Source organism: Pipistrellus hanaki (genome assembly GCF_964339955.1).
Source record: "Pipistrellus hanaki genome assembly, chromosome: 1".
Taxonomy (NCBI): Eukaryota; Metazoa; Chordata; class Mammalia; order Chiroptera; family Vespertilionidae; genus Pipistrellus; species Pipistrellus hanaki.
This window is the reverse complement of record NC_140503.1, coordinates 115115848-115187936: the sequence shown is the minus strand read 5'-3', so window position 1 is coordinate 115187936 and position 72089 is coordinate 115115848.

Sequence of the window (72089 nt, the reverse complement as noted above, 5' to 3'; positions counted from 1 at the left end):
ATGGCATTTAGGGACCACCTAGATAATTCCAGACAATAATGCCAGTATCTAGAAGGGTTCAGGAGCCTATAAAAGATGCCATGTATAAATTAATCAAGAGTCCAGAAACGAAGCATTTTTTTAAAAGGCATTATAGAAAGTCAGAGAAGACTTACCTAAAGGAACTAAGCTAAATCCTTCTCTCAGGATCCCTTGCTTTTAACTAACACAATTTGTCCTAAGGTGAGGTAGAGATATACACATCAAAGGATAGGGTTAGGTACAAAATCCATTGTCAGATTCTCAGTTTTAGGAGAAACTTCCTTTGGCTTTTCAGGTGTTTGGCCAACAGGAAGCAATAACATGTAGATTGAGATGTCTTCAGTTGTCTGGCAGCAAGCAATTAATTTATGTATCCTTTTCAAGTTTGGGGAAATGCCTTTCAACCATCCCAGATGATTCAGCTCTGCTGACATGATTGAATTGGCTTCAGGGAAGACAATTTCTTCATTTAAGATTCATAGATTCATCACATCTATTATCAGGTAATATTAACTCCTTTTTCTAAATAATGTACATTATACAGTGAGTGGCCAGATTATTATGATCTCTGAACACATAATAATCTGGACACTCAGTGTATATCCTATATAATAAAAGGCTAATATGCAAATTGTTCCCTCAACCAAGAGTTTGACTAGCAGGCAGGCCAGCCAACCCCCACGTCCCATCCCCTGGATACCACTCATGCACAAATTCATGCACCGGACTTCTAATATATATATATATATATATATATATATATATATATATATATATATATGCCAGATTATTATTTGTTCAGGGATCATAATAATCTGGCCACTCAGTGTAAGTCTCAGTGATTAGAACTTAATGCTTTTGAATGGCTGTTATTACCCAGGTCTAACTCTTACCACGCTCACTCAGGTTGGCTCTTAGAACATGCTTACCAGATCCATTTTTTTTGAGAAAAACTTGCCAGTTTTATTTGGGTCTATTAACAACCATATTCAAGAAAAGAACGAAATCTTGCTAACACATTTCCTATGTTAAAAAAAATAATGCAGACAAGTAAAACTCATGAATTTAAAGAGAATAATCCTTAACAATACATTGGGCAAATAAATTGCAGATATTTTGTTAAAGGTAGTAAATCATTGCTGAGTTTATCACAAGAAGCTGAATTTGTTTTACTATTCTATCATCCATGTAACCCATATAAAAGATAAGATCATATCAATAGATCAAAAGACAGTTTTGAAAAGATTTGGTACCAATCTTTGATTAAAAAATTAGCAAACTAAATAAAGAGCAATAGTCTTCAAGGCTGTATTTTTGCTTTCTTTATTTATTTACAACATTTAAAAATATATTTTTATTGATTTTACAGAGAGAGTAAAGTAGAGAGCTAGAGAGATAAAAACATCCATCCACTGTCTCCTGAACATTCCCATTGGGAATTGAGCTCTCAATCCAGGCATTTGTCCTGAGCAAAAATTAAACCAGTGATTCAAGGTTCATTAAAGTCCTAAAAAGTAAGGTGCAAATATAAAGCCAATATAAGAAATAAGTGAAAGAATAAATATGAGGGAAACATGAGTTCAACAAGATTATCTAAGAAAACAGTAACAATTATTAACAGTAAAATAAAAATAAATGATATATTTGAGTTCAGTAAAATGAAATCATGTTAATAAACTATGTGGGGGAATGGCTTTGCCATGGCACCCTGATGAATTTGCATATATTCATACAAGTCTCCTGGACAAGGTTTAACTACAGCTGACTTAATCTGGTCGGAATGGCCTATTATCCTCTAGAAAACAATGGAAGTCTGGGAGATCTGTGATGAGTTGCTACAAGGCCATTTTTTTATTGCTTCTCAATTTTCCTGCGAGGCTGGAGTCAGTTTCTTCTCATTGCCTCTGGCTCAGATGATAATGTTGCTCTCTGCCTCACCTCCCTTCGGATACACCTGCAGATTATAGAACTGTTTAGCTGTCCACGAAGGCACCTCCTCAGCAACAAGTTGCCCCATCATTCATGTTACAGTCATTCAGACCAGTCTGTTCTAGTGTTGTCTTGTGGGAGAAGGGACCTAGGGAGGAGGCACCTTTGACTTCCTTGATAATGTCTATGTTAGTAATGTATTATCTGAATTTTATAAAAGTGTGTTTCTTTACTGGCTGAACAGGTGAGTCTTGCCTTTGGTTGATAAATGCAAGATAATGAAATGTCAAGTCATAGATTGGGAAAAAATATTTGCAATAAATCTGTTTAAGTGACCATTTCCAGAATAATTTTTAAAGGACAAATATGTATATAGCTAATGGAAATCTAAGAATTATTTAAAAATAATTATTAAATTCTAAATAAATTCTGTCAATGAAGAAGTTCAAAGAATTGATGAATTAGTTACCATCAATTTTACTGCACAATGATTGGGACCTTAGATGCACATGTGAACTTGTAACAGAGTACAATTTCTATATTGATAATTATTTGATATTTTGCCTTTTAAGATAAATCCCTTGTTTTTATCCACACAAAACATTTTAGAAGTTTAATTATACCTTTATTAATAAATAATTAATCATTTTACATCTACATTACCTGAAAGCAATTGTAAATTTCATCTTGCCCATGTTGCTAATTTAATGTCCAGCAAATAGACTCGCTTGTAGAAATTTTATAAACCAACCTTATGATATATTAGCCATAGTTTGCTTGCCTTCCAGTTTCTCTTAGTCGTTGGTAATACAAATCAAGCCGCATGAGTGATAACCTGTCAGAAGACACTGCCTTGGAAAGCCATACTCACATTAATACTAACTGCTCAGAGCTTCTACATGGAACATTTCTCTCTATTATTAAGAAGACAAACATGGCAAAGAATATGCTGCTTCATCAAGTTTTGTGTGTGAATCATTCCCAAAGTGAACTTGTAAATAGAGCTCTATGAATTCTGTCAGAAAGAATAAAACATAAAACAGCATGGCACTTTAACATAGCTGAGTCAGCAAATAAATAACATCTTAAAAATGATCCATTATTGAATTATACATATGGTAAAGTTTATAACCCAAATTCTACTTCTAAGTATAGAAGAGCACATGATTTTATCAAGACAATATGTGAGTCTGTTACATTACTGTAATAAACTAGAGGCCTGATACACGAAATTTGTGCAAGGGTCTCAGCTCTTGCAGCACCAGCTTCGTCCAGAAGGACACCAGGAAGGTTGTTTGGCTGTCCGGTCTAATTAGCAAGTTACGCTTTTATTATTATAGATATTCAATTCTTGACACAGTTTCCTTGAAGGCCAGTTTGTGTGAGATAACCCAGAGGTGATTTCAACTCAGATCCTGGCACATAGGAAACAGTCAGAAAAATTGTATTTAAGTAAAATTGCTATAGGGAAGCAATTAGAAGTGAATTTATTTAAGGTTGTATCATTTATCCTAAGTCAGTCATTTCTGTTCAGAAAACCTAGCTGTGTCCTGGAGAGGTTACGTAAGTAGAGAAGAGGAACATCAAGCCATCTCCAGATAAGCAGGGCTCTGCCTCAGGAAGAAGTAATGGCAGAAAAAAATAAAGACGTAAAGTGCAGGAGCTTAATCTGTGGAAGACTGCTGACTTTAGAATAGATAACACAGAGATGTAACATATGTCATTCTTTAGTTGAAGCCACCTGACTGCTACATCTAACCTGCAGATTCTACTTTGGAGCCTTTTGAATGTAGATAGTGAGTTTCCTTAACCATGCTGTCTCCTACTACTTGATTCCAGAGTATTTTGTATAAGGCAGGCTCTTAATGAAATTTTGTTTCATTTACGTTACAGTTGAAGAATAACGTGAAGTGATTTTAATGTCATGCAAATAAGTGACTATTAAAAAAATGACACGTTTCAGGCAAAGCATTTGAATGTTCAAAAAGTATCTTTATGCAACTGAAAATATTCAACATTCATGAATTCAAAGTATTTGCATTTAACAATAGCTACAAAGTTAAAATGTAGACTCTGGCTATTTAAGAGTGGGAAGAGAAGCCGTATGCTGCAGAGTGCAGATTTCAAAAGACAAAGCTTTATATTTATATTACCAAAACTTCGAATAATTATGTTGTACATAATTATCTGTTTACAAAGTATGGGTATCAGGAAGAAAATGAATGTCCCAGGCAGAAGTAAGTCAAACTCAGAATTATAATGGGAAGTGGCATAATGACGGGCACACAATGCACTTTCTACAGCTGCTCCACTTACAAAATGAAAAGCAGCAGGAGAGGAAGTAAAGACTGACACATACGAGTAGATGGGGTCTGCCACTTCCTTAGAATTTATTATGTGCCATGTCATTTTCTGAGGTTCTTAGATAAGATCTAATTTCCTCTTAGTCCTTTTTAATTACTTTTCAGATTTCCTTTGTTATAGGATTTGTTACCATGAGTCCAAAGAGGCCTTGTGTTGGCCCTTTGACAGAAAGGATTAGACTATTTAACTAGAACTAATGAATATCTTCCATTTTCTTCATGAAAAAAAAAGGTATAATTCTGTTTCCTGAGTTGGGTACATAATTGACAGCAAGAAGCATTATCAGAATAGTAATAATCTCCTTTGTTAACTCCAAAGCATAACAATAGAAATGTGTAGAAATATAATCTAAATTTATTGTATTTCTTCCTTCTCAGCCTAAATATGTTTATAAATGTTGTATTGTTCTAATTTCCTAACAAAATGATTCATTCATTTTCAGTTTAATCACAATTGGGCAAATGATTCAGATTTTACATCAGACAATGGCAGTGATATGGCACAGACATGATGTAAAGAAATTGTCATTCGTTTCTAATAAAGTGATTATTTATATTCTTTTTAAAAATATATATTTGTATTAATTTCAGAGAGGCAGGGAAAGGGAGATAGAAACATCAATGATGAAAGAAGCATTGATCTGCTGCCTCCTGCACACCTCACAGTGGAGATCTAGGCCTCAAACCTGGGCATGTGCCCTGACCGGGAATTGAACCATGGCCTCCTGATTTATAGGTTGCCTGCCTCTCAAACACTGAGTCATGCTAGCCCAGAGATTATTTATATTCTTTAACCACTAATGACACATTTCAAAGTCTGAGGGTGTTAGTGCCTTATTTTCCTTTGTTGTTTTCCCAGTTATATGATTTATTATTGCCATGTTTATGGATCCTTACTGTGCAGAAAATACACTCTAAGCCAGCTCTTGAAAGCATTCTAATAGTAATGCAACCAGCCAGAGTAAATTTCTATCTTTGACCATTAATATGAGATTTGTGTCTAAAATAGACTATTTTAGCCGAAACCGGTTTGGCTCAGTGGTAGAGCGTCGGTCTGCGGACTGAAAGGTCCAAGGTTCGATTCCGGTCAAGGGCATGTACCTTGGTTGCGGGCACATCCCCGGTAGGGGGTGTGCAAGAGGCAACTGGTCAATGTTTCTCTCTCATTGACGTTTCTAGCTCTCTATCTCTCTCCCTTTCTCTCTGTAAAAAAATCAATAAAATATATTAGAAAAAATAAAAAAATAAAATAGACTATTTTAGGTATTAATATATGTTAAAATCAATATTATCTATGTTTTTCTTGCTCAAATTTTTAACATATTGAGACAGAGATCCATTATATTTAAATAACTGTTCTTGAAAATTTCAGGAATATTTTCTTTGCTGTGAAAATGTATCTCTTTATTTGAATATAATTCTCTATCAAATTTTAAAATTAATATAATTTTATAACATTTTTATTGAAAGGCAAGAATTTAGCCCACTTATTAAATGCAAAATTGTACTTTCCACATTCTCTAATTTGTTTTAAGATAAGTTGGGATTTTAAATATAGAATATTATTATTCAATACATATTTTATATAATATGTCCTTTGTCCTTACCTGGTTTGAATTATTCCAATAAATTAGTTTGTCCTATTTTTCTCATTCTCTTTTCATCTTTCTTTTCTTTTTTATGCAAATACTAGAGGATCTGTGCATGAAATTTGTGCATGGGGGGTGTCCCTCCGCCCAGCCTGCACCCTCTCCAATCTGGGATCCCTCCAGGGATGTCAATAGGATTGGGCCTAAATGGGCAGTCGGACATCCCTCTCACAATCCAGGACTGGTGGCTCACAACTGCTTGCCTGACTGCTTTCCTGATTGCCCCTAACTGCTTCTGCCTGCAGGCCTGATAACCCCCTAACCACTCCCCTGCCAGCCTAATTGATGTTTAACTGCTCCCCTGCCAGCTTGTTTGCCTCCAACTTCCCTTCTCTGCTGGTTTGGTCACCCCTAACTGCCCTCTCCTGCAGGCTTGATCGCCCCCAATGGACCTCCCTTATAGGCCTGGTCCCTCCCAACTGCCCTCCCCTGCTAGCCATCTTGTGGTTGCCATCTTGTATCCATATGGGGGCAGCCATCTTGTGTGTTAGAGTGATGATAAATCTGCATATTACTCTTTTATTGTATAGGATAGAGGCCTGGTGCATTGGTGGAGGCCAGCTGTGGGGGTTCCCTTGTGGCATGGGATGGCCTGGGGGAGGGACCTGTGGTGGTTTTCTCGCCTGGCCGACCAACCCCCGGCAACCCAAGCAGAGTACCTGGTATCTGGGATTTATTTATCTTCTATAATTGAAACTTTGTAGCCTTAAGAGGAGGCCTGGGCTGGTCAGGGTATGTGGAAAGCTTGGCTTCCTCCATTGCAGGGGAAACCCAAGCCTCCCTCCTGCTCTCTCTGTGGCTGCAGCCATCTTGATTGGATTAATTTGCATATACTCTTCTGATTGACTTGTGGGAGTGGCTTGTGGATGTGGCTTGTGGGTGTAGTAGAGTTATGGTTAATTTGCATATTACTCTTTTATTTGATAGGATTAAATTATTTGGTCCTACATTTTAGAAAAGGAACACTGCAGAGCAGACAAGTCCTGCTATAAAGCTTGAGGTCCCAGCTTTATCAATCATTTCATAAATTTTATCCTTAAAAAAAGAATTTTAATCTCCCTGTGCCTATTTTTACCTGATAGGACTTTTGTTGTGGATAAACTGTGCCAGACACACAGTAAATCCCCAATAAATAGTTATTGCTAGTGCCAGTTCTTGACAAATGTTGGCATTTATTGCTGAAGGGAAAACAGAAGTGCAAGGCAAGTCTGAATTTTATAACATAATAGGTTTGATTTTCACTCAATTTGATATTTGAAACCTTTGCTTTATCTTATAGTTTAAAAAGATAATTGCATTTTACATTTTTGGTGCTGTTTTGCTGATTTTATTTAGAATAGGTTGATCCCTTTTGAACTACTTTCTCAGATTATCTCTCAACTGAGAAAATAGGTTGAACCAGTCTTCTATAATAGACTAAGAGGTAGATGACTAGATGACCCTTGTTCCAATCATTTATTTAATTAATTATTAATCAAAATCCCTTCAGAGCTACAGGCACAGCAAGAAGTCAGGTAAAAGCAGAAGATTCTAGCCAATTCCCTGCAATGAATGCAGTTCTGATGTCTTGAAATAACATTATTCCTAGACCATATTCCCAGTCCTCTGACATAGAATGGAGTAAAATGTCTTAATTCTGTCAGCATGTACTGTTACTCCCATGGCTTTTCATATCATCCCTGTCCTCAAAGACGCAATTGACCAAACCTAGCCCCGTGCCATGCCAACTGCGGCTCACAAGCCACGTGTGGCTCTTCCACAAAATACCACGGCCTGGGCAACTCTATTTCGAAAAAGTGGAATTAGAATAAATTTAAGTTAAAAAAATTTGGCTTTCAAAAGAAATTTCAATCGTTGTACCATTGATATTTGGCTCTGTTGACTATTGAGTTTGCCGACCACTGCCCTAGTCCAACCCTGCTTCTACTTTCTGTCTAACTATGTTCAAGAATGTGTAGCCTGTTATACCATGTATAAAAAAAGAGGTGGGTTTTTCAGAAAATAGTGTCTAGACCACATGTGTCAAACACAAGGCCCGCGGGCCAAATCCAGCCCGCCAGGCCTTGCAATGTGGCCCGCACCGCGCTGTCATCACTGCACTCCGCTGTCAGTTTATGACATTGTCAGTTTATGACTGTTCAGTAAACCATTTGGCCCGCGATTTAGGCTGGATTTTAGATTTTGGCCCCTTCTCTGATTGAGTTCGACACCCCTAGTCTAGACAGAAGAGGAATGGTCCAGGTTTCCCAATGATGCAAGACTTGAATTTATGAGCCAGGAGATCAAAAAGTGATTCCAGAACCAAATTATTATTTTTATTTTTTATTTTTTAATAACATCACAACATGTGATGGATCCTCTTAACAGACTTTAAAGTTTAAAATAAAGTACCATTATCTATATGCACAATGTTTTACATCAGATTTCTAGAACTTATGCATCTTCTATAACTGAAATTTTGTACCCATTTATTAGCAATTCCCCATTTCTCCCTCCCCCTAGGTCCTGGCTACTACCAGTCTATTCTCTGTTTCTACAACTTTGGCTGTTTTATATGTTCTATATATATGAAACCCTAATATGCAAATAGACTGAACAGTGGAACAACCAAACAACCGAACAAGCAGTCACTATGATGTGCACTGACAACCAGACGGCATGTGTGGTACATGACATGCATCGGCAGCAGATGGCAGAGCATGGAACATGGTGAGCATTGGCTGTGGCAGTGAGGGAAATCTCTGTGAATGTGCATGGTCATGAATTCCGGCCATCAGTGTAGAATAATATAGATGGGCTATATCATTTGAAAATTCTCTATTGGCATCTACAGTTTATTTCTAAGTGTTCAGATTTCATAAAGAAGGCCATTTCAATATCCACTTTGGAGAGAATAAACCTTGCTCCTTGTATTCTTAGAGCACAGTGTAAAAGAGGAATGATGGTCCTAAAACCTGTTTCACATAATTCCAGTTTTCACTATACTATTTAACTCAATGGGCTCTGAATTTTCTATATATCACACACTCTTTGTTTCATTCTCTCCAGAGAATAATTCTCTTGTCTTCTGTTGGCTGAATTAAATGGGTAATTGCTTCATAAAACCTTTCTTTGTATCTATTGTTCCCAAATATTCCTGAGGATTTTTTTTTAATGTTTTATATATTTTTAAGTCTTTTTGCTTTTCAGCTTCTCCCACCTAAGAATTAGATTAGAATTTCCTGATAAGGCTCAGGATTCTCAATTAAATTTGGGCATACTTATTCTAAAAGAATTGTTTTCCTTAGAGTCACATTTAACTGGGCACCCTATATTTAGATTGGCTAAATATAACAATTGTATTTAAAATATGACCTCCTTGAGTTCACTCAATCAGCTACAATCTACCATTCTATTAAAAATTTCAAAAATATGAAGCTATTATTATTTCTTCTGTTTGCTTTGTACTTTTAGATTTACATCTTAAAAATAATTTTCTTGTCATTATAGTGTGGCTTAAAGAGGAAGCTCAGATTCTTTTGTTATGTTCACTACTTAATTGACTTCAATGCAAATTACAGTATTCTTTCTTAGTGACCAAAAAAGAAGCCAATCTCTTGATATAACTATGCTTTAACTAACTACACATTAACTAATCAATATATACAAAAATTTGCTTTTAAGTTGATGTCATCAGTGGGATTACAATGCTTCCAAGTCTAAAACAAACAACATTGTATAGGTTTTGAATGTGACCTTTTGGTGTGCATCTTGTGTTTATTATTTCCACTTAAAGGAATAGCTTTTGAGAACTGGAAAGAGGAAAACATGAAGTTCTTCAGAAGTTACTCTCAATTGATCTGATTCACATCTTTAACAAGGGTGCTATGTGAGTTTGGGCATAATAAGAAAATTATTCTCAAATTCATAATATAAAATTTATACCAAGTTTTATCTATAACCCCACCCATAAAATGACATAAGGGAGAAAATTTGAATATCCAGTCTCTGGAACTGAAATATGAAAGCTGGAGGAGATCTTAAAGATAAGTTGTCCTCTGTCTTCTGATGGCTCTTTATATGAGTATTGTCTCCTTCACAAGTTTCAATTGTTTTGGTGATATCCACTTTATAAAATAAGTGTTTAAGAACAGCAAAATGTACAATATGCAAGTTGGGATTCTTTCTATGAATTCTAAGAATATAACTAAAATAACCAGATTTTATGTAAGACCTTAATCACTTGATTTTCATTACTACTAGCACTCATTTTCTCCTCTTGAAATTCAATTGGAAATCAAACATAAAATATTTATTTCTAAGTGATACAGTGCACCAAAGTTTTTATTCTCAATCCTGGGACAGATTTAGTGAATTACTAGAGGTCTGGTGCATGAAAATTCATGAACTGGAGTGGAGGGTTCCTCAGTCTGGCCTGCCCCCTCTCATAGTCTGGGAGCCCTCAGGGGCAGGAAGCAACCTGGCAATCAGGGGAAGGTGAAGCCCCATCACACCTCTGCTGCTGCCACTGACAGCAGTGCAAGCCTTGGCCGGTGACTTGTGCCTTGGGCAGCCCTGGGTGGCTGGGCAGCTACCATCCAAAGCTTGCCTGTTTCTTGGGCTGGCCCTGGGTGGCTGGGGGACTGAAAGGACTGGGGGACTCTGGAGGCAGGGATCCTTGGGGGCTGAAGGGACTAGGCACTGCCATCTTGTGGCTGTTGGCACCACCATCTTTGAGGGTGTGACAGTCAATTGGCATGTTCTTCCTTATTGGCTGTGGGCAACACTATCTTTGAGGGTGGGGCAGTCAGTTAGCATATTCCCTCTTTATTGGCTGTGGGTGCTGCTATCTTTATTCCCTCTCTATTAGATATGATGGTAATTAAGGTAAGTTAAAAATATATTAACAGTGCCCATCAGTTCGGTGGAATTGTTCTGAGAATCATTCCTTTTACATTAAAATCATCTTTTATACTATTATGAAAAGTTGTATCTCTTCTAGGGAACTCTCTGGAATATTATTTATGTTCCAACAAAATTTAGATTTAAATCTTAAGGATGATATTTGCCTTCTATTACATGAACTTTCTACCTGTAGTTTAGTGCAGTGTGTCTGTGCATGTGTGTGTGTGTGTGCATGTGTGTGTGTGTGTGTGTGTCTGTCTGTCTGTCTGTGTAAAACAGGTTCCTGACATGTTTGTTTTTCATTTCTGACAGTTAACATTATTGCACTCTGACAATTGGTTGTGTGTTACCATCTGTCACTTGGGGAATGTGTCTGTCAATTAGCACTTCTACAACACTATCTGTCGACCCACAAAAGTTACCAGGAAGATAACTTGAAAGCTATTGTCAGGAGGAAATTGAACTAGGTATTGAGTTCTTTGGAAGCACATTTATTTCACAGCATCTGTGTGTCAGGTAATGATGAATGCCCTTATTAACTTGGTGAGAAAGTAAAATTTGTCTCTAAAGAAACTTCTATAAAGTAGGCTATGTTCTTTCATCAGTGCCAATTTATTTATAATTTTTTTTATCAAATTCATTTATTTATATACAATGTTAAAGTATATTCAAGAAAAATCTCATCATAATATCCAAATCCCTAGATTAAGAAAAATACTCATTCCAATATTTAGTAAATGACTAATATAAAAATATCTAATATTCCATTTATTCTACTATAATCTAGCCCATGACATATGGAAATTAAACTATTCCATTAAACTAGAGTGAAAATTATTTCTAAAATATATTTCTTATATCATGATCAGATGTCTTTTTAAAGTTTATTTTAGAAGATTATCCTTGAAATTTTAGGTCAATAACAGCATCATACCTATATGAAGAATATATTTCTAAAACTTAAACACACTAGAGTACAGTGAGGCAGGTAGAAAGGAAAATGAGTTCTCAGTTTCCCTTTCTTTGGTTTGTGTAAATATGCACTCTATATATTTTGAAACTCAAAAATAAAATATTTTGCCAAAACCGGTTTGGCTCAGTGGATAGAGCTTCGGCCTGTGGACTGAAAGGTCCCCTGTTCGATTCTAGTCAAGGGCATGTAGTTGCAGGCACATCCCCAATGGGGGTTGTGCAGGAGGCAGCTGATCCATGTCTCTCATTGATGTTTCTAACTCTCTATCCCTCTACCTTCCTCTCTGTAAAAAAATAAAAAAAAATATTCTTTAAAAATAAATAAATAAATAAAACATTTTTAGTTCCAGAGTGTCATCAATAAGCATCATTATTTACCTTTCCAACAGTAAACAGAATTAATTGGTTTATATATAATTGTGTTTTTGTGTGTATAAACATTAACTGGTATGCATATTAATGTATATACAGTTTTTGTTAAGTAAACATTGTCCTTTTAAGTTAATTTAATCAACTTTTATAATTTTCTATTAAACTTATTGTGCAGGTAAATACATATATGTATACACATATAGACATACATGCAGACAAATTTATGCATGCATGGGTGATTCTGTGCATATGTGTGTAAAATATATACATACATATAAATTTACTTAGCTGCAATATATGTTAGAAAAAGTAGAAAATGATTAAAATAGATTGCATTATTTGTACATCAAAGTCCATTTTGCAGGAGAACTGAATGTTTAGTAGTTAATATACAAGGGTTTTGAATTAAAACAATGGCTCAAATCCACCACATGTTAGCAGTGTAATACAATTTTTTTTTAAACATCTAGGTTTTAGGTCCCTAAACTATTAAATTAGAATGAGAATATTCAAATGAGTATTCAATAAAATAATAAATAACATGTGCCTAACTAGAAAATGGCATGTGGTATAAACTGAGTCAATGTTAGCCAAAAGTTGATGAAGTTGTTTTATACTTCTCAGGTACTTCTAAATATTAAAATGTACTATTAGTATAAAGCAGTAAACTAATTTCTTTATAACAAGATTGAATCATCTGATTCATATATATCTTTAGATTTCATGACAAATGATTCAACATAAGTATTTTTCATTCTCCTCTTGCTGGATAATGAAACTGAATCCCTAAAATCTTTGATGAAGAAAAATGTAATTATTTTCAACATTTTATAGTAACTGAGTTTGAATGCTTGAAAACCTCTCACTTCATATTGAATATTTTTTGTTGTCAACTAAAATCTGGTACCATTGCCAACAAACCAAATGTTTTTTCCCATGAAAATCTACTGAGAGCAATGAGGCAAGCATTTAGTGAGTCATACTTGATATTCTTCACTTAGTTATGGAAATTTGAAAGTAAATTGTAATTTTTAATGTTCATATTTTAGAATACTCATTTATGACAAGCTTCTAGGACTCTTTTATATGTCTACTATTTTTTGTTATCAGGGGAAGTATTTATACTTTTAAGTGCAAAGTAATATGAGGAAGTATTTCCAATAAGACACAAAAGAGAAATTGTTGCCTTCTAGATCATTTTGAGATTTTGCCCAATATTATAAAACACAGGATTTAATTCCAAATGTGGTCTGAGGTTCTTCCAAGACAACATCCCTCCACTTTTTTCTTTTTGTCAATTAGTAAAGCAATTTTAAAACATATCTGGCTTGACCAAGGAATACATTTTTTCTTAGAGAAAGAAACAGCAGAAATTATTGGGTCAGGATATATGCATACTATGGTGTCATCTCACAGACACAAAGAGAACAAATGAATGCATATGGGCTAGGAGGGAATAATAACATAGCATGTTATGAAGGGGAAGTGATTGGTCAAGTGTTAATTTCTGGGCCTAATTTTTCACCAGATGGGCAACTCCCTTAAACATAGATCTGTTAAATTCCAGAAAAATTACTTATGGTTTGAAAAATTAAAGATTTATGGATTTGGAAGCTACTAGAAATAAAATTTAAAAAAATCATGAAATACCCTGCACTAAGCAGGTGGGAAAAATACATTTTTATTTGCATATGATGAAGGCAGAAATAATAATATCAAAATGAAAGCTTCCTAATATCTATTATGACATATGGTATGATGGTTTTTCACTAATTGTTTGCTTAATCATTTTTTATATATTGAAACTATTTAGTTGCTACAATTCCCCCCCCTCTTTTGAATCTCTCTCTCTCTTTCTCTTCCTCTCTCTCTTTTCTGATTGTGTAATGGGAGATCACAAACCTTGATAGCCAAGAATAGATTGTTGAGATACAATGAATAAAAGCAGAACAAAATTGGAGTGACATCAGCAAAAAAACACACAAAATAGATGGTTCCTGCTTGTTACTTTCTGTGCTGTAAAAACTAGACTTTTCGCATAGACTCAGAATTCCATGTCTTCTACCAGCAGATTAATTTGTAAGCTTACCTTTAAAGCAAAATATCAGACTCTTTATACTTTCTGACAGATTTGCCAATCAGAATGGGATTCTTTAAGAGATAGGACTTCCTGGAATAAAAAGGAAAAAGTCCCTGTGGACTAGATTCTGTGATGTGAAGATTCCCTGAAATCCGATAAATGCTGTCACCCAAGTGGTGGTGGTGGATATGGGAGTAACAAAGTTTCCTCATTGTATTACCTGTTAATGAGTATTGAAAGGATGAACAGCGTAAGAAGAACTGAAGCAAGGTGCCCAGATAGTAGTGGGGTTATTGCTTACTATCCTTTAAACAGGCAAGGAAAGAGCCATTGTCATCACATTGGAACAACACATGTCCCATCCCCACTTAGGGCAATTTGGCTATGTGTATGCTGATCACAGGAATCTCCAAAGCAATGATAAAAATACCTGTAAACACCTCTGGACATCCTCCCCATAGTGCTTACTTAGTTATTTCAAAAGGCAAATTAGTTCCTCCCACTAGTGGTGTGCCATGTTGGGGTCACTGCCAGACTGTGACTCCCGAATGAGGTAAGTCACTTGGGGAGGATAAACATTGCAAAAACTATTTTCTTTCCAGGGACAACATGTGCACTTTAGAAACTGCTTCTTGTGTCAAAGCCAAGCATAATGTTTAATGTGCCACCTTGCCAAAAACATAGTGATTTCTACCATAGAAATATTGTAAAAGATATTCAAATTTATAAGGAAACTCCATTGAAAGTCATGTAGCCCCAGAAGTTGGAAGACATTTCTCAAAAATGCAGCTACCCTTGTTTGCTCAGTGAATCTAACTAGAGTATTAAATAAATCATTATCCTTAAAATGGGGATGAACCAATTAGAAAAGCTGAAATCATCAATAAAATCACATCAACCATAGAAGGCATTCAGGTCAGCCTTTGCTCCCTGGCCAAGGTTGCAATGAATGATAGAATTGCTCTAGATGTCCAAATTCAGGTCAAGGCAGTATCTGTGCAAGAGCTAATGTAATTAATGCATCAGGCCAAGTGGTAAGATAAATTAAAAAAAAATGTAAAGAAGAATTCCCTGATTTTTTTCTTTAGATACTCAGGTCCAGAATCCTGAGAATCTGTTTAAGTTCAGTACTGTAGGGTGGCTCTACTTGATGCTTGGAATCCTGTTAATAGTAACCTAAAATGAATATTGTATGAGACACACTGAATAGATTTGGCACCAGACACTATTAAATTAATCAGAGCATCTGCCCGAGTGGAGTACTTATGGGAAAAATAGCCAGACACCCAGATGTGCTCATTACTGAGGGGTGTATACTGTTGGGAGATAATCCTTTTTGGGTTTTTCATGTTCCTGCCTCTCTTGTGAAAGGAACCCATGACTGTGTTTATTCAGGACTATTTTTTAATGTTTATAATGAAAATAATCTTTAAAGTTGAAAGTAGTGATTCAATAAGAAGCAAAAGATAGATTTGCTTACATAGAGTCTTGGAATATAGATATGATAACTTTCTCCAAAGCAAAGGAGGAAGGCATTTTTATTCTCTAGTATACCAAAAACCTGGTCTCATGTTAAAGCCAAGGACAAACATGCTTACTGAATATTCTAAAAGATTTGGATTCTAAGGCCAGAGTTATTTTTTTACAGCAGAGTCCACTGCATGTGGAGGAATCCATCTGAGCCATTGAGTTGCTGTGGTGGCACTTGCAGATAATGAGGACTGACACGTATGCTGATGCTCTTTGTGTTTGCTGTTCTGTGACTAATACAGTTCTATGTCTTTGATCTAAGAGTTTTATTCCTATTGGACTCCATGGAACTGTGGCAGGCTAAATGTAAATTTTTAAGTAGACTAAAATCTCAACTCTTTCATACTTCTTGATAGTCTTCTATATCATTCAGAGAAAAGTATTTTCCCTTAGGAAATGTTTTTGACAAATTTTTTAAACTAAATAGTCTATTTCTATTTTAACAAAGATGTTCAATGAAACAGAATCTACCACATGTCCCTAGACATATTTTCTCTTAAGTCCATTGGTGAAGTGTTTTCATAGATATATTTCAAATATTAAATCATTCTTTTATTGCTAGGATAAACCCTACTTGATCACAGTATATAACTTTGTAATTTCATTGATTATTTCATTTAATTAATATGTTCATTAGGAGCTATGCTTCTATTCTGAAAATTTTTTATCTTTCCATATATCGGCTTCCCTACTCATAGAGGGATGGCTCTTTTGGTAGAAAAGGCCTGTGGAACCTGACTTTACTTTCAAAACTGTGAGACAAAGATAATACTCTATTTTGGGAGAATTTTCAGAAATAAATGCCACCATAAATAATTTGAAAAGTACAGAAACGGGGACTCCCATTATATCCTAATTTATCTCACTTGATTATCCCTTGAATATGTGCAGATTTTATTATTTAACCTTGCATTTACTGTTCAAGGTATTACCTCTTATCTGGAAAAAAAATCATATCCTTGAATTTGATATGCAGCTATGTTTTCTTTTTCTTTTTTTAAAATATATTTTTATTTATTTCAGAGAAGAAGGGAGAGGGAGAGAGTGAAATATCAATGATGAGAAAGAATCACTGACCAGCTGCCTCCTGCATGAAATCCACTGGGGATCAAGCCTACAGTCCTGGCATGTACCCTGACAAAGGATTGAATCATGACCTCCCAGTCCATTGGTTGATGCTCAACCACTGAGCCACACAAGCCTGGCTATGTTTTCCTTTATAGCTCTTGTATAGGTCAGTGTTCTTCAAAGAAACACAACCAATAAAATAGGTATATACAATACATAAAATATTTTTTAAAAGCGCTTGGTTTATTATTATGCAGGATAAGAAGTCATATGATCAGCAGTTGGCAAGTTGAAGACCCTAGTGATCTTTAGAGCAGCATAGTTTTTATCCCAGAACAGATACCTGAAAACCAAGGGAACTGGTGGTGTAAGTTCCAGTTGAGGCCAGAAGACAGATTTCCCACCTCAAGCAGTCAGGTAGAGCAAAACTGAATTATCCTTTTTTCCAACATTTTATTTCATTCCTGATCCTCAGTGGATTGAATCATGCCCAATCACAATAGAGGACCAATTTGCTTTCCTACTCTACTTATTAAAATGCTAATCTCACCCAAAACACCCTCACAGATAACCCAATATCTGGGTACCTTATGCCTCAGTCAAACACACAAAATTAACAATTAAATCTGTACTAGTAAAACATGAAACACCACATGTGGTAGTGAAAGGTGGACTTTCATAGCAATGTAACTTCCTGGTCTTACCTTGAAGACATATCAACTGTCTTGGTTTTTGCGACATCTTAATTAATAATCACATTTATTATCTCAATATCCCAGAGAATATAATATTGTTCCTCAGCCCCATGTATGCTGTAACAGTCAAAGTTTAACCAGAGAGACAGAATAAGTAGGTGATATACATTAAGAGAGCTATTGTAAGACCTTGACTTAGTGTGATCATGCGGCTAGGCAAATGTAAAATCCCTAGGACTGGCTGTCAGAAAAGACAACCTGGAATTTGAAGGCCATAGCTGAAACTGCTATCCACAAGCAGACTTTCTTCTTCAAGGAAGCATCAGTTCTACTTTTTAGCTGGTTGTATTACACAGATTATCTAAAATATCTGCCTTCAAACTGATTATGGATTTTAATCGCACCTATAAAATATCTTCACAGCAACACCAGGAATAGTGTTTGATTGAATAACTGGGGACTGTAGGTCATTTTGAAGATAACACATCAAAAGTGGCCATTATTTATATGTTAAGTATGTATTTTATGGGTGCTAACTTTATTCCATTTCTCTGTATTTATGTAAAAACCTGGTGGCTACTAATTTATTCTGAGGCATTAATTTAAGTCCAAAGTATTATTATTATTATTATTATTTTTTTTTTTTTACCAATTAGAGCATTCACCTTCTGCCTAATGTTTTTCACATCATATTTAAAATTTTCACATATAAATATTACTGTTGTATTTTGATATTTGCATAGGATATCATATTCTGTTCCTATATTATCAACCAAGGAAATGAAAACAAAAATCAGAAATGAGAAATTAAAACAAACTGATATTTTGTTTGTGGTTATCTCTCATAGCAATGTCTTTCTGGGTTTTGTCTTTTCTTAAAATTTCAGGATTTTATTTATCAATTAGTGGTCCAGTGCATGAAATTTGTGCACAGTGCGGGGGGTGGAGGGGCGGGGAAGGGAGGGCATTCCCTCAGCCTAGCCTGCACCTCTGCACCTTCTCCAATCAGGAAATCCATGGGGGATGACTGACTGCTGGTTTAGGCCCGATCCCTCTAAACTGGCAATTGGACATCGCTCTCACAATCTGGGACTGCTGGCTCCTAACCACTCACCTGCCTGCCTACCTGTTCACCCCTAACTGCCTCTGTGTGCTTGCCTGATTTCCGTAAACCCTTTGCCTACCTACCAGATCACTGCTAACCTCTCTGACTGCCTGCCTGATCGCCCCTAACTACCTCTACTTGCCTGCCTGCCTGACTGCTCCTAACTGCCCTCCCCTGCCAGCCTGATCACCCCTGACTGCCTCTACCTCAGCCCTACCATCATGGCTTTGTCCAGAAGGCTGTCTGCAAGGTCTTCCAGTCTAATTAGCATATTACTATTTTATTAATATAGGTAGATTATATAGGATAGAATTTCTTAAATGGGTGGAAAAGCCCTTTTCAGCAGGAGGAAATCTCTTGGCAGACAAAAATACATAATCCCTATATCTGGACAGATAGCCAGTCATATGCACTATATTACCAAAGTGGTCATTAAAAAAAATCGAATCACTTTATTACACCTTACACCAAACAGCTGTTGCCCTTAAAACCCCTCCTCAGTTCCCTCTTTAGGTTCTGCCTTTGCAGTTCATCCAGATTTGATTCTGATTAGCCTCTTTCTATGCCAGTCAGCATCAAAAGCCCTGCCTCCTAGTCAGCCATTGGCTCTTCGCACTTCACCCAGATTTAATTCTGATTAGTCAGTTTCTATGTCAGTCAGTGTCAAAAGCTCCATCTCCTGGGAAGCCATTGGCTCCTTACAGTTCACTCAGTTTGGTTCTGATTGGACGGTTTCTATGTCAGTTAGTGTCTACAGGCCTATCTCATGGCCTGATCAGAGAGGTGGGGCTTAACAGCAGCTGAGAGAGAGAAGAGAGATAGCTACTGGAGAGATCCAGAGGGGGGGGGGGGGAGGGGGGCAAGGCCTGATCAGCAGCTGCCACAGAGGCTGAGGATCAGACCCTGCTCTCTCTCCGAGCCTCACCAAGCAGTCATGCCTCTCTCTCTCTCTCTCTCTCTCTCTCTCTCTCTCTCTCTCTCTCTCTCTCTCTCTCTCTTTCTCTCTCTCTAGGCTTCAGCAGCAGCCTGGGGCAGATGCTGATCAGCCCCACCTCTCTCTTTCTCTGAGCAATTCAGCCTGCTCACCAGTCCCTGCCCACCTGAGCTTGCTGCTAATGCAGGTTGGCGTTTGGTCATCCCTTTGGTCATTTTGGATGTTATGGATTGTGGCTCTTTATATATATATAGATAGTTATTGTAATGAATGTAAATACTCATATTTTTCAGAGCATACTGCAGGGATAAGAGCCCTGAAGTTAGTGAGTTTTTCATATCTGAAACAAGGGCTCAAACCTGTAATGTTAACTCCTTACTCTGCATAGAGCACCTCAATTTATACATACCCTAAAAACTGATTTTTGCAAATTTTTTTTTCTCATTCAGTTATAATTGTACTGTTTGAAAAGTGAAGTGGAGGAGAACTGGCAACAGAGGTCAGATAGCTTGTCTGCACTGGTGGTTGTCAGATCCTCCCAAGACAAGCACATTCAACACAGTCACTATCCTGCTCCAGTGCCCTTAGCTGACTTAGCTTCTTTTTAAAAGAAGAGGTAATCACTGATCCATGCAGGCAATGTGGGCAAACAAAGGATACTATCAGGACACTCTTTCTTGCCCCATTTCTTAGTTGGGGCATCTGGTTTGCTCCAACTTCAGGCTCCTTTATATTTTTAAAGGACAAAAACATCATACAGAATCACAAGCCAATATTTTCTAATATTCTGAATAAAATAGTTGTATAGGCTGGAAAATGAAAATTTTGCCTGCTATTTTACAGATTCATGTACTAGTACTATGAGCTATTTTAATGATATTTACAGTCATGTCAAAATGTAACATGTTGGAGAATCAAGTTTAATTTTAAAGTTATATTTCTACTTTGTTCTACTATGGAATACTTCATACTTGTTAAAGCACTCAGGAAATGAAGCAAACAAAAGTTTTAATATTCTAAGTTTTCTTTAAGGGAAACTCATTTATTTTCTTAGAAAACTACAATTCATTTTTAATGTATATACTGATAGATTATATTCATGACTCCAGACTAAGAGATTGGCTCTGCAGCACAATATGCATGAAATTGATCATCCTCCCTAGACACCTATTCACATGCTATTATCTTCTCTCTTCAATCCCCTACCACAGTTCTTTCTCACCTTTATGTTTTGATCCCTACTGTATTTGCCTTCCACTTTCAAAGACCTTAACTCTAGAACTCATCTCTTCAGGATTTTGTCACATTTCAAAACAAATTTAAACCATCCCTTGCAAATTTATAAATGGCTGTTAAAATTAAAAGTTGACAATATAACCTATATAACGGTTCAATCAAAATAATTTAAATGTGAGAATTTCTGGAAACAGAACTGTTCAAGGATGCTGTGATGCTTGGAGATCTTCTCAGTTACAGTGATATGGCAGCATTTAACTGTTCAAAGCCATGACTGTGAAATCCATGAAATGGAAAATAACTCATGATAATGCAAGCAGATGGACTAGTACTAGTAAAAGAGTAGGCTACGTTATACATGGAATATCACTAACATTATTATAATAATACAAATGTTAACATTTTAGTGATTACATTCAATTTGAGATATGCAGTTTCCTCATAGATAGCTACAAGTACTTGTGATTAAGTAGATGTTTTCTAATGACTGAATATTAACTCACAAGGTAGATTAATAATGACATATGCATTTACCTGTGGTACACAAATTTGACAAAATGGCTTTTTTGTGAAACTATTTTCACTGCAAGAAATATATTGCAATTCTTAATATGAGTTTATGAATATAGGACAGACATGATACTTAGCAGTTACCAATGAAATCATTCATAAATTTTAATAAATATTAAATTTAAAAATGATTTAATTTTATTAATTTTAATTATATAAGTAATAGATGAATATGTTCTCCCTTCTAACATATGCATATTTTTAATAAAATTAAAATTACTCCTAATTATCATTCCAGGACCTGGTAACCTCTCTTCCTCACATGAGATCACTATTTTTTGAATCATGCTTGACTGAATTTTGAACTTTTACCATATTTAAAAGATTATAAAAATTATAGGTAATATCTTATCTAATAAAAGAGCAATATGCAAATTGACCATCCTTCCACTACACTCACATGCCACGCCCACCAGCCAGTTAGAACAAGTATGAAAATTAACCCCAACCAAGATGGCTGCAGCCACAGAGAGCCGGAGTGAGGCTTGGGTTTCTCTGGAAATGGAAGAAGCCAAGCTTTCCGCCTGCCCTGGACTGCCTAAGCCTCCACCCAAGACTACAGATTTTCAATTATAGAAGGTAAACAAATCCAAACAGAAATGGTGGCAGTCACGAAACAAGCAGCTGGCCTGGCTCTGCTCCAGGCTATAAAGTTTCAGTTGTAGAAGATAAATAAATTCCAAATACCAGTGCTTCCACTTAGGTCACCAGATCCCGAAGACATCCCTCAAGGGGTCCCAGATTGGAGAGGGTGCAGGCTGGGTTGAGGGACACCACCACTCCATACCCCCAGTGCATGAATTTTATGCACTGGGCCTTTAGTTTTCTATAATTTTCTTTATCTTTTCAGATAAATGGTATTTTATTTTAAAATATGCTAGAGTGTATTTGTTTTTAACCAACTGGTTTTTATTAAACATGAAGATTGAAAATTCCTTTATATATACTTTTTATTAGATTGTAGCAATGCACTATTTAATTGTAACATTGATTTTGAATGGACATTTAGATTGTCATTTTTTAATGTAATCTAATATAAAATTAACACCTGGGCCATCATATGTATAGTTAGAAATTTCTCAAAGTTAGACATTTGAGGTAGAAATTCTTGGCTACAGGTAGGAACATTCTGGACTACAGATAGAAACATTCTTAGTTTTAAGTGATGGCACTCAGCTACTGTGATATTGTGATTTATTGTATAATAATAAATAGTTACTTGATCTACATCTCTTTTCATGGTAGGACCTTTTAAGGACCTTTTCATATAGGTCCTAAAAACCCATATGATTTCCTAAGCAATAAATTTTAATATTTAAAGTTTTTGTCTTTAAATAGCTATAGTTCCTGTTTATAGCTCCTTTCAGAGTAATAAGGGTGGAAGTGGTTGTTTTTTTATTATTATTATTCATAAGAAGCTCCTTTTCACTACTGAGTTTGTGTTAATGAAGTGACATTTGGAAAGGATTGGGACTTATTGCCTGGGCAACCAACCCTTTGATTAGAGGATTAGAACTTTCAGCCCCACCCCTCACCTCTGGGAAGAGGAAAAATGCTTGAGGTATAGACAATAATTTTATCAATCATGTTATTAGTGTGATGTCTCCATTTTTTAAAAAAAGGGGGGACTAATTAAAGGGTTTTGGAGAACTTCCAGATTGATGACCATGGAGGATGACCTACCCAGAGAGAGCATAAGATCTCTGCATCCCTTTCCAAAATTCTTACCCTGTGCATCTCTTTCATCTGGCTGTTCGCGAGTTACATTTTCTGAGCCATTCTAGCAAATAATAAACCTCATGAGGGGGGATTCATGGGAACATCTGGTTTATAGTTAGTCAGCCTTCCCATGTTGAATCTGACAATATTTACAGGTAGCTAGTTTCAGAATTGAATAAGTTGTAGAAAAACCAACTGTTGTTAAAGAACTACTCTATGTGACCCCACACCTTTGTGGTATGGAAGTATTTAATAAGTAGAGGAAACAATTTTGTTTTGTTTTCTGAGTAGAAGCTTCTTCCTCTTCAGCTACCCATTACATTGATGTATACATCCTTATTCCCAAAAATGATGAATCAAAATTCCTTGTCCTTATGTTGCCAAGTCATGTTTTCATTGCCTAGGTTTTATATACCTGATGAGTACAATTTAAAAAAATAATTTTTAACATTCAGGATTTTAATTTAATTCAGTATCCCCTATGATGCTATGCTGATGAAAAGTGACATTTTTTTCATAGTAATTATCAAATCTCTTAAAAAATATCTCATAATATAGGTTTGACTTTCTTTCTTTAATGTTCCTAAAGAGTAAGATGTTCTTTTTGAATTCATGAGACCATGTATTTGGCTATAAAGTTTCAGAGTTATAATGGTGACAACATCCCTCTGTCTTCATACTTGGATCCAAAAGAGATATTGTCTCTGGTACTAGGGGAATTCTGACAGGATGAAGTGAGACTAATATTTAAGTTTAAAAACCTTAAAAGGTGTATTAGCATAATTTACTAGAGTGTGACCATGAAAATTTATTTCCAATTAATGAGAATTCAGTTTCTATTATCAAAATTCATCAACATTAACACTAGTGTTTTATTTAATATTTTTAGATTGTATCAAATGAAGTATGTCCATATTTTATTTTGTATTTAGACTCTCCAGTGCCTACAGACCTTGAATTTCATATAGAGGTCTGTCGGCACTGGAGAGTCTAAATACAATTCCATCAGGATTTCTTTATTTGAAAGAAAACATTACTGTATTTATTTGGAAGAAGGGCATTAGTGAGAATCTTTTATCAAACAAAGCAAGTTAATGGAATGCCATTAAAAATGTTCTGATTTAACTCCATGATATTACATTAGGGCATCCTCAGAAATGGACTTCTTTGTTTATATGAGGCATAAAGACATTGTTAAGCCCACAACCTACCTGCACTAGGGATTCACACATACTCTCTCTTACTGAGGCTAATAAAAGCATTTGCTTTATTCTTTTATTTTAATTAGGTGTTTTTTCCTTTGGTCTCCTCTAAGGATTCTATCACTTTATAGTATTGGCTCCAATTGACATTTTGTTTGGTGTTTCATAGACAATGAGGAAAAAATTGTAATTCAGAAAAATAATGAGGAAACTATCATCATCTACCAGTAGAGAGGAGCATGCCCCTGGACACAGACACACACAATTAGCTGCCAGATCACTAGCATTTTCTCCATTGATCACAGTCCCTTTTCAGAGTTCCCAAGTGATCAGTACAAGATATGCTAAGAAACAGTTTATAGAATGTCCATTTTGGAATAAAAAAAAAAATAATAAGGTAATTCCAAAACTTTTAAAATTGACTCCCAGAGTAAATTTCTGAAGTTTTTTTGTTTTGTTTTGTTTTTTTTTTTTTACTTGATTTTAAGCAACTAGAATCTGATAAGGAGAAAATTTCTTATTCAAGTCACTCTGATCAGTAGTAAACTTCCTTGAGGCTGGTTCTTTCTTCTTGAAATCAGCCATTGAATCAACAATACTTGTGTACTAAATAAATGTATATGTTACAAATATAAAGAAAAATTTAAAATCTATAAGAGAGGAACCAAAATTATGACATAGGTAAACACTAATACTTGCTACCTCCAACAACCACATCAAAATTACAATTAAAATACAGAACAACCATTATTTAGACCCACCTGAAATCTGGCTGAAAGGAAGTACTACAAATAAAGAAGAAAACAAGAAAGTACATCAAGACTTGTAGGAGTGGTGATATGGAATAGGCTAGTGACACCCAAGTATGGTGTGTTTTTATTTGGGAGGAAGATTTCCACTGCAAGGGCCTCCAGTGAAATGCAAGGTGTCCCAGACACATACTAGACTCCCAGTTCCAAGTTACAGAGCTAGGAAGAGAAGTCCTCATAACTTTGGACTATGAAACCAGTAGGAGTTTTCACTGAGTGACCCGGAATCTGCTGGAGACCCAGGCAGTTCCTCTTAAAGACCCGGCACACAAACTTACACACTCACACTTTCTGAGTTCCAGCACTAGGGCAGCAGATTTTGGGGATCCAGTAACATACAGGAAGGAGCTTGATTGTCTGGCATTGGGGAAAAAACTGGGGAAAGCCTTCTCCCGGACAGGAGTGGTTGCAGGGGTCATTGTCCTGTGCTGGGACTTGCCCCTTTGCAGAGCTGACTGGCAGCCATTTCTGAGTTTCTGTCAATCTGGCTCACTTTGGTGATTCCTGAGATCCCACCCCATTCAATTTGCAGCTTCTTTCAAACTATTTGAAGCTTATTTTCTATATGAATGGCCTATCCTGGCTCAAGCTTCACTTTCCTAAGATCTCTCAAACAAGAAGCAGCTGGCATAAGTGTGCCCCATATCCATCAATAAGATGCAGCAGTCTGCCTTGATTCACAGCTTGGCCTCACCTGGGCACTTTGAAGCCAAACATAAGTATAAGCCATATGTAGATTACTCTTTTCTTTAAAAAAACAAACAAAACACATATATATCTTATTGATTTTTCACAGAGAGGAAGAGAGAGGGATACAGAGTTAGAAACATCAAAGAAACATCTATCAGCTGCCTCTTGCACATCCCTAACTGGGGATCTGACTGCAACCACGGTACATGCCCTTAACCAGAATCGAACCTAGGACCTTTCAGTCCACAGGCTGACGCTCTATCCAGTGAGCCAAACTGGTTTCAGCCTGCAGATTACTCTTTAACTTCTCCTAGTGGCTTCAGACAGTGGGAAAACTGAGAATATATACAGAACTAATGTACAGCATGATGACTACAATTAATAATGCTGAATTATACACTGAGTGGCCAGATTATTATGATCTCTGAATGCACAATAATCTGGCCATTCAGTATATATCCTCCTATATAATAAAAAGCTAATATGCAAATTGTTCCCTTGACTAGGAGTTTGACCAGCAAGCAGGCCGGCCAACTGCACATGTTCCCTCCCCCTGGCCAGGCTGGCTGAACCCTACCCATGCACGAATTCATGCACTGGGCCTCTAATACACATATACATACATGCACACACACTCTGAGTGGCCAGATTATTATGAGTTCAGAGATCATAATAATCTGGCCACTCAGTGTATACTTGACCTTTGTCAAGAGAGTGTTAGTAATTTGCTTGGAAAGTTACCACACACACAGAGGTAATTATGGTTAATTTGTTAATTAGGTTATGTTAATCATTTAAACATATACATATAATATACATATGTATATGTATATCAAAACATTACCCTACAACCTTACACCTTAAATATTTGCAATTTTCAATTGTCAATCAGATCTCGACAGACCTGGCAAAAAAATATAGACCTCAAAATATATTCAACTAAACAAGTAATAATAGGCATTCTTGTTTTAAACAGTCACAAATTTTCTGACATTTACTTGAGTATGAACTCCAACTTATTTTTTATCATTATTTTCTTTTTAACACTATTGTTTGCATGCAAATAGTTTATCAAAAATGATACCATGGTATATGGTTATTTGGTTGTTATCCTCAAAATACATAAATCCATGGACCTGGAAGAAGGAATGTCAGCTAATAAATTTTGAAGACCCATATTAAAGGGAAAGAGATTTTACAGTGCTTTCTGTTATTTTTCTTTACGTTGAAATAGGCATTGCCCACCTTTCCCTCCAGGTTCAATGTTTCTGTTTCCAAAGTGGGTTTTCACTTTCTGTGAGTTAAAAGCTTTTATGATAAAGAATACTCATAGTAAAACATGATTTGGAGGGAAGATTTTTCAAATTAGTATGTAATTACAAATATAAAAATAATAAAATATAATTTCCTAATAATTATTTTTAACTCCTGAGTGCTAAATATTTGACCAACAAGCAAGACAATTATTGTGATGATGTCAGTGGTTTGGCTATCTAGTCCATAAGTTAGAATGTATATTACCGTAAAATAAAAAGAGTCTGATATCTGGTGCTACGGTATGGAAACATTATAAACATAGAGGGTAAATTAAGGTAGTATATAAGCAAAAAGTCTGTTTCAAATTTAGAAAGAAGCTGGGAATCAACAAGTAAATGGATACTCTAGTATACATATAAGATAAACAAATAAATCAAAGGGGCATTTAAATAACCCAGTACTTCAGGAGAAAAAGTCATATTCCACTTGTACTCTGAGGCTAAATTGTACTGAAAATTTGTTGTTTTTTCAACAAAATCTATGGCTCTATACAGGATTCAGGCAGGGCCATAATAACTAATGGGTTGCATTAGCATGACAAATGGAGGGGGACTCCTGGGTTTTCAATGGAATAGACATTTAATCTGTAATTTTTTTTTTCAAATACCATTGTAGGATCAGGACAAAATCTTATTTCAATAAGGACTTTCTTCTTATAAATTATTTAATTTAGAAGCCCATTTACTGCAGTTATAGTGCACCAGTATATAAAGAAGCATAGGAGACTTACAAAAGCCTAACCATCCACAATGTGACTTGATTGAAAATTGAAATGAATATTTGAAATACCTTTGGTCAAATTGGGTAATTATAGTGATTAAATGGCTTGAATTATAAACTCATTGTGATTTAAACTTTAATATACTAAATAGATTGTTGAGATATTATAAAGATAAGGTTTATGGGGTGGGAATAACATTTGAACTTGCACACACTTCTTTCCTAGTTGCTAAGTTACTTTTTTAGTCCTTTTTCTCCAGGATATCCTATAATACCTAGGCCAAATTGCCTTCATGAGTTTCAGAAGAATTCATTGCAAAGTTACAACACGTCAGTAGTTGTAAATGTAATTGTCTGAAGTCCTAAAGAAAGGAATGAATGATGGGATGAGTTGTTCCTTCTCCTATCCTGTCTAAGGTAGGATTCAGTGTTTCAGACTTTTGAAGCTCAGTGAACCAGAGGATGAGAGAAATCTTTAGGATTACATTTATCTAGCCCTACCCCACACAACAGGAACAAGACAAATGTGTGCCTGACCAGGTTCATACTGCTATTGTTTCTGCTTCCTTGGTTGGTAGTCTTGTTGAAATAGTTGATCTTACTTCCAGGAAAGAGAGAGAAGTTGGGGAAGATATGGGTAAAACTTAATGATAAATGAAAATAAGAGGAAAAGCAGTCAAAATAGCATTTCTTTGATGTGTTTTTATAGTTTAAGAGCATGAAAATAATATTCTGTTAGCTATGCTTTTAGATGCCCAGAAAATAAAGCTATTTCTTTCTATAAACTTCACCATTACTGAAAATTGGGGCAATAAATTAGAATTTCAGAACACCTTAGAAATATTTAAGCCAATTGACTTTATGAGGCCGTTTAAATAATTGGAAAATTCATTTTCAATAAACATTTGGAAGGATTTTAATATGAAAACGCTCTTTGGCTTTAATTTTATCGGTTATGTTTATTATCAACAATACATCCTGAGAGACACATGAAAGAGTTTTGGCCACTAAAATAATCACAGCAGGATTTATTAAATATTGGAGCTACTAATTACTGTACAGCTATTAACATGGGTAATAACTATTTGAGAAAAATGTCCAATTTTGATGAGTGAAGATTGTTACACATATGCTCTGTCTCAAAATAATGTGCTGTAATGCTTATAGGCCTTGTTTTTATAGATCAAAAGCAAAGGCCAAGACACAAAATGTTTGGCAAATCAAAAGTTATATGTGCCCAACCATAGGATGCAGGCTTCATGCCCATAGTTAAAACCACTGACATTTACTGAGGTCGGCAATGGAAAACCCTTTGGCACATTTAAAATAAAGTACATTTAGAATTCATTTATAGTCACATAACTTTCTGTGAGAAACAATCCATGTGTGTTTTATACAAAGTATATATCCAAATTGAACAGAAAATTAATATGGTCCATAAAATAACATGGGCCAGTGAGCCTGGCACTGGCCTAGCTCACATTGAGCAAGACAAATACTTACATTTCAGAAAATTTTCTAAGGAAAATATTTATTAACTTGGATACCTTTCATAACAGGATGCTATACTAGGAGGAAAATAAATTACTGTAAACATCATAGACTAATCATTTAAATTATTTAAAAATGAGTATAACAAATTCAACCAAAAAAGTAGATAATATGCTAGAAGATAGATTGGGGAAGAGCCTGTCCAATATCAGGAGGGTATTAAGTATGCTTAATCCCATGGAATTAACTTATCCCAAGGCAGTTTTCCAGGGATATTGGCCACAGAAATACAACATGTAAATCTTGTGAAAAACCATGGTTCTTCTGAGCCTTGGCCCCTCACAAATGATGGATGTAATTTATGTATGTGTTCTCCTGCAGCCAGGGACTCTCAGTAAACAAAAGAAGGCACGTCCAATTGTACAGCTGATAATTAAAAGAAATTTACTAAATTTCTTATGTCAGCATGTACTGATATAAGAAGATATAGGTATAAGTATATATCTGTGTATATATAATACTATATCAATATATACTGTATTGTGTTTATATGATGGAAGGATTCTGGCAATGCTCACCAAATATCTGGAATTTGAAACTTACTGAAACTTAATCTAAATATATGTTACATTCTACATTAATGTTTAGTGTATGGCTTAAGGTCCATTTTTTCTGGGAAGGAATAGTTATTTGTACTTTAAGTTAACTTGCTTATTTTGTAATAGCAAGACATTTTGTACATTAATTGTATTGTGTAATACTTATAATAAAATTAATGTGATTATTTTTTTTAAAGATAAAGATATAATGTTGAAAACAAATCAGTTTCCATATGACTCAGAAATGCCACTTCTAGGACTATATCCAAAAGAATTAAAAGCATATGACCACATAAAAACTTTTATATGAAAAGAGAAAAAGGATCAAGAGTCAGTCCTGAAGAAGTCTGAGGAAATACAGCATAAAGCATATGCAGATAGAAGACTGAATCTAGATCAGGAAAAACAAATGATAGTTTTTCAGTGAAATGAAAGGGAAGTATATAAGTATATTATAGTTGATGTAAAGCTGTTTTAGGGACACAGAAGCATGACATGAATGAAATTCTCTAATGGATATCTCAATATTAATGTCATATTACAGTGCCTGCAATACTGTGATATATTATAGAAATAAAAAGCCGCCTAAATTATGAAGTTGAGAAGAGAAATATAAATAGGCATATGTAACAAATTTTATATCTATTAACCTATTAATATCTTTAAGCATAATTACATGCATGTACATATATTTACATAAATATATTAAAATTATTTAATGAGAACAAAATTGCATGGGTAAATTTATTTAAAATAAAGTATTCTGACAACAAAAATTTTTTAACTATCTCATATAATACATTCCAGTTTGTTAAAATCATTCATTTAGTGTAAATCTTCATTATCTTTTAGCAAATTCTTAGTAAACACAAAGTAATAGTCCAGATAGAATAAATATTAAATAAAGGCATAAAATATCACAAGATATGGTTCTATCATATGCAACATTAGACACTACTTTTTCTAGTATACATATTTACTATTTTCAAAGTTGAATTTATAATTCTAAATGAAAAAAATATTTTAAATAAGTAAGGATACAACCTTAGCTCAGATATGTTTATTTTTATAAGATAAGAATTTAAATATCCTCCATTTCTTTTGGCCACCAATGTTCAGGTTAGGTAAATTATTGAGATCCATTCTTTATTACTACTATGATTGACTTGTGCATTAAATCTTTAATAATAGAAGCAAGCTTAGCAAAATACAAGAAACACAATCTATAAGAGAAACTAAAAAACATGACTAATTTGAAATGTTCCAAAGTAGTAATGGTATAAAATAATTCTATAAACATAAACTAGTTTGAATATTTTGAGCTATTGACCAAAGTTGTCAAACCATGTGATCTGAAGCAGACATGGGAGAATGGGCTTCTTTTTCAGTGTTGAGATATCCTACTTTGACCCCGCAGCTATGCATTTTGTATCCCAAGGAGTTCAGAATTTCAGAGTTAATAGCATTCCCTTTACAACAAGTTATGGAGGGAATTTTAAAAGCACAAATATTTGAATAAATGTAGACCTGTTTGCACTTGAATCTTGTGAAACCACAGTATATATTGGAGTATTTTTATATTTATTTCATAGATTAAAAAAATACAAATAAGAACATTGTTATATGCCAGGCAAGATGTTCAATATTGGATACCAGTGGGGATAGTTGATAGCTATTTCAGATATTGTGGATGTATATTACCTTTTTAAAATCTAGATTAAGAATAGTTTGTATATAATGTAAATTAAAAAAAAGGAGTATGATAGACACTTTTTTTTTAATTTCCTCAAATTAAGAACAAAACTTACTCCACATACACAGGATGTCCCCCAAAAATTATACATACTTTAACAGCTAGTAGCTTAATTTTGAAAATGAAATGTATTATAATAAACACTGCCTTTATAATTATTCAAAGTATATGTATACATTTTTGGGACACCATATATTTTAAATTTTAATTATTAAAATTGAATAACAGATAAGTTATCAATAAGAATGTATTTTATTATTTAGTTGTCATCAATAAAAACATTAATATTATTTTACAACTTATGTGATAAAAAACATAAATGGGCACAAAATTCAAAGCACAAATTAGCCACACCTAAATATACCATCATAATAATTCAAAAATGGCAGTTTCAAGTAAAAACAAAGCAAAAGAGCTACTGAAATAGTAAAATCGAGAAAGCTTGAATTCGTCCAGTATTATTTTATTTTGTTAGGTTAAATGTTAACTCTTTTCTTCTTTCAACAATCATTGGTTCAATTACATTAATCATTTTTTCTTCTTCTCCAATCTACTAACACGAAGCATAACAATGCCTTTTTAAAAAATATACTTTTATTGATTTCAGAGAGGAAGGGAAAGGAAGAGATAGATAGAAAAATCAATGATGAGAGAGAATCATTGGTTGGCTGTCTCCTGCATGCCGCCCACTGGGAATCAACCCTGCAACCCTGCATGTGTACTTCATGGGAATCAAACCCAGGACCCTTCAGTCCACAGGCTTATGCTCTATCCACTGAGCAAAACCGGCTAGAGCAGATTACAATGCGTTTATTAGGCATTTTGTAGGAGTATTGGTGTCTGAATTATATTTAATCACCGACATCAATTTGATATGAATAAAATACCTTCTACATTGAAATTGCCTAACCCTTTGTTATCTGAAAGGGCATTATTCACTTCTATTTTATTTCTTGAGAAAAATGTAATTCAATATATTCTCTCTATGCAAAATTATAAGCCATCATGCTGTGTTACCAAATAAGCCTTAATATACAATGAGTTTCAAAGGGGATACTAGTATACTAATGGAATTGGCTATACTGGAGTTCATAGGAACTCTTGGAAATTTTGTTTGTCTTTCTGCCTTTGGTGTTTATTTGTTTGTTTCTTTTTCTGAGGTAAAAAAAAAAGCACTGTCCCTTTTATAATTAATATAGTAGTATTCTTAAGAATGTAACCACAAAATATAGTTAATTCTAAATTTAAAAAATAAACAAGCAGAAGTAATGCACACACAATTCTAAACTGTAAAAATATTATTTCCTTTTTCCCCCCTTGTATTTCTGTAAATCTGAAGGAATTACTAAGAGGCCAATATTTTAGCTAAGTATATATTGAGAATATAACTCAGCAAGAATCCATCATTTAATTACAGGGCATAGATTATGGAAAGTACCAACTGTTAAGTCATTTTAATCTTTTACATATTTTATTAAGTTTCTAGTAGGTTACTAGAAATATCTCACTGCCTTGGAAAATGATGAAGACAACAATAAGTATAACTCATAGTTCTCTAGTTCAAGTAATGTCTTTGTGGAAAGCATTCAAAATATTCCCCAAACTTCAATAATAATAAATGTAACTGATTTCTGAGGAGCTTCCCGCAGACACTGCATCAGATTTCTATTTATATTTTGAGTGAGGCAAAACGTGTTCATCTAAAGTAGAAGTCTTCATTTATACCACTTATATTCTAAAACCCATATAAATAATCTGACCAGATTGAATTACAATATAAAATTTTGTTTTAATATGATCAGGCTTTATATATAAACATTTCTTTGATAACTTTTTAAACATATGTAAAGACAGGATCTCCTGGTTATGCTATTTGCAGGAGGTCCCTGTGACCTGGTTCAAAGCAATACTAGAACACATTTCTGAAATAAATTAATCTGACAACACAAAAAAATCACATATTAACATTGGATCAAATACATAGGAACCAAACAAATGGTGAAGTGCACCATTATATTTTAAAATAATTGATTAGGAAAAATAGTTAAATGACAAATTTTATTTTGTCTCTTTTCTATTTTGCACACTAATATGTAAATATTATAGAAATAGCTGAGATTTGTTATTTGTAAATGTATTGATAACTACAATGTAATATGTGAAAGTTACCTAGATGCACAACACAAATTTAAATTCTGGAATTTACATGGTCTAAACATGTTGGAGGGAAGACAAATTCAAAAGGTGAAATTAAAAAGGCAATTTTAATTTAATAAGGCAAGACCATCAGCTTGTTTTTCTTTTCTTTAGAAGGTTCTAAAAATAATATGAGCTATATGTAAAATAAAATATAATACATTTGAAAAATACTTGCACTTGTGAGACTAATTGAAAGAAAAGATCTTTAACTAAATGATAATGTTACTTGATCTCTATTCTAATGTATAACCTTGAGCAAGTCACTTAACACTACTTTTCAATAACTTATTTAAAAGTATATATATAAAATAATTAAATTAAATTTGGAGTAATTTTTCATCATGTTACATTACATATCTGAATTTATTTTTTAGAATGTAGTTATCATTATTCAATGTAACATGGCTTTGAATAAATAGGAATCTTCCAGAACTTAGATTCCAAGAGAATGTAAACTATTTCATTGTTCCTACTAGTTGTGAAGGAGTTTTCTGCTTCTCACATGTGAAGCATGGAAAATGCATTGCCAATGTCTTTATGTACCATCTAATCGTGGAGTGGATGAAGGCAGGAGGTGTCACAGTAGTGACTGAATTAAATCCAATATCGTTTCAAAATATGTTTTTTACTAGTTATTATACTATGTTCTGTTGTGAATCAGAATACACTATTGAGGAAGAGATGGATCCTATGCCTAAGAATTTGTAATTTAGGAAAGAAACTACATGCAATGTAGCCATAGTCAAGTTGAAATACATAATTTATCTTAGTGGTATAAGCAACATGCTGTGTTAGCAAAAAGAAAAGAGATGTTGTGGGAATGTAGGAATTAAATAAACTATTTTTATTTTGTCTTAGATGTCATTGACATACAGAGATTAGTGAATCAAAAAATAAATTTTAGACAGAGGGCCTGACAGAGCAGATTTCAGTGGGGAGTTTGGTTTTGCTTAGTATTTTATTCGAGAAAGACGAAGACTGACCAAAGATAGATTGAAACCACATTATATTATACTGAGTGCCATATTCTGAACAGGTCACTGATATTTCAGAAATATATGCAACACGATCAAATTTGTGGTCTAAAAATAATTTGATTATTAATGCATATGATGGACCTAAAAGAGAAAGGGAAAATAATGTTTGAGGGTTATTGGTATTTCTATGATTAGTTCAGTGTATTTTGCTATTGTCTTCCTAAGATGCTATTATGAGGGTATTTTGTGTTCTGTGATATATAACAACATATACTTGATAAACCCTATATCATTCGTTCAGAAATTCTTAAGGACTGTTAGTAAGATGGAAAACTAGAAATTATGAAATAGGAGTCCTATGCAATTCAGTCCTGAAACTTTTAGTATAGCACATTTATTGATGTACTTGAGACCATCAGTTTAAAAAATACTTGTCTAGTTGGAAGCACAGAAAGAAACTAGGGCATCAGTAACAGGAAGAGAGTAGAGACATGAATTCAGGCGATATTGTGAAAGTGCAATAGACAGGATTTAGCTATAGACTCAAGGTGGAAGATAGAGGAAGAAATTAAAGGCAATTTGATGGATCTAGCAAAAGCCTTTATAATAGCATCTATTTCAGAGTTATCTGAATCCTCCATAGTTTGCTACTTAGTCCCTGAAACTTGCTTATGTTCTTTAGAGGTGTGGGTGAGAAATATTGTGTTTTCCTCTTGATGCATAATGCAGAGCAGCAAATTCCTTGTGATATTTTAAGGTATAATTAGATTCCTATAATTCTTAAGAACAATAAGGGCAATTATATTCAGTTGCAAGAGAAACTACTTATTGAGTTAATAATATTATTATTTTACATTTTGTCCACTATTTATAGTATTCTGTATATAAAAAAATGCGTATCTGCATTCTGTAACATTTGATATGTGTTTTATGTTTCCTACCCATTATGTTTCCTCACCAATAGAAAATAAATTTTGTTCCCAAATAAAATTAATTTTCTTTCTTACTAGCTTCTTGTTGCAACACATAATACAGTTCTGGCCAATTAAATTTTTGCAGAAGCCCCGGTGATCCACTGATACATGTTGATATGTATGTATTTTGCATGTATATGTGTATACATATGCATGCATGCATTAACTATTTACCCACTTATCTATTGATATCTGTCTATCTATATCATCTAATATTCTTTGAGAGAAGACCTGTTGTGCTTAGTTATCTTTCTCCTTTTATATTTTTTCTAATTTGAGACTTGATTGCCAGTGATTGGAATTGAAATGACCATCTTGAGACCATGAGGAAAGTGCTAAAGGCTAAGAAAAATTCCAAAACTTTATGGATAGCTTAGCAACTTGGTGGTTAATTATACTTTTAAACAGCTTTATTGAGGTATAATTACATACAAAGAACTGTACATATTTAACATATACAATGTGATGAGATTGAACATATGCAAACCTATGATACCATCACCACAATCAAGGTAGTAGATATATCCAATACTTCCCAAACTTGTGACTGTTTGTATTTTTTTTTTTGTCATTTTTTTGGGGGGGGAGTGTTTGTGTATGGTAGGAATGCTTAACATAATTGCTACTCTAAAATAATTGTTAACTATAGGCATTATGTTAGATAGTAGATCTGTAGAACTTATTTTTTTATAATAAAAACTTTATACTCATTGAATAACAACTCTTCGTTTCTCCAAATCCCAGTACCTGACAATCATTATTGTATATATTATCTGCTTTTATTAGTTTGACTATTTTTGATACCTCATGTAAATGGGATGATTGAATATTTGTCCTTTTGCGACTGGCTTATTTTACTTAGCATAATGCCCTCCAGGTTTGTCAATGTTGACTCCAAAGGCAGAATGTTCTCTTTTTAAAGGGAGAATAATTTTCCATTGCATATTTATACCACTTTTCTTTTCTTTCTTTTTCTTTCTTTTTTGACTTTTCATCTGTTGATAGACACTTGGGCTGTTCCCATATCTTGGTGAGCATGACTATTGCTCCAATGAGCATGGGAGGGAAGGCAGCTCCACAGTCTAGTACAAGCCCACCAGTGGTTACCTGAATTTCACTGTAAAACATATTTTCAAACCAAATCATATATCCATTAGTGTTGAGAGTGTTAAATTAAACAAAATAGCATTTTTAGAAGCATCAAAGGGATATTTGATTTTTTTGTATTTCTAAATTAAATTTACTTTAAGAAAATTAATTTTACAATATTTTTATTTTATAATTTACTATATTTATTGATTGTGCATGGTACTCAAAGTAAAAGCAATATAAAATCAAACATTTCAAATTCTAGTTCTATTTTGTATATAAACAATTCTTATTTAGAGTTAATCAAGTGACCACACTATACAGAAGGGTATTGAAATCATAGTGAAAATATAAAATAATTCAGAAAATTATTCTGTTAAATTGTGCCTTAAAACAAGAAACTATATTTTGCAATAAATCACTCTGCTTCTGTAGCATTTTCTCTCCAAACTTAGGGATTAAATTCATCTTTTTTAAAAAATCTTTATTATCACTTTGCCTTTGTTTTGTGTATATTTTTATTTTTGTTGTTGTTAATCCTCACCCAAGGATATTTTTCCATTAATTTTTAGAGAGAGTGGAATGGAGACAGAGAGACAGAGAGAAACATCAATGGTGAGAGAGACAAATCTATTGGTTGCCTCCTACATGCACCCCTACCAGGCCCAGGAATAAAATCTGGGACCCTTCAGGGGCTATGTATATTTTAAGAGTTCATTGAAGTCCTATCATGATTTACCTTATACAACATATCCTATGAAATAAAGAGGCAATATGCAAATTGACTCTCATACTCTCGCACAATATGGAAGCCCCCATGTGGCCAAAGATGGCTGTCCCAAAATGTCCAGCAGGGGAAGATAGTTAGGGGTGACCAGTCCTGCAGGGGAAGGCATTTGGAGGCGACTGAGATGGCAGGGGAGCAGATAGGCATAGATCAGACTGGCAGGGGAGTGGCTAGGGGGTGATTAGGCTGCCAGGCAGGTGAGTGATTGAGAACCAGCAGCTCTGGATTGTGAGAGGGATGTTTTGTGGGATTGGACCTAAACTGGCAGTCAGACATTTCCTAAGGGGTTCCAGATTGGAGAGGGTGCAGGCTGGGCTGAGGGACACCCTCCTGCAGTGTATGAATTTTGTGCACCAGGCATATAGTATTGTATTTATCTAATTAGACTAAATTTTAAGAGTTAAAACGAATTATTTGCTCTTACCATGTTATAGAATTTTTACTGTGGGTAAGGGCTCTCAGATGTCTTCCACTATCATGTGAGATGCTGGCAGCTTCCCCATCTCCAATATAGCCTTCATAGACATGTCAGTATATAAGAGTCCAGTGCTGACTTGCATAATTGATAATTACCTTCTCATCAACCTTTTTGAATATCAAAACAACACAGAGAATCATGTTGGTAGCAGTTATTTTGCAAAATAAGTTGATTTTCCCCTTTTCCATCTTTCTAGTTATACATCTGAAAAAGTTCAAATAGATAGCATATAATATCATTAAATATTCATAGTTTTGTTTTATTTTTTGATCATTTACTTATATGTGACCCTATAACTATTTAGTGACATCTATAGTGTCAGTAGGAGCAATGCGATTATTACAGCAAAACTGTAAAGAAAGCATCAAGTTAATGTTAAGCTTTATGACTCAAAAAAGCTTTTAAAGCTTACATCCAAAACAAATTGTGATGTTACAATATTGTTTTTGTTGTTGCTTTGGAAAACAAATTATTTTAACAATAAAAAGAAAGTAAAGTTAGCATGGAGTTTATGATAATCTATTTATTTTATAGAATGATAAGGGGGAGGATAATGTAAAGTATCTATAGATCATCAACCGAGGGCATCAGACTTGAGAAGAATCATGTCAATGGAGCTAAAATAGATTAAAAGAAGGCTGTCTTCTATGTTGCCAGCAGCAAAGAGTCTTGTGACAGTCAATCCCAGTGCTGAAAATCATCTATAACATATTGTTGTGGATGACAACTTGCCTGTAATGTGTAATCAGGGCAGATGTACTCTGATTACTATGAAGAATAAATTTTGACAATGGTTTGCGTGGAAACTCTGATACATCTTAATGATTACACATATGTTTACTGTGAAAATAATGGAATTATTACATATACATAGGCACACAAATCCACAAAAAGACATAGGTGAAATAAGATTTATAGATATTTTATATATGAACCACTGAGAGGCAATGAGAAATTATATGATGGTAAAAACTACCTTCAGAAATATACACATTAACTTTATTCTCTTTAAATTAATTTTATACTGTATTGTTCTTATATTCTTATTAATTTGAAATAAATTTAAACATTTAAATATAAATTATTTTATTTTTTTGTTCATATGCACACGAGTTAAAATATGTTGACCCTGGGTGCAGTGAAATTATTCTTGATCATGGCTCAAGAAAATAATTTGTCTCACCTTAGTATTCCTGAGAAAAATAACAATAATGCTACTTGCAATACATTGTAATTTATATTATAATACCATAAATCAAAGTCAACCATTTCTGCCACATAATGTTTTTTGTTGTTCAAAGAGAACTGAGACAATATCTATGATATATAATTAATGAATTATGGTTTATGGTTTAATTTGATTCTTATATATAAATGTTAGAAGTTATATATATATACTGAGTGGCTAGATTATTATGATCTCTGAACGCATAATAATAATCTGGCCACTCAGTGTGTGTGTGTGTGTGTGTGTGTGTGTGTGTGTGTGTGTGTGAATATTTCTGAAGGTAGTTGTTACCATCATATAATTTCTCAACTCTTGTGCAAGAATTCATACATGGGTGGAGGGGGGTCTGGGCAGCCTGGCCAGAGGGAGGGGACAAGAGAGGTTGGCCAGCCTGCCTCCTGGTTGAACTCCTGGTCGAGGGGACAATTTTCATATTAGCCTTTCATTATATAGGATATACACTGAGTTGTCAGATTATTAGCATGCAGAGATCATATTATGGCCACACAGCAGTATGTGTGTGTGTGTGTGTGTGTGTGTGTGTGTGTGTGTGTGTGTAAAATAGAAAGATGCAAATTGACCATACCTCTGCTACGCCCACCAGCCAATCAGGAGCAAGGATGCAAATAAACCCAACAAAGATGGTGGCAGCCATGGAGATGGAGCAAGCAGCAGGCTTGGGTTGCCCCTGGCGATGGAGGAAGCCAAGCTTTCTGCCTGCCCTGGTCTGCCCTGGCCTCTGCTCAAGACTACAAAGTTTCTTCAGTTATAGAAGATAAACAAATCCCAAATACCTGCTTTGAACTGGGGGGAAAAAAAAAAAGAAGATAAAAAGGAGGTGCTGGGAGCCTGGGTTGCAGGGGGCATGGCTAGCCTGAAAACAGCCATCAGCCACTCACCCAGGATGGCCAGGCACCCAAGTGGGGACCCCCAGCCTAAAGAGGGTGTGGCCAGCTTGAAAACAGCTCTCAGTCCCTAACCCAAGCTGTTTATGATCCCCCAGTGGGAACCCTCACCCCATGGGTGCATGGCCAGCTGAAAACCACCACAGGCACCTTTCCCAGGGAGCTCCATGTCCCAAGGGAACCCCCACCCTGATCCAGGAAATCCTTCAGAGCAAACCAGCCAGGCCCCCATTCATGCACCAGGCTTCTATTAATACTAATAAAAGAATAATATGGTAATTAGACTGAGAGACATTCCAAGAGACCTTCCAGATGTTCTTTTGGGCAAAGCCATGGTGGCGGGGCCAAGGTAGAGGTGGTTATAGGCCAAGAGGGCAGGGCAATTGTGGGTGATCAGGCCAGGATGGGATGGCAGTTGTGGATGATCAGGTTGGTAGGGGGCAGGGCCATTGTGGGTAAGCAAACCAGCAGGGGGGCCAATTAGGGGTGAGAAGGCCTTCAGTGGGGGTCAGTTGGAGGTGATCAGGACAGCAGCAGGGGGGAGGGGCAATTTGGAGTGAGAAGACCAGCATGGGGGAATATGCTAATTGACTGTCCTGCCCTCAAAGATGGTGGGACCACCAGCCAATAAGGAGGAAATATGCTAATTGGCCGTCTCACCATCAAAGATGGCAGCACCCACATAAAATGAGGAGGGAATATGATAATTGACTGCTCCACACTCAAAGATGGTGGCGCTCACAGCCATAAGATGGTAGTGCCCAGTCCCCTCAGCCTCTCCGGGGTGGCAGGCATGCAAGGTGGGTCTGGCCACTCTGCGAGCCTGCCTCTGGAGGCAGTCCCCTGCCCCAGTCCCCTCAGCCCCTCAGCCTCCCAGGGCAAGCCCAGGGTGCAGGAAAGCCTCATATGGCGGTGGGCCAGCTACCCAGGGCCACTCAGGTAACCAGGCCAGCCAAGGCTTACATGTCAGCAGTGGCAACAGCAGAGGTTTGATGGGGGCATCTCCTTCCCTTGATCATTGGGTTGCCTCCCCCTGAATGCTCTCAGACTGTGAGAGGGGGCAGTCGGGCTGAGGGACCCCCCACTCTAGTTAAAAATATAATGCTGAGATTTATGTCTGGATTGGTATGGCAGAAAATATAAATGTATAATGTGTAATGATACAGGAATCATAAGTTAAAAGAATCCATTAGAAACATGATCTCTGAAACAGAACCGACCACTAGGACTTCCATTTCCTGTCTTTACCCTACCAAATCTGCATTTAATAAAACCTTGGGGAAGTTTATAAATCTCTGAGAGAATGGAAACTATAATTTTTTGTCAGACTCAAGTAGATGTGAAAAAAGTAAACATTATATTATCTGCATATATCCAGACCACAGAATTCATCTTTGTATACATATACAGAGGTAAGGTCTAACAAAATTAGATCTGACTATTTTGTGACAAGTAAACATGTATATTGTTCAGAGAACTATAAACATGCATGTTTTAAAATTGTTTTCGGGCAAAATAAAAAGATAAGCCAAAAATAGGATAAAATATTTGAAAATATTTTATCTGATAGAGAATTTGTGTAAAATATGCAAATAAACAGTACAACTTAATAATAAGAAAACAAATAAAAATGGTAAAATAAGCCCTGGGTAGCTCAGTTGGTTAGAGCATGGTGCCAATATGCCAAAGTTGAGGGTTCAATCTCTATCCAGGGCACATATAAGAAGCAACCAATGAATGCATAAATAAGTAGTTTGACAAATCCATGTTTCTCTCTCTCTCTTTATATTTTTCTCTCTCATTTCCTCTCTCTCTATAAAGTGGCAAATACTTGAAATTCACATTTCATCAAAGAAGACATAAAAATTGCTACTAAGAATTAGATATCTTCTCAATGGTTAGTCATTGGGAAAATGCAAATGAAATCACAATGATATTACACAGGAGTCTATAATATTTTTTAAAAAATATATAGACAACACAAAGCATTATGAGGTTTTCAAGAAACAAACCCTCTTACATTCTTGGTGGAAATGAACATAGTGCAACCATTTTGGAAAAGTTTGACAGTTTCTTAAAAAGCCTAACTTAAGCCCTGGCATGTGTTGCTAAGTGGAGCAGGGGTCTTCAAACTACGGCCCGCGGGCCACATGCGGCCCGCAGAGGAGTCTGATCCGGCCCGCCAGGTTTTTTGGGCAGTGAGCGCAGCCGAGGTGTTACAGTAGGAATTAGTAGTTCCTATAGTCCGGCCCTCCAGCTCTCTGAGGGACCGTGATCTGGCCCCCACTTTAAAAAGTTTGAGGAACCCTGGGTTAGAGCATCAACCCTATGTTTCTTCCACTCTCTCTGGAAAGCAATAGAAAAAAAAATATCTTCAGGTGAGAATAAAAAGAACACAAGACTAAATATAAGGTTATTGTATGTCCTGACAGTTTTACTCCTAGTGGAAACAGCCCGACTAATAAACAAATATGGTATATTTATGGAATACTACAAAAATTTTTTTTTTAAAAAATTACTTATAAGTAGCCTAGATGGACCACAAGAGCCTTATGAAAGAAGTAATGCACCAAATATTATACATTATATTACTTTATTTATATGAAATGTTCAGAAGAGGCAAAGTTAAAGAAATAGAAATCAGATTGACTTTTAAGTGTGAAACTGGGTTCAACCAGATTCAATAGAATTGTTGGGCTGATGGAAATATTTTAAAAGTTAACCATGGTAGTTTTAAAACTCTGTACATTTTTAAAGTTATAAATAAACTAAAATTTATTGAATTAACTAAATGAGATTGTTGTATTGTTAGCATTTAACAAATGAGGGAACTCTGTTAGAAAATGTTTCCAGAAAGTGGATTAGCTGAGACTTGAACACAGATAATCTGACTTGAAAGCATGAGCTCTTAACTACTAGAAAAACTATCAAAGATGTAAGTGTATACCTGAAACTGGTGTAAACATTTTATCCTCTTATAATATAGCATATCTTATCACCTTACAATCATTTAATTATATACAGATGTATTCATAATTTGGAAGTATTAATAGCAATGAGAATAATAATAACAAAATGATAACAAGAGTAGAAAATACTAGAAATGGTATGTCAATAATTTTAATTTTAAATGTCCTCAGAATTAATATTCGCTCAGTAGTATTTGTGAGGTTAGCACTATAAGTAAATCCAAATTTGCAGATTAGGAAATGGGGGCACAATGAGGCATGGGAACTTGTTGCACAGTAATCTGAGGCCAGGATTCTAACCCAGAGAATATGACGACATAGTTTGTGTTCTTAATCACTACAATTTCTCTCTCCATGACCTTCCCTCCAGTCCCATATCCTCCATCATCATATGGGAAACACAATCATGATTAAAATGACAATCATGAAAAAAAAAGCTTATTTTTGTAAGGGAATTATATTTTGTGCTGTAGATATAAATCTATGCCTATGTTTTATACTTATATCATTTAACTTGAAGATAAAATGAGAGAAAATAAGTTTCTACAAATAATACTCAGAATTTCTTTATTAATCAAAGTTATATTCAGTCTGGACAGTGAAAATGACCTCTAAACCTAAACTGTGAAGAAAAGTAACACCTTCATATTTTTATGTTGCTCACTTTTAAAACACTCTTTTAAATTGGAAATTCAAGTTGTAGGTTTTACTAGTGAACTTACTATCTAGGACTTTCCTAGATAGTCCTAGATCAGACAGCTTCCTACAGGTTGAATTTGAGGATTGCCAGACTTTCCAGGCACAAAATATTTTCTCACTGACTTAATTCAATGCCTAAATGCAAGTCTCAAAGGTGACAGTTAACAGTTAAATATGTTTTCTGGTAACTATAACATTATAAGCCATTGTCAACAACTTATAAATTAAATTATTAATAAATGTATTATATTATTTATAAAATGAAGACAGATCTTTACAATATAATGGATAGAATCTACTAGTCCTTTTATTATAACCTGTCTTACATATTCTTTCACAATATCTATCAACATAGATGCTCCAAACACAGTAATAAATATTTGCCTACATAGAGCAAGTCACTTTTAACAGAGACAGGAATATCTGAGGTATGGATGCACTGTAAAACAGGCATGCTCAGATTAAATGTCACAATAGGCAACTCAAGGAGGTAGAAAGACATAAGAGGGATACTGACTAGAACCACAGTTCTCAGAGTAGAGAATAATATCAAATCTTAAGCTAACTGGAGGATTAGAAATGAATATGATAATGAACTATACTTACATTCAAATTTTGTGTGAGTGACCTTTATGGAGCCTTTCCAATGTATTTTTAAAATGTAAATACTCCATGAGAAAGAAAAACTAACTTAAGAAGTTTCATCTGACCTTTACCAAATGTTCAAAGAACAGATATGTCCCATCCAGCACATGCACACAAAAAGAAAAACTCCACAACTCATTTATCAAGCTGGTGAAATCTTGGTAACAACAACCTAAATTAAAAGGAAAAAAAAAACATAGGCCAATCTCAATAGTGAACATATATATTAATTTCTGATATAAAGTATTCACAAGCAAGCTTTTAAAAATATCTCACACACTGGAAATAAAATTCAATTTGCTTAAGCTGGAAAGGATAACTACCAAAAAGTTACAGTAGACACTAGCTCAATGCACAAAAAAAAAAAAAAAAAAAAAAAAAAAAAAAAAAAAAAAAAAAAAAAAATAGTAAGAAGTATCACTTTAGTCAATAACAAAAATACATTTGATGCCACTTTTTCTATTTATCATTGCAGTTTTAGGCACCATTTGCATGCATGCAATTTTAAGCACCAGCAAAGAAAACAAAAAACTCAAAACCAATATATGATTTATGAATGCACAAAAAAATGTAAAATACCTCAAATAAGTATAAAAATAGCTCATAATCTTATAAGAAAATCTCAAAATATTTTGAAAGGTAAAAAAAAGCTTGAGCTCTGGCCAGGTGGCTCAGTTGTTTAGAGCATCATCCTCAATACCAAAAGGAGATGGGTTTGATTTCTGTCCGCAGAGGCTGTGGGTTTGATCTCCTAGAGTGTGCACTAGAGGCAACTGATCCATGTTTCTCCCTCATATTGTTGTTTCTCTCTCTTTCTCTTTTTTCTCTCCCTCTCTTCCTTCCTCTCTCTCTAAAATCAATAAACGTATCCTCTGATGAGGATAAAAAATATTTCTGTATATGAATTGACATATTTATAAAGAAAAACATAATAGCATAAAAAATGTTAACATTTCTTAAAATCTATCTATAAACACAATGCAATTTCAAGTTCATAAATCAGATTTGACAAGTTGATTCTATAATTTAATATTAAGATCTAACAGTTAAAAAATGTCAAGACATTCTGAAAAGAAGTAAGAGGAATTTGCCATAATTGGTTATGCTATTTATGAAAATGTAGCATTTAAGACAATATGCTATTGTGCAGGGATAGAAAATTAAATCAATGAATAGAACAGAGATCTAAGAAAATAATAATTAAAAAAAACCTCTCTGAAAACCCAATTAATGAAATACGTGGCATAGATCAGTGGGGAGAAATTAGGAACAAACATCAGAGCTGGAAAAAGTGATTACCACATGCTCACAAAGGAAATTTGATCTCGTCCTGACACTTTAAATTAATTTATTTTAGATTAATTACAGACCTGCATTACTTAATTGTAGGAGGATGATTACCAAACAAGAGATAAAATCAAGCCACAAACCATAAAGCAAAAGATTGATATATTAAACTATATTATATTGAAATAGTATAAATGCCACAGATAAACTTATAATTGTCAACTGATATGATTTGTATTTTTAATATAACATGTTTACTACAGAATAATAAAAATAGATTTAATAGTAAAATATGAACTATCATTTCACAGAAGCACAGCTTTATAAATAAATATGATAAAAATATTCTATCTCACTGGAAATTGAGCTGTGCAAAATAACACAATAAGATAAATGTTCAAACCCACTAGGCTGGAAGAAAAGGAAGGTTATATCAAACAATAATTAAAATGTGATCTTTCACTACTGGTCATTATTGAAATAGGTGAAAGTATGTAGAAAAATAATTATTTTACTAAATATATTTAAAAATGCACATATCCAATAACATAAGAATTCCAATAATAGCATATACTATAGAAAATGTTTCATAAGCAATCCAGTGGGAATATGCAAGATTATTCTTAACAGCATTATTTGTAATAAAAATAAATCTGGCCCTGGCTAGTGTGGCTTAGTTGGTTGAAACATCCTGTGCACTGAAGGGTTACAGGTTTAATTCCTAGTCAGGACACATACCTAGGTTGTGGGTTCGATCCCCAGTGAGACAATCAACTGATGTTTCCCTCTCACATTGTTGTTTCTTTCTTCCTCTTCCTCTCTTTTCTTCTCCTCCCAAAAACACATCCTCTGTGAGGAATGGAAAAATATTTTTTATCCAAAACCGGTTTGGCTGTGTATAGTGCGTCGGCCTGTGTTAGATTCCTGTCAAGGGCATGTACCTTGGTTGTGGGCATATCCCCAGTAGGGGGTGTGCAGGAGGCAGCTGATCTATGTTCCTAACTCTCTATCTCTCTCTTCCTCTCTGTAAAAAAAATCAATAAAATATATATTTTTTAAAAATGAAAAATATTTTTAAATGAAAATTAATAAATAAATCTGGACACAAGTCAAATTTCCACCAACAATAAATTGGTTCAGTAAATTGTTGTTGTATTCTCAAAAGAATCTCACATATTAGTAGAAAATAAGGAACTAAATTAATCTCAAAATATCAATATTAAATAAGCAAACCATAAAAATCTACATACAATTTAATTCCATATATATATATATTCATGGGAAAATAATGTATATTTTATTCATAAATACATATGTGGACTATAACCTAGGTATTCTGTTGAACTCCTATTAGAGACCTTATACTAGCTCAAATAATTTAGGATTTTATAAAAGAAGCCTGGAGGTGAATATTTGAGGGTTGGAGGTCCCACTAATTTTTTTTTTTTTATGCTGCTTCTTACTTAGAATTTCCTCTTTGTTGAAGTTCAAAAGGTGATGGTTGAAGCTCGGACATCAAGAACTCATTCTAGGTAGTAATAGGGAGAAGAGGAACAAAGAGGGACAAATAGAAAAAGACTTCAGAGGCCCAATGATTGGCTTTCAGCTCAGATGTCACTATTATCTTCAAAGGAAGCTAAAAAAATACAGTATGTTAGCTGAATAGATTGCCATTGTCAATGAAATCAGGGCTCTGAACAAGAGAGAAGTGGGAAATGATGCAGGATAAGTAACTAGCAGTCTTTTGCTCACAGAATAAAATGGCAAGGAGAACCCAAAAGACTTCATTAAAAAACTAATTGACTTAATAAATGAATTTTGCAATGTAGCAGGATACAAAAATAACGCCAAGAAATCTATGGCATTTCTATACACCAACACTGAACTTACAGAAACAGAGACTAAAAAAGCAATTCCATTTACCATCGCACCAAAAAAATTAAAATACCTAGAAATAAACTTAACTAAGGAAGTAAAGGACCTATATGTGGAAAACTACACGACACTGAAAAAAGAGATAGAGGAAGATGTAAACAGATGGAAGAACATACCATGTTCATGGATTGGTAGAATTAACATCATCAAAATGTCCATACTTCCCAAAGCAATCTATAGGTTCAATGCACTCCCCATTAAAATACCAACGGCATACTTCACTGACCTAGAAAGAACTCTCCAAAAGTTCATTTGGAACAATAAAAGACCCCGAATAGCCACAGCAATCCTGAGAAAGAAGAGTAAAGTAGGAGGGATCTCAATACCAGATTTCAAGCTGTATTACAAAGCCACTGTTCTCAAAACAGCCTGGTACTGGCACAAGAACAGACATATAGATCAATGGAATAGAATCTAGAACCCAGATATCAACCCAAATCACTATGCTCAATTAATATTTGACAAAGGAGACATGAACATACAATGGAGTCAAGACAGTCTCTTCAATAAATGGTGTTGGGAAATTGGACAGATACATGCAAAAGAATGAAACTAGATCACCAACTTACACCATACACAAAAATAAACTTAAAATGGATACAGGACTTAAACATAAGACAGGAAACCATTAAAATACTAGAGGCATTCACAGGATGCAAAATCTCAGACATATGCCAAAAGAACATCTTCACTGATACTGCCCCTAGGGCAATGGAAGCCAAAGAGAAAATAAACAAAAGGGATTACATAAAAATAAAAAGCTTTTTTACAGCAAAAGAAACCATCAACAAAACAACAAGAAAGCCCACTGTATGAGAGAATATATTTGCAAATGTTATCACTGATAAAGGTTTAATCTCCAACATCTACAGACAGCTTATACAACTAAATAAAAGGAAAATGAATGATCCAATTAAAAAATGGGCAATGGACCTAAACAGAATATTTTCAAAAGAAGACAGAATCACATGAAAACAGGCTCAAAGTCACTAATTATTGAGAGATGCAAATCAAAACAATGTGGTACCATCTCACACCTGTCAGAATGGCCAACATCAACAAATCAATAAATGACAAGTGTTGGAGAGGTGGGGGAGAAAAAGGAACCCTCATGCACTGCTGGTGGGAATGCAGACTGGTGCAACCACTGTGGAGAACAGTGTGGAGTTTCCTCAAAAAACTGAAAATGGAACTCCCATTTGACCCAGTAATCCCATTCCTAGGATTATATCCCAAGAAACTGGAAACACCAATCAGAAAGGATATATACACCCCTATGTTCATAGAAGCACAATCTACAATAGCTAGGATTTGGAAACAGCCTAGGTGCCCATCAGCAGATGATTGGATCAAAAAACAATGGTATATCTACACAATGGAATACTATGCTGCCATAAAAAGAAGGAATTCTCATCATTTGCAGCAACCTGGATGGAATTGGAGAACATCATGCTGAGTGAAATAAGCCAGTCAATGAAAGAGAAACACCACATGACCTCACTCATTTATGGATAATAAAGAACATTATAAACTGATGAACCAAAAGATAAATATAGAGACAGTAAAGCAACAAGCAGACTGTCAAATTACAGCAGGGAGGGGAGGGAGATCTGGGGGAGATAAGAGATCAACTGTAGGACTTATATATATGCATATAAGTACAACCAATAGACACAAAACTCTGGGTAGGGTGGGTATGTATGGTGGGGGGAGACAATGGTAAAATATGTACACAGACAATAATTTAATAAAAAATAAAATTTAAAAAAATTAAAAAATAAAAATAAAAATAAAAAACAAACAAAAAATAATTAAAAAATAAAAAATGTAAGCACTAAAATAAATAAATAAATAAAATGTCAAGGAGAAGAAGAAAAGAACTAACACAAAAATAAATGTTCTCTTTGGAAATGGGTTGGGGCTGCATATATGGTCTCAAAAATACATTTGGTGTTGCTCTGTATCCAAAGCTTAGTCATAGATGCATGGGTATTCATTTTTAAATTATACACAATATCACCTACATTTTTCTCTACTCCTACAAATAACTTAAAATAATGAAACAAATAAAAACCTTTTTTCCAATTAATCTTTGAAATTCAACAACTTTCAGAAAGAGTCCACTCTGCACCTGTGTGGGATCCTTTAACACGACCCAAGTGGTTCAGGGCCCCCTCAGGGTCCAGTTTCTGGAGAAGGCCGCACACTAAAATGAAAAGACTGGAAAAGAGTTAATTTGGGAGAATGGGGGACAGGCGGGAAGTCCACCTCCAGTGGGAAGACTCACCCCTGCTCTGGCTTTTAACCATTCCTTTTATTGAGATTCTGAAACAAAGACATCTCTTAGGTGGGAAGTTCCGACAACAGAAAATCAACAAGAATTTACATTTACATATGATTAACAAATTAAAGTTGCCTCAACCACCACTATCTCAACTAGAGGATGAGTTAATAGCTCCAACCATTCAGAGCCATCATGGTTGGCTAGCTCTTTCTACATTTTACTACCAAAAAACAAATGTTTGGTTTTGGTTAGCCAGCTCTTTTTACATTTTACCTCCAGTGACTCAACTTAGAGTCAATGAGTTAATAGGTCTAACCATTCAGAGCTATCAAGCCTGCCTAGCTCTTTTTACATTTTATTACCAGTGACAATGTTAGGTTTAGGTTCTGGCACACCTGGTCCTCCACCTGAGTGTTGGTGTTAAACCTTCCATTCATAGTGCCCAGTGATGCCACTACTCTGTATTCTAACAATTTGCCCCAACCAAAGTTTAGAAATTTTTATTTTCAGTAATAGCTAAACCTGTTCAAAATGTCAATAAAGGTTTCGTTGCATGGTAGCATAAAAAATTATGAGGGTCTTTCTTTTACCTATGACTTTGACTATTTCTAGCAATAGAACCTAAGCAAGTACACCATGCCGGACATGGCACAGTTGGATTGCTTAGATGGAACACTAGCATTGTCAGGCTTTAAATGATGCTTCATATTTTTACATGAAAAAATTCATTTGTCTTTTATTAGTACCAGTAATCTGTCCTCTATTTTTAGAAGAAAACAAAAAGATAGCACATACATCTCAAATGAATAGAAAATTATTTTGTGTGTTTCCTGCAAAAATCAAACAGCTTTAGATTACGGCATTTACTCAGACGGTGGAGATGTCAGTGAGAAAGCACTTATTATGAGTGAGGCAGTGCTTTCTGTACTTAGCATTCAAAGTGGTTCCTCTCTGGGTTGCCATATCTTATGCAACAGGTCTCTACACTATCACACAGCATGGATGAAAAGGATAGTTTCATAGCTAGGAGTCTCAAGAGAAGAGCGTTTTGGGGTTTCCAATCCTTTCTTCTTTCCCCAGAGGGAGATAAGCTGGAGCCAAGGCACCCAGTTTGATATGTGGTCTTACTGGTCATTTCCTGTCTCTCCTAATGACTATTTGCACACAGGAGAAACATGATAAAGCTTATTGTCAGAGAAGGAAAAGGTAGACCCTGAGACCCTGGAAATCTGGATTTGAATGCTTTAGGTTTAGAAGAATTGTGTGGGAAAATCAATTGTCCAGTACATGTGGGTCATGGATCTATATTATTATATTTAAAAGTTTGCATTATATAGAGTTATTCTACCATGCTACCTTGCTTCCTAATTGAAGATGAGTTCAGCAACTACAGAGCCCCATAACATCCTATCTACCTTATATTCTTCCTGTCTTTCCAGAATTTCAAGTGTTTATTTTTGGACAGTCTGAAAACATAAAAAGATGAAAAATTAAACAAAAGAAATAACTAAGATAAACTGTAGCAACTTTTCTCTAATCCATATACTTTGGACTCTCCTTGAACTAAGGTAAGTAGCGAAGGTATAAATTTAACTAAGTCTCCTCATATATCATAAAAGCACTACTGTTTTCTTGTTCAGAGGCCACCATTATCTGTACAGCAATTCCAACTGTTTTTCCATTTGTAGTAGTATAAAATGGAGGCTTAGATACCAACAGAGAATGATTTCTAATCAAAAAAGTATCTCTGAATATAAAAAAACCTTTATTTTATTCTTTTTTTTTTCTTTTTTTCTCTCTTGGGTCAGAAGCATCTAGAGAAAAATATTCCAGGTTTTTTCTTTTATTTATTAATTTATTTATGTATTGTAACAATGAGTTTAACTTTCAATCACTTTTTATTTATTTAATTAATATTTGTTAAATGTATATGGCTGATATTGTACTTGTTTGGAATACAGCAGTGAATCAATGGGAATATGTCTTTGTGGTCACAGTAATTAAGGCTAATGATATACTAAGACTAAGATAATAATACTGGATATACTGAATATACAAAGCAGCCAGAGATAAAATAAGAATTAAGCAATCAATTATTGATGGAGAGGGTATAAAATTTGTAAAAATTGGATATAAATTGATAAGTATTTATTGCACAAATTCTTCATTTTGAAAAATTCAAATAATTCAGGTTTACATTACTCTGATAATTATTTCAGTTTTTTTAGTTACTCCACTCTGCAAATACAAAGTCATTAAGCAGAAAACAGTAATTGTATTTCTTCTTAGAGTCCTCCTATGCTTCTTACAATATTTGAGGGAATGCAACCTTAGTAATACTATAACCAACACATTAGTTATCTATTGCTGTGAAACAAATTACCCAAAACATAGCAGCATAAAACAGCAATAAACACTCATTATTTCCCAGCCCCTAAGATTCTATGGGAAACCAAGAAGCAGAAAGTAAGAATAGACATTTAGTATTCTATGGTTTCTATGAGTAAGGAATCCAGAAACAATTTGGTTGAGCAGTTCTGGCCCAAGGTCTCCCATATAATTATAGTGAAAACAGCTGCAGGGGCTGCAATCATCAACAAAATGCTTGTGAGTGGCTGAAAGATTTACCTCCAAGGGGCTGCTGTGGAGAGGCCTCAGTTTCTTTCCGGAGACTTCTCCAGAAGGCTGTTTATGTGTTCTCAGGACACACTGCTGCCTCCTCCAGGTAAGTGACCATGAGAGAGCAAGGCAATGGCCATGCTGCATTGTATAATCTAGCCTCAGAAGTCAGACACTATCACTTCTGCAACAAACTTTTAGTGACACAGCCCTATTTAAGGTGAGGTGGGACTACATTAGTGTGGATATCCAGAAAGCTGGCTATGATATCCAAGATCATTTCATTTACTCTTTCCTTGAAATATTTTCCATTTAAAATCTGTTTTACTTAGAATGAGTAGTGATCAGACTCAGCATATTTTCAAATCAGTGTGACAGATGCAATCTTGTCTGTAATTAATTCTTCTAAAATCCCTGAGGCAAGGCCCTGAAAACTAAACACCTGTTACACTCCCCTTATTTATTATGTGATCTAATAAATGAAAAGTCTGCATCTGTTATGGAAAGTCATAGGTTGTCTTTTTGTCCCTGATGTTAGCATATTTTCATGGAATGCTTTAGAAGATAAAAATTTGTAATTTAGAGATTGCTTTCCTCTGCCCCTTTATTTTACTTATGAGGTTACTAATATCCAGATTGCTTGAGTAACTCAGGTTGCAAAATTTTGAATAAAATTCAAGTATCATGAATTCTTTGTCTTTTTTTAACAACATGCTAGCTGCTAAATAATTTTCAATAATTTATGCTAAAATAAGAAAGCATTCATACACTCAGCATAAGAGAATTGCAGGTTTGTATAATGGATCACTTCACAATGCCATCAGCTATGAACTTTTCCCTATACAATTTCCTTCTTTTCATTGCACTGGAATGGCATATCAGCATTTAAAGGCTTAAAGCTATAAAATGGGACTTCCCTCAAAGAAAACACAAACTAATAGGAATGTATGGGCAAATGGCAATTTTAGAAATGCGTTGATTTCAAAGTTTGGACAACAAAATACAATTTTATAAATATTTCTGTATGATTGATTCATGTGTTTTTTTCCCTTGCTGTACTGAGCAAATAACAGAACTAAGAAATCATCAAATTAAAAAAAAATACACAAATATGGGTCCTTCGATCCTTAGCATCTACTTAGCTATCTGTGTTTGTAAATATATTTCATTCCCTTTCAAATAAAAATGATTTTTCCCTTCCCAAACAAGCTCAGTGTTAGAGGCAGTATACCTAAAGGAGTGAATCACTTCAGGAGCTGTGAAGCAATCCTAAAATGAAAATTAAGTTATTAGTAAACAAAAATAATGCAGATAGAACAGTGAATCATCATTATTAAACTAAATCATTTGCTTGGTGTGTTGATATATGACATGACACTTTGTGATTCTTTTCTTGACCTTTTAGTCTTCACTAGAGGCCTTGTGCACAAAATTCATACACAGTTACAGTCCCTAGGCCTGGCTTGCAATCAGGGCCATCTTCCCTGGCTGCTACTGTTGGCCCCACCCCTACTACCATCCACCCCCAGTTCCGTGTTCACCATCTGGCAATCACAGCCTGCTGGCCAGGGGTGGGGAGAGGTATAAGGGGAACCAAGAGTTTGGCCATGCCCACCTCCTCACCAGCCCCACCCCTTGCCATGGGTCACCCTGTGTGTGGGGTGGGGGCCTTGGCCTGAAGCCACCCACATTCCCCACCACCCACCCCTGACTCCCCATTCCCCATCAGGCAATTTGTTCCTGCCAGTCTTGGGAAGGGACCAAGCAGTTGGCCAGCAAGCCCTGATCAGGCAGTTAGGGTCTGTGTGCTGGGGACAGCTCCTGTGTTGAGTAGTCAGTATGTGTCATAGCAACAGGTCATTGCATCATTTGGTCTATTTGCATTTTACCCTTTTATTACATAGGATTTCCTTTTAATGAAAATGAAGCTGATGATACTGTTAACATTAGTATTTTTGAAGTGTTTTTCACATAATTTAAACAAAATTGCTGTTTCTAGAGAAATAAATAATAAAACGATTATAATATTTCAAAGTAAAATATGATTTCAGTTTAAACTATACCATGAAAGAGTTAAAAAGGAAACAATATATATTCTGTAACAGAATTTATTCTTGTGTATGATATAATTAAGTGGTGTAGTTTCTTTCTTCCTCCCTCCCTCCCTTTCATCCTCCCTCCCTCCCTGCTTCTTTCTCTCCCTCCATCTCTCTCTCTCTCCTTCTCTCTTCTTTCTTTCTCTCTCTCCTTCTCTCTTTCTTTCTTTCTTTCTTTCTTTCTTTCTTTCTTTCTTTCTTCCTTTCTTCTTTCTTTCTTTTTCTTTTTCTTCATTTTTTCTTTCTTCTTTCTTTCTTGTATGTATCTATCTAATTTTCCCAACACCATTTGTTGAAGAATCTGTCTTTACTCCATTATATGCTCTTGCCTCCTTTGTCAAATATTAATTGAGCATAATGCTTGGGTAGATTTCTGGGGTCTCTGTTCTATTGCATTAATCTATATGCCTGTTCTTGGCCAAGTACTGGGCTGTTTTGATTACAGTGGCTTTGCAGTATATATTGATTGATATCCTGTATTGTGATCCCTCCAACTTTGTTCTCATTTTTCAATATTGATGTTGCTATTTGGGGTCTTTTTATTTTGAATTTTTATTTATTGTCTAAAGTTTTACATAAGTCTCCTTTTTCCCCTGATTGATGTTCTCCCCCTCCACCCCCCGCCCCCTGTCACCAGCCATTCCCACACCACCGCCCCAGTGTCTGTATCCATTAATTATACAATTACACTAATACGCATGCGTACACGTCCTTTGGTTGCTCTCTAACCACCTCCCCCCTTCCCCACCATTTGTCTCTGGACCTATTCTTGTTCATCAAATATGTTGATCATTATATCCCACATATGAGTGAGATCATGTGATATTTATCTTTCTCCAACTGGTTTATTTCACTTAGCATAATGCTCTCCAGTTCATCCATACTGTTGCAAATGGTCAGAATTTATTCTTTTTTATAGCAGCATATTATTCTACTGTGTAGATGTACCACGGTTTTCTGATCCCCTCATCTGCTGATGAGCACTTAGGTTGTTTCCAAATCTTAGCTATTGTAAATTGTGACACTATGAACAAAGGGATGCATATATCCTTTCTGATTGGTGTTTCTGGTTTCTTAGGATATAGTCCTGAAGTGAGATTACTGGGTCAAATGGAAGTTCTATTTTTATCTTTTTGACAAAACTCTATACCATTCTCCACAATGGCTGCACCAGTCTTCATTCCCACCAGCAGTGCATGAGAGTTCCTTTTTCTCCTCATCCCTACCAGCACTTGTTTTTTGTTGATTTGTTGATGACTGCCATTCTGACAGATGTGAGATGATAGATCATTGTAATTTTAATTTGCATCTCTCAGGTGATTAGTAACTTTGAGCATGTTTTCATATGACTTTCAGCCTTTTGTATGTTCTCTTTGGAAAAGTGTCTATATTTAGGTCCTTTGCCCATTTTTTTAAAATCAGATCATTTATCTTACTTTTCTTAAGTTTTATGAGTTCTCTGTAAATTTTGGAGATTAAACCTTTATCTGAAATATCATTGGCAAATTTAGTCTCCCATGTGTTGTGCTTTCTTGTTATGTTGATTTTTTTGTTATTGTTTTTGGTTCATGAAACCATAAAATCATAGAAAAAAAATCATAGGTAGCAAAATCTCAGACATCTCTCATGGCAAAAATTTTGCTGATACATCTCCTTAGGCAAAGGAAACAAAAGAGAAAATAAACAAATGGGACTACATCAAAATAAAAAGCTTCTGCACAGCAAAAGAAACCATCAACAAAATGAAAGGGGCTCACTATATGGAAGAACATATTTTCTAATGGAATATCTGATTAAGGATTAGTTTCCAAAACATACAAAGAATTCATACAACTTAACAAAAGGAAAACAATCAAATTAAAAAAAAAAAAGAGCAAAAGACCTAAATAGACACTTCTCCAAAATGGACATACAAATGACTAAGAGATATATGCAAAAATGCTCTAAGTCACTGATAATCAAAGATGCAAATTAAAATTACAATGATCTATCATCTCACACCTGTCAGAATGGCTATCATCAACAAATCAACCAGTGACAAGTGCTGGAAAGGATGAGAGAAAAAAGAACCCACTTGCACTGCCGGTAGGAATGCAGATTAATGCTGCCACTGTGGAAAACAGGATGAAGTTTCCTGAAAAAAGTAAAAGTGAAATTCCCATTTGATCCAGTGATCCCACTTCTAAGAATATATTATAAGAAACTGAAAACACCAATCAGAAAGAATCTATGCACACCATGTTCATAGATGTACAATTTATAATAGCTAAGATCTGTAAACAAGCCAAGTGCCCATCGGTAGATGAGTGGATAAAAAACTGTGGTACATTTATACCATGGAATACTATGCAGCTGTAAGAAAGAAGGATCTCTTACCCTTTGAGATAGCATGGAGGAACTGGCTTATTTCATTTATATTACTATGCTAAGCAAAACAGGCCAGTCAGAGAAAGGCAAGTATCACATGATCTCACTCATGTGGAATCTGAAGAACAAAATAAACTGATGAACAAAATAGATCCAGAGACATAGAAGCATGGAACAGACTGATGAATTTCAGAGGGAAGGTAGGGGTTAGGGTAAGCGGGGGAGAGATTAACCAAAGAACTTATGTGCATATATGTATATCTCATGGACACGGACAATAGTGTGGTGAAGGCCTGTATGTGTGCTGGGGGGAAGGGTGGGTTGGAGGAAATCAGTGGGGGAAATGGGGGCACTGTAATACTTTCACCAATAATGATTAAAAAATATTCTGTAATACAAATATGCCTATGACTTTTATATTTCCTATATATTAAAATTATCTTCTGAATATTCAAATAACAATAATGGTCACATAATGACTACATTTTGAAAATATATATTAATATTATTTTAGCTCATGTTTTCAATAATAAACACCAATTTAAAATAATGACTAGTTTAGAAATATATAATATAAGATCAAACCTATCTACCTATATTAAAGCAGCCATCTAATATAAAAACTGCTGTTAGAAATTTTAACCCTGCTGTTTGGCTTCTGTAAATGCTTGCTTGCTTAAATAATAAGGGAAATAAGACTATTCCCACTTCAGAGAGACCATTATACCATCCCTGGATGAAATTATCAGTGCTTGGAACCAGACCAGGCCTTTGGTTGAGGTCTCAAGGCCCCAGCATATAGGGGCTCTTTAAGAACTTGCAAAAGGGCTGAAAACACCCCACATTTGGGAGACAAAAAAGGTAAAAACATATAAATAGGGAAAGTTCCTGCATGCTGGGGCCCAGAATTTGAGAGGCATTTTCCTCTGGACCTGCACATAATAAATGTAACTCCATCTCTCTAAGTATTGCTTGGTTCTTCTCCAGTTTTCTGTAATAATATGAAGTACTGGATCTCTCTACAATCAAGTCACAGCTCTCTACACTAATCTCTTGTGGTTCCCAGAAAGATGCTTACAAAAACCAATTCATAGTAAAATTTTCCTTACCTCTTTGTAATTTTGCTCCACAGCATCTCACCTAAAAGCAGAGTGAAAGAAATTGAGTTTAAATATTTTCATACTATATTTTTTTAAATAAAAAGCATACCATTGGGTATTTAGTAATTCCCTGACACTTCATCATATACTCATTTCATTTCAGGAGTAATTACAAAGTAAATCAAGCTATAATGGGAAAACAGTGAAGATGTATGCTAAAAAGCAATTTCCTGAGCTAAAGTCAATTCTCATTAATTGCAGAACTCTAGAGATATGAAATTATATGGAGAAAATGTTTAGCAATGTGTTAGTGAAATTTATATTCTAAAACTACATATTAGTGTAACTGCTAATCAGCTTAGCATAGGATATAAACAATATCTGTCTTAAGTGAGTTATGTATACTAAAATGGTTGTCTCTCATCCGAAATATTTTTAAATTCAAAATTACTAAATGGCCCTCATTGGTTTGGCTCAGTGGATAAAGCATTGGCCTTCAGACTGAAAGGTTCCAGTGTTTGATTCCTGTTGTGAGCATGTTCCCAGTAGGGGGTGTGTAGGAGGCAGCTGATGGATGTTTCTCTCTTATTAATGTTTCTAACTCTCTATCTCTCTATGTACAAAATCAATAAAATATATTTAAAAATAATAAAATAAAATAAAATTTTTTAGAGAGAGGGGCAGTGGGGAGGAGAGAGAGAAACATTATTGGCTACCTTCTGTATACACCCTGACCAGGGATTGAGCCTGCAACTTAAGTATGTAAAAAAGCAATAAAATGTATATATATATATATATATATTTTTAAAAATCACTAAATGTTTTGCTTACAAAATAATTACAAATTCATTTTTAAAGTTAATTTCAATAGAGTTGGAATTCTAGAGATAATGAAATTCAATTATTTGTTTTAAAATCTTAACACAAATTTTACTCTATTTCCTAAACAGTAAACATTTCCATATTAGTCAAAACGTATTCTCAACATTTTTTCTGAAAAAAACATAAAAACTCTGAAACCATTTTGACAATGTAAAACTTATTGCAAAATTTGAAGTTTGCTTTGAACTAAAATCAGACAAAATAAAAAAAATTGCAAATATTATGAAGAAGGAACATTCAGATTCTTTCATAAAATGGAAGAAGAAATTTTAAAAAATTGATTCTAAATACATGCACCAAAACCAGCCATAATTTATGGATGTCTTTATCTAACTTTTTTCATTGGTTGGAGAGTGAAGGGAACCAAAAGTGAAGGGTATGAGAAAGGGAAATCCTTCTGTTGATGCCAGAGCAAGGCTAGGAGTGAGTCAGCAGTGCAGTGCAGAATGCTGATGGTGGAAACAGGATTCTCCCACGGAGTGGCAGAAAAAGCATTTTGAGGCCCACACACAGGAGGGCTTGAGGCGTTGTAGCAAGGTTTATTGGAGGGAACGCAAAGGACTGTGCCCAGGTGTTTGGTGTCTCATCCAGGATGGTGGTCCACTTCCCTCTGCGAAAGAAGTCCAGCTTCTGGGCCACAAGCCCACGCCCATGCCTCTCAGGCCCAGGGCATCAAGACCCAGGGATGCAGAACTTCTCTGTGTCTCATTTCACCATCTGCGCATCAGCCACCAAGGCTGTGCTTGGGCCTGAGCAGGCGTGGAGGACTGCTAGGTAGAGAGAAAGAACACACTTACAAACAAACCAACCCTGGGCCCTTGTTAAGTTTTGACTACATCGGCTCAGGTTCGAGAAAGAGCAGGCTTTCTTTCAAACTAGCCAATCTCTTCTGGCTCTCCTGAGCTTGTGCTGGAGCTCCCTGTACCATCTTGGACCCAACAAATGAATTTCCCCTTTACTAGGTTCTCCTCCCCCCTGTAATTTTTTTATATATATTTTATTGATTTTTTACAGAGAGCAAGAGAGAGAGGGATAGAGAGTTAGAAACATCAATGAGAGAGAACCAATCAGCTGCCTCCTGCACATCCCCACTGGGGATGTGCCCGCAACCAAGGTACATGCCCTTGACCAGAATCGAACCTGGGACCTTTTATCAATAGTTCCCAGGCCAATGCTTTATCCATGGAGCCAAACCGGTTTCGGCTTCCCCCTGTAATTTATGGAAGGGGCTGGTTGTCTCCTGGAAAGATTAGAAAGCCAGATCTCTCTGCCCTCTTGGGGAAATGCAGGGATTTCGTCCCCTTGGTAGGGCAATGCTGCTATCCCCTGGGTGTCTGGAAGTTCTAGCTAATAAGGTTTCATCAGAGGTCTGGCTCCCTTTCCTTTCATTCATTTGAACTAGCTGCTTACCTCACAGACAGAGCACTAGTGCTGCTGATATGTCCTAAAGAGACTATGCACCAAACATCCTATAAATTCCACCAAGGTAGCAATAAGGATGTTCTTCTTTTAAACATCTTCTCACTTACTTGTTAGCAATTCCCATGCACCTCCAGACACTTTATCCCTTTTCTGAATCTGCTTTTCAAGTATGATTTTATTCTACATAATGTTCTTGATGGAAAGGAGTCCAAAAAGAGAGATTCCATTCACCTTAAAATTGGACCTTAGTATCCCCCAAATGGGGATAATCCTTTATGCCTATGAAATTTGAATAATCATTAATAAAAATCATGGTTGTCATTTTTCAATTTAAATGTCCTTCTAATTGCTTATTAAATTGTATCGGTCACAGATAACCAGTTGCATTTGAATATCTTGTTTCTAGAACTGTATTAATTAGTAGTAAAAATAAATTATAGCCCTTGCTGGCATTGCTAAATGGTTAGAGCATCTGCCCATGCACCAAAGAGTCATGGGTTTGATTCCAGGCCAAGAACATATACCTGGGTGGTGGGTTTGAACCCTGGCTTGGTTGGGGGATATGCAAGAGGCAACCTATGTATATTTCTCTCTCACAGCAGTGTTTCTCTCTCTCTCTCTCTCTCTCTCTCTCTCTCTCTCTCTCTCTCTTGCCCCCCCCCCCCCACCCATCTCTCTCTTTCCACCTCTCCTCCTCTCTTCCACTTCTAAAAATCAACTGAAAAAATATTCTTGGGTGAATATTAACAACAACAATGATTGTAAAAGTATTTGAGCTCTTGAGTAGAAGTTCCCTAATTTCCCTATGGATTTCTGGTTTGGAGAGTTTACATTTTATATTAATGAGAGTAATCACTCTGGAATTGAGTGTGCAGTATGAATTCACTACATAACAGCAAACTCGTGGTCTTCAATGTGATCTGCTAATATTCAAATCTATTAATTTTATTAAGAAATGTCCTTAGTCACTAAAAGCAATGACAGTCAGTGTCCTGGCAGAAGAACATAATGTCAGACCATTGATTCAAATGAAAAGACTTTAATAAAGGAACGTCCTAAAAGAAAGGGTTAAAGAATAAATAAGGGATGATAATGAGCCAGGAGACTAGTAACAGCAGGAAGCTCTCCAGCCTCTCACAGCAGAAACAAGGGAAGAAAGCGTCACCAGCACCAGGTGAGTGCAGCTTCTGGGGAGTCTGCAGGCTCTGTGGTTGTGATGAGAAGCACTGATTCAGGGAGTGGGACTCAAACCTTCGGGTGGGACTCTCCCATCCTCTGTTCTCTGCCAGTGCTTCCCCCTGCCTAACCCAACCAAAGCCAGCGCAGGCCTGGGAGATACCTGCAGGGGCTCAGCGGAGAGGAAAACGGATATCATACAGCGAGGCGAACAAAGCATCAGGGAAACATGCTGACAAGGCTGGGGGAGCACAATGAGCTCCCACAGCCCACTGCACATTTCATCAGCTGTTAGCTCTTTGTCCTATTCCTTCAGGTTTGCTGCTGGCATGTTTGGGTTCCTAATAGGTTTATGCTCCTTCCCTGGTTTCCTTTCACCACCTCTCTCAAGTGTCAAGTCCCCCCTGAATCGCCCTTAGCAGGCACATTTAGCAACTGTGGAGGGAAAGGGGGCTCAGGATGGGGGAGGAAGTGGAGCGGAGGAGGAGGGGGAAGAAGACCAAAGGAGAAGGAGAAGGGAACGAGGAAGAAAGAACAAATTATATGAAGCCCTTGTTGATATGGTTCATCCTTACCTGTTCCACCTATTTGATATTCTATTGCTTCTCCAGTGGAGAGTAGGAATTAAACACCCAAGCAGATTTTCAGAAAGGTTTCAACTATTCTTTTTTCTTATTATTGAAGCTACCCTCTTTTACCTTTACCACTGAACACCACCTTCACCGAGTAAAGACTAAAAGGTTTTATAAGCTTTCCTGTAACATTCTTTCTATCTTGTTCTAATATCTGTTTTTTTTAAATCAATCTTTATTGTTCATATTATTACAAAGGTTCCTCATTTCTTCCCCCCTCCACCAGGTTCCCACCCCACCCTCCGCCCCCTCCCCATCCCCCATTGTCCTCATTCATAGGTGCAGTTTATGTTCAGTCTCTTCCTCCCTCCCTTTCCCCGATAGTAAATCCCTTTTCAGATAGTAAATCAGTTACTTAGCAATTTCTCATATCAATAATACCTCCACATGCCCAATGATACACTTCACACAAAAGACATTTTCAAATAGGTCAACCAGCCTCATCCAGGCCCCACCCAAGGCACTCACAGATCAACACCCCAGCCCTATACTAACTCAACACATCCAGATCTAAGCCTTCATCACTTGATTCATCAGACCCTCAAGTTCCCACAAAAGTTTCCAGCCAAGTCTGAGAGGCAGCCGTGGGGCAGGGGCAGGCGAGGAGCGAGCTGCTCCGGGCCTGGCCGCTCCTAGCCTGGCAACCGCTGCTTCGGGCCTGGCCACACCAGACCCGGCTGCTCCGGGCCTGGCTGCTCCCATATCTGTTGTTTTTAATCTTGTGGGGAAATCTGAGGCGAGCTTTATTTTTTATTTATTTGTTTATTTATTTATTTATTTTTGAAGAATGATCTGCTATTATTTCTGGATAGATTTTAAGATTTATTCTTTGCTTGAATTTAATAGTTTTATCAAACAATGTTTTCTTAACTACTTCTATTTTATTTTGTCATAATATATCTTTTTAGGTTCACTTTAAGTACAGTATATAAGCAGGGTTTTTGTTTTTTTTCTAACTGCTGATGAATATATTTTGTGTCTTTTTTTCTTCCTTCAAAAATAGTAATCATACATACATTTGCTATTTGTTGATATGTTCTGTATGTTTTCTTCTCTAAATCATTATTCCCCACACACCACTGATACTCAAGACCATGAGAGGCTGCCTGAAATGGGCTATTGCAGTGGAGTGGATGGCTTGAGTTTGTGAGAATCTGCTTGATTAAGTCTGTCAGGATAAAGAATGTATGCAGAAGTCTCCCCACACTTCTTACCACCCCTCAAAAAAGCAACCAAAAAAAAAAAAAATGTGTGCTTGTGAAATTCTCAAAGACAGTCTTGAAAGGGTGCTGTAATGTGTCAAAAAAATTAATTTAAAAATATCCATAATAGAAAGACTAGACTTCACATGTTCCATAATCAAGAAAGAATGAAGCCAAGTTTGCAAAGTAAGAAATTTTTTGGATTTTTCCTACCTCTTTGCTCTAACTTGTATATTATTGCTCCAAACTTGGATGTTATCAATTTTATTTAAATGACATTATTCTGATAACTTGACAAGCACCTGCATTATTTTACTTTTAGGTGATATTAAATTTTCTAGTCAGTAATTATAATGCCATTTCTCATAAAATCATAAAAACTTCAAATAACTTAAAATTACATCCTTTCCTTAATGTCATAATTAAACATGTGTTCTAAATTATCCCTGATTTACATCAAAATTTCTACTCAGCATTTGCTAGATTTGGATTTTTATCCTTATTTTTCATTAATCACACAACAACTAACCTATAGTGCTGATGATTAAGTTAAACATTGTGTCATACTCTGAATAGCTCTTGTTTATTTAGATATACAAATGGCTTTTAAAGTGTATTGGTTCTTCCAGAATATGCATCAAATGTGCATATTCTCTTTTCTACCTTTATTCAGAAATAGATCTGACAAATTTACCGCTATAGTTAATATTTTCATAGCATTTACCATGTCCCAGGAGCTCTTGTATGTTTATCTTTCTTACATTAAATTCTTGCAGCAGTCCTCTGAGGTAGGTTCTAGGGACATTTGCCTTTTATAAGAGGCTTTGAGGCACAAACATGTTTACCCTTTGTTCCTGGCCATACAGCTCATAACTGATAGATCCAAAATTTAGGCGCAGATAGTCTGGATCCAAAATTATATCGACTTTAGAGAGAAAGGAAGGGAGAGGAAAAGAGAGAGATAAACAAGGATCAGTTCCCTCCTACACAGAACCTGAAACCTGGGCATGTGCCCACACTGGGAATGGAACTGGAGGCCTTTGGGTACACAGGATGACACTCAACCAACTAAGCCACACTGGCCAAAGGACACAGGAATAATGGAAAGCAAAACCCATGAATAGTCTACAATAAAATCACTGATGATCTTCAGAAAAATATGTATTCCTGGGATTACCTATTTCAGTGGTCGGCAAACTGTGGCTCTCAAGCCACATGCGGTTCTTTGGCCCCTTAAGTTTTTAGCAAAGGCCAGCTTAGGAGTACCCTAATTAAGTTAATAACAATGTACCTATATAGTTTAAGTTTAAAAAATTTGGCTCTCAAAAAAAATTTAAATCATTGTACTATTGATATTTGGCTCTGTTGGCTAATGAGTTTGCCGACCACTGCCATAAACGATCAATAATCATGATCCCATGATGGAACCTTAACATTTCAAAACCAGTGAAATAATAGCTATGCTTATAAGATGTACATTTGCCTTGACTATAAATTCAGAGCTAGGATGATATCTGTGATTTTTAAACTACTTAATGCTCTAATTTCCTTTGCTTTGTGATAATTTTAATGCTAATCAAGGTGCTTTGTATTTTCAAAAATTCTATTGAGTAGCCTTATTTTATTAACTATAAATTGCACAAATAATTTAGTCAACCAATATATTCTAGGAGACTATATAATTTAAAACTTTTTAACTAGCTCTGGCCAGTGTGGCTCAGTTGGTAGGAGCATTATTAAGTGGTGGATTGGACAACAGATGGCTGTTTATCTATCACCTCTCTCTCTCATCCTTTTCCATGCTGGAAAAGGAAGAAATAGAAAGGAAAATTTTTCATTTAAAAAATTAAAAAATGGACAGTTCCCCCAGGGACTACCAACTGCTTTGTATTGTCTCAAACTCTTGTTACATGGACATCTTTGTTAGTAAGCAGCTGGTAGAGGACTTGAGTTTAAGTGTTTAGTCAACCAACCAACAATGCAGGCCAAAGCCAGCCCCTAAAACTATTCATTAACCACATCCATATTTTTCTCCTATGCACACAACATATCATCTTCTCAAGCAAGATTGACTCTAAGTTTCATCTATAATAATTACTGCATCTGGCTTGAAATTGGGATCTCTCCCATCATATGTGGATATTCTTTCTTAGGATCTGGCAACCCACAACCTAAAGTACAATTTATCTTCAGCTAATTCATACAGTAATGGTACCAAAAGAAGAGGAAACACATTATTTATTCCAAATAGGTCAAGTAATAATTCATTTGTAGCACAAATCAATGTTATCTGCTGTGAATGAGAAGAAAACCTGCACTTTTAAGTCTATATGAAAGCCCTGATTTTTCTTTTGAAAGAACCCTACTTAAGCATTACAACTCACTGTCACTTCGAAGTAGATCACTGGGAAGGATAGTCTTCAGGCTGGCTGCATAGCTTTAGCAGCCCATTTGAGCTGGTGGAAATTGGGGTCTTTACTGGTATACATTGCTTTAGGGGTTGAACAATTATAGGCTGCTGTAAGCCATATCTGAGAGTTTATATTGGCAAAGAGTTCCTTCAAAACTTTCAAAGATAACCTATTAGCTTCTGATCATGTATATGTCTCTAAATACAGCCAGGATCTTACATCAACATAGTCGTTAAGTCTGAAGATTAAAATACTATACTTACTGGTTTCTGTGTGCTATGTTAGCTGGTAGGCTAATGGCCATTGCTTTGACCACACCATTTTACTTTTCCACTATATACAATAGGTTTGTGGTTTCTTTCCAATACCTCCTTTGACAGAACCTTAATGGATGACGCTTAGAAGAGTTTGAGATCCCAGTTGTATGTATTGTTAAAACTGCCACTTGACATTCTCTACTTCTAATGGAATCAGTATGTACAAAAGCTTTCAACCTGTCAAGCTCTGAACTCAAGGACTCTTAGACAAGTTTGATTTCAGGCTGTAAGCAGAGAGCACCTCTCTTAGCTAAGCTGATTTTATTCACTGCTCTCTCCTGTGGCAGTTAGGTTAATTCTAGTTTCAGCTCATTCATCTCTTCTAGGACTTTACTGACAGCTGCACAAAATCAGCAAAAACATACGAATATAGTAAGTGTTTGCTCAATTTATTGTTGTTTTGTTTTATTCACCTAAATTATGGTGTTACTTAGTGTGTGGTCTGCATCCTAATAAAAGCAACTTGGTGATTTTGACCAAGTATTTTTCTATCACATATCAGAGGCTGAGTATTTTTCAACCAGTAATGGGCTATGTACTCACCTCCCATGGATGATTAACAAAGCAAACCGCTATCATTCATTTGTCTCACAGATCAGTGCTTTTTGAACATCATTCTACAGTTTGGGAATATTTCCACCTTATCTATCCAAGGTAGCAACTAGAAGATTTGGTTCCTTAGGCTACTTTGCAGTATGGGCATTAACAGGTTATGCAAATCTGTTCATCACATGCCTTCCAGCAATGTGAAGAAACAGGAGCAGCATATAAGGAAGGTGGAAACAGAAGCATCCCAATTTGGACACACCAGTGTTTGCAAGACCACATTCCTGATGCAGAGTGGCTTTGTTGCTGGTGGCAGGAGCAGCTGCTGAAGATTGTGTTCATGGCAGAAATAGAGACACTCCTGGAGCTTCCTGGCGACTGCATTCATGGTGGCACAGCATTAGTGACCTCATGCCAACTATGCAAATAGAGTAAGCATGCCTCCTGGAAACCTAGAGACAAGCATGTTTCTCCAGTCCTCCCAGTGTTCCAATATGACAACTCCCCACTCTTTTATTGCATAATTTTTCTATTGTTTGCCCTCAGGTTACTTAAAATTAAGGACATTAATGAGATACATACTTGGAAGCACCAAACATAACTAAAAATACAAATTTATGAATTTATTAGATGATTATTTAGAGTGCATGTGTACACATTTATGTGCATGTACTAGTATGTGTATGTGTACCATTCATGTTTTAAATGCCATTTAATTAGTTTCACAATAACCACACAGGGATACACATGTTCACACATACACACACACACACACACACACACACACACACAAAACCCCTAAGGAAGTCATTATAAACTTGAAACTAAATGCCCATAGGCAAATTGATTACCAGGATGGAGACACTCTTTTTTCATTAAGACAGAGCACGTGTTCAAAAGAAAAATTTTAAAAAATAATTTTTATGCTTTAAAATACTTTAGAAAGTATACAATTTACCTATGTTCTGTTTGTCAAAACAATATAAAACTAATGATAAAAATTATTAGAGATTTTTTGAAAAAATTGATACAAATAAAAATCCTTATTAAAATAGAAATGAAAATTTTATTTGATAGAACTATGCCTTATTTATTAGTTCTCTCAGTATTTCTTTATTTATTCATTCATTTATTTATCTATTTATTTTACTGATTTCAGAGAGAGAGAGGGAAACATCCATAATGAGAGAGAATCATTGATTGACTGCCTTCTGTACACACCACACTGGGGAAAGAGCCTGCAACCTGGGCATGTGCTCGGACTGGGAATCCAACTGTGATATCCTGGTTCAACCACTGAGCCACACCAGCCAGTCAGTTATCTCATTTTTTGAAAAGGACAGAAAAGTAGATAGAAAGATAGATAGATACTAATAGATGAAAATATAAATATACCTATTTGCATATTTTATCTATAATAATAAAGCATAATATGCTAATTAGACCAGACTACCTACCAGATGAAATCAGGCTGTAAGGGAAGCCCAGGTCTCAGAGGGAAGCCAGTGACGGCAGCCAAGTGAAGGTCTACTCTTGCATGAATTCTGTGCATCGGGCCTCTGGTCCTGTATAATAAAAAGCTAATATGCAAATAAACCAAACAGTGGAACGACCAGTCACTGTGATGTGCACTGACCACCAGGGGGCAGATGCTCAATGCAGGAACTGGCCCCTGGTGGTCAGTGCACTCCAACAGGGGAATGGCGCTCAACCAGAACCTGGGCTCAATGGCTGGTGAGTGCAGAGGCGGTGGCAGGAGCCTCTCCTGCCTCCACAGCAGCACTAAGGTTGTCCGAATAATGACATAGGCCTGGCTCCCTAAGCCATCACTTGGACATCCCCCAAGGGCTCCTGAACTGTGAGAGGGCACAGGCTGGGCTGAGGAACCCCCCCACCACCACCACCTGAGTACACGAATTTCATACACTGGGCCTCTAGTATACTATAACGTATGTATAATCATAAAGCCTCTTATGTGTATGCATAAGAAATTAATACATAATTACTTTATATATGTACATAGACAACTGTGTCTGTGTGTGTGTGTGTGTGTGAGAATTGGAAGGAAGGTGGAAACTTTTGGTGGATTATCTTCCACATGATTATCAAAATTATATCTTATATTGCTTATTAGAATTTTTCTAATATATCATTAATTCAACTAATAATAGTTATAAGTAAAAGCTAGATCTACAGATATTTCACAAGAATAAGTGGGGGAAAAAGAATAAGTGGAAATTCTGAATATTTTCTTTCTTAAATGAATTAAATAAATAATAAAAATACTCTTTTTTTTAAAAAAATCATTAAGACCACATAATATCTGTCACTACACACTCTTTTTTCTTTAACCCAATTTCTTTCTCAGTACCTGCAAATTTTCATTATATAGATATTGATTTTTTCTAGTATACATGGAATTATAAGTATAATAAATTAAGATTATTTCAAACTATGTATCATACTTCATTAAAGTTTTGTCCTTCTTACAGATGCTGGATACCTCTGCTTGGATCAATTTTGGGAATCTCACCACTAGCATGATCTCCATATCTTTTCTATTCTTGCCTCCACAATTTCTCTATGTTAATTAGTTTATCATTCATATTTGTTATCAAAGCCAGATGTCTGGAAATTACTCTTTTTTTCTTTCTTTTCCTCATATTTTATATTCAAGTTTCCTAGTGAAGATTTAATAAGATCGTATTAAAGGATATGTATGAAAACTTCATTTTATTGTTTTCTGCAGGTTTTAAGAATCTGAGGGCAGTGATTCTGTATTATTGCTGTTTGTCTAGTCAATAGGAACTATAAAACTAAACAGTAAATGTTAAACTTTAATTTTTTTTCAGGAAAAAATTCACTCAATTAGGAATAGTGCATACCAACCATTACTTCTATAGATATATTATTTTATTCATCAGCATATAGGGTCCTCTGTTAGTTGTCTTAATCTTACTCAGGTAATTTTTATTGGATAAATATCAGTATAATGTGCCATCTTCAATAACTGAATCAGTAATGTTGAGCTCCTTCAATTCAGTAGGTTGGAAATTTTTTATGATGTCATGAATCAGATCTTAAATTATTCTGGTTTTGCAAAAAATATGTTCTTGGAAATTGAATAGCACTTGATTATTTCTGACTCCACTACTGGAAAATCTGTAAATGGTCACAACCTACCAAGACCATGGCTATATGGAATTTGATTTTTTTGATATTTTCTATATGTCTTGAATTCAACCAGTGTAATTCTTTAGGTGGTTTTTATTTGTTTACTAGAGACCGGGTACACGACATTCATGAACTTGGGAGTGGGGGTCCCTCTGCCTAGCCTGTGCCCTCTCACAGTCTGGAACCCTTGAGGAATGTCCATCTGCTGGCATAGGCCCCCTCCGGGGAGCGGGCATAAGCCAGCAAGCAGACATTCCGAGTGGTCCTTAGCTCTGACTCAGAGACAGGAGAGGCTCCTGCCACCATCACTGCGCTTGCCGAGCCATGAGCCAGGCTTCTGGCTTAGCAGGGTTCCCCCTGTGGGAGCACACTGACCACCAAGGGGCACCTCATGCATTGAGTGTCCATCCCCTGGTGGTCATTGTACATCATAATGACCCATCATTCTGATGTTTGATCAATTTGCATATTAGAGTTTCATTATATAGGACTAGAGGTCTGGTGCACAAAATTTGTTTATGGAGGGGGTGGGAAGGTGGGGAGTGTCCCACAGCCCAGCCTGCACCCTCTCCAATCTAGGAACCTTCAGAGAATGTCCGACTTATGCAGGGGTCAGGCCTAAACCATCAGTCAGACATCCCCCTCACATTCTAGGACCACTGAATGTGATCCTAACTACTTGCCTGCCTGCCTGCCTGATTACCCCTAACAGCTTCTGCCTGCCAGCTTCATCGCCCCATAACCGCTCCTTTGTCAGCCTGATTGACGCCTAACTGCTCCCCTGCCAGACTGATCACCCACAACGGCCCTCCCGTGCTGGTCTGATCACCTCCAACTGTCGTCTCCTGCCAACCTGATTGCCCACAACTGCCCTCCTTGCCTGGACCCGCCTCCTCTACCAGGACCTGCCTCCTCTGTGTGAGGTGGCAGAGACACTGAGACCAGCCTCCTCTGCGTACATGGAGCCAGGGGATCCCCAGGCCTCACCACACAAAGTGGCCAGCAGGCCCCACCTCTGCTGTGCGAGCACCGCCACCTTGTGACGCTCATCTTGTGATGGCCAACTTATGATAGCCATCTTGAGACTACATGAGGGCATGATGACCACCTAGGCTATTATTAGTATAGATATTTTTCAGTCTGAAATTGCAGTTTAACACCAGTAATAACATCAAGTTAATATCATTTTGATTTAAAATATACAATGCTAAACCAGATGTACCTACTTATCAAAATCATATTAAGTAACTGCTATTAATACCATTATACTTTCTGAGAAAAATAAATATTAAATTTCCCTTAAATATCAAATGACTTTTGAAAAAAACTAATAGTAGGATGAAAAAAATTTAAAAAGTAAACTATAATATAAAAATAGCATTTTTTCTATCATCCTTTATTATTGTAGAACTAACAAATGGAGCAAAAAGTTAAACGGTGCATTGTGCTAACTAAAAGATTTTTTTATCACCTGTATAAAAAAATTTCTAAGATTTTTGAAATGCTTATAAAGCTGTTATGTTTAGAAAAATCCCGTCTTTGCCTGTGTTTCCAGATAAAGGAACATTCAGGGGAGAATTTTACTTTCCTTTATGCATATTTACTTCCCCACAGCTGTGAAATTATAACTAAAATATGTGGTTTTCATATACATAGCAAACATCTTTTCAGACACTTCTTCCCTTAGTATGATTATTGGTAGAGAATGAAATACTATTTGAATGGATTGATTTATTTAAAATACAGTAAAAAACAAAAGGAATATTCATAATCACTTAACAGATACTTATCCTTCCTATTTTCCCCAAGACTGTAAAAAGCTGCTCTGATATTGGACTTGCTTGCCAATTAATGCATTAAGTATTCTGAAGTCCAGCATAATGTTACAATTTAATTATAATGTTAAATCTGATTATTTTGTTGAGGATTTCTATGGGCCTTGAGCTATTATTACACTTATTTTGTTTAGTTTACTTACAAA